General features: G+C 33.4%; 3 non-coding genes across 3 annotated transcripts; all 3 read right to left on the bottom strand.

The window, feature by feature from the left end:
- Positions 1-52,558: 52,558 nt before the first annotated feature.
- LOC114368746 lies at positions 52,559-52,653 on the bottom strand. The gene has a single exon (XR_003657405.1). It is a non-coding gene; the product is annotated as a small nucleolar RNA snoR69Y (small nucleolar RNA).
- A 906-nt stretch (positions 52,654-53,559) lies between these two features.
- Positions 53,560-53,638, bottom strand: LOC114368721. Its single transcript, XR_003657395.1, has one exon. It is a non-coding gene; the product is annotated as a small nucleolar RNA R160 (small nucleolar RNA).
- Positions 53,639-53,907: 269 nt separating this feature from the next.
- On the bottom strand, positions 53,908-53,990 carry LOC114368725. The gene has a single exon (XR_003657399.1). It is a non-coding gene; the product is annotated as a small nucleolar RNA R160 (small nucleolar RNA).
- Between the last annotated feature and the right edge of the window lie 6,805 nt (positions 53,991-60,795).

The following is a 60,795-nucleotide window of genomic DNA, read 5'->3' as shown; positions in this document are numbered from 1 at the left end:
TAGGTCCAAGGTTTCTTCATCATTTGTAACATCCCTAATTTATGGAAATTAGTACTTTATGATACAAAGACATTTTTACAGAATAGTTTTTATATTTAATGGTTAAAAGAGACCCTTAAGCATTATTAATGATAATTTCCCAATATTAGGATTTGATGAAAATAGGATAACAAGATCCAAATATAGAGTCAAGGCCACACACACACATACCTTGAGTAGAGGAAGGAAGGGAGAGTTAGAAAGAATTAAAGAAAGAGAAAGGTAGAGAGAAGGAATAAGAGAAGAAGAAGAGATGAGATCTGGAGGTTCTAAAGCCTAAAGGTTGATTCCATAAATACCCTGAGGTGAGTGCTTCCCCTTGTCCTTCCTACCCATTTGTCTTGCTTATTTTTCCCATTTTCCCCTTTGAACCCTAAGTTAAGAGGTTAGGGAATTTTTCATGATTTAGTTTGATGGAGGAGTTAATTGAGTAGATTAATCAATTAGAAAGATAATAAAAGTGTTTAGGAGTGTTTAGATATGCTTGGGTTTGATTAGAAAGCCATTGATGGTCATGGAACTTGCAAATTCACAACTTCCTTTTGTTTTGGCCAGCTAAAGTTTGTTTTGGTTGGGTCAAAGTGTGACAGTATGGAGCTTTCAGCTTTAAAGGGTTCCAACCAACCAAAGTTTGTTTCAATTAGACCAAACTGTGACAAAATTGACTTTTAACTCTGGGGGGTTTTACCCATGCTAGAGTTTGTTTGGCTTCGCTAGAAAAGTGATAGAGGTGTTTCGGCCGAGTGACATTGTGGGCCAAAATGTGACGAAATGGGTGATTTAGCTTCAAGGGAGTCCTAATTGGGCTAGAATTTGGTTATTATGAGATTCACTTGAAATATTTTTCTTTTTGATGATTTATATGATTTTAAAATATTTATACAAATGTAGCATGTTTAATTATAAAATGATTATGTTAAGCTAAGGTATTTATATGTATGTGAAGAAGCATATTTGTTATTTGTCGAATGAAATATTAGGAAGATTGTGATGTTTTGAGAAATTAAAATGAACTATTGATAAAATGTTGATGATGATTGATATCTTTTATGAGAACCTTTTCTATGTGTGGAAAGAGTTGCTATAGCCTTTGGGATGATTTTTAGTTGCTGAAAATGGTATACTTTGGAGGGTGAGTTCCATGCTACGACTTCATCCCACTAAAGTGACTGAGGGTCTTGACTAGTGGGGTGTCTTCCCATGTACTGCCCCTACATTTTGACTTTGAATGGTATGTCGAAGTGATGGAAACTACTTCCCAAGAGGTTTAGTTGACACTTTTTGTATATGAGGAATGGGTTGTTCTTGCGGTTGATGTTGTTGTTGGTACACAGTGTGTGCATAGGAATGTATTGTTGTTGTCATTGGTACACGGTGGGTGCACAGTTGATACACAAAAAGGTATTGTTGTTGTCACTAGTACACGGTGGGTGCACAGTTGATGTACAAAAAGGTATTGTTGTTGCCGCTAGTACATGGTGAGTGCATAGAAATGTACTTTTCTCGTTGGTAGACGATGGATCCACAAACATATGAGTAGCCACGTGAGTTGAGGGTGCTAGGTGGGCTCTCAACCTAGTGTTTGAGGTTTTTGTGGTGGCTAATGAGAATGTACCTATAGAATAAACTAGTGGGTGAAAAATGTTTATTTCTTTTATAAAACCACACGTCCTCCATAAGGTCAGCCCAAGAGACTCCTTGAATGGTCAAAGGGTGCGACTATGTTAGGGGATGAGGCTTAGGAGGGATCACTCATATTGAGTTGAAACTCTGGGGAGTAGAGTCAATGTTGATGTTTGAGTTGAGGTGGCCTAGTTGGCTGCTAGTGTATGTCAATTGTGATGCCTGTGACCTAGTTGGTTGTTGGCGTGTGACAATTGTGGTGATTGAGTCTAATGAGAAATTGTGAGGATCGATTATTATATATGTGATTATGTTTATAAGAGTATGTTAGTTGTTGATGATGTTGTTTAAGTAAGATGTTATGATGAATTCTTATGATTGTATGATTATGAGAACTTTTGATAGTTGTTGTTTGAATTTGCATGGTGATGTTATGGTCTACTGGTATATATTGATGTGCATGTATAAGATAACTTTTTATGAAATGAGTTAGGTTATAAATTGTTGGTTATTAGATGCCTTGTTTTTTTAAGTACATAAAACCTAGCTTTATTTCCTTTTTTCATTGATTAGAATTTGCTAATGTTATGTGAATGGTAGATCTAACTTCAGGTTACTATGCAATTGACTTGTAGAAAAGAAATATGTTTAATAGAGAAGTGATGTGAGCCCTAATTGGATAGTTAGAAAAATAAAGATGTTGTGCATATTTTCCATAGGACACTATTGGCCTTAGAGTTAGCCAAGGTTGATTAACTCCAGGTGCCCAAGAGAAGTTTAAGGTATGGTCCAATGAGAATGATATCATAATGATTGATGGGATAATAGTTGTGAGATTGAGTGCTTAAGAAAAGAAAAAGAGAAGTCATGAGAGTTGAGAAAAGGATCTCTAGAATGGAGAGTCAACATAGAGTCCTTTGAGCACTCAATGAGACATTATCTCTAGTCCCTTTTAGTTTTCAGGTTAGTAGATGGATACCTCATGGGAGAAGCTTGGAGCTTGGAGCTATTTTCTTAGAGGAAGATTAAGGTAGTTTTGTAACTCCAATGTATGGGAACTTGGTTCATCTTGCATGTACCTTGGTTCTGTTTTGTAAGGCACATAAGCGCCAAGAGCTTTGTTTCAAAAAAATTTAAGTTATGCATGTTTCAGTTTTTAGTTTATGCATAATTAACTTTGATACTCTTATGTTTTAAGTTTACAAAATTTAGTACTATAAGAAGGTGAATGGTAACATTCTTTAGGATGTTACATCGTCCATGTTGGCCATAGTTACCATGTTGACTACTTGGGATTCAAGGATGGGAATGAGCTTTAGACTAGCCATGTAGCATTCGCGAGTGACCTTTTGGTTAGCATGAATGGTTATCATCGACCCCTGCTCTGATGGGAATTTCATTGCAAGATGTCGGGTAAATACTATAGTCCCAAGGGCATTGAGTGACGTCCAACCATGTAATATATTGCAGGAAGTACTAACATCAACTACCACATAATGTATCATGATATCTTTGTACCCGTACTTCCTAGTACCAAACGTTATTCATAACTCTATGCATCCCATTGTTCCTACCTTTCACAAGCGAACCCAAAAAGTGATTCATCATAACGTTGTAGCGCTGACTCAGGTATGTCTAATTGCTTGAAGGTATTCCAAAACAAGATGTTGGTCAAGTTCCCAAGATCTATGAGCGTCTTTCATACTAAAAAATTGTCTAACTCAATGGAAATCACCATGGGATTATCTTGTTTGGGATCTAAACCTTTAAAATCTGCACTTATGAATGTTATATCTAGCATATCAACTTTGTTTCAAACTGCCACCATATTCATGAATCAAACATTGCCCAAGTGCTTCTTCCTTGTCGAAGAGGTACATCCTTCACTTGCAAGCCTTTGGCGATGGTGTTTATCACTCTTCTTGGTTGATCGGTGTTTTCTTCTCTCTCTAGAGCGACTTCTTGGTCGATCTTCTCTTCTCGTCCTATCTTGGTCTGTGTCATGACCTTTGTCATGGTCTCAATACTTGGAGCTTTTATGTTGAGAAGATTGTTGTTTGTAAACAAAGTCTTTAAAGAAACCCTTATTGATGAGTTCTTTGATCTTGTCTTTAAGTGTTGTGCATTCTTTAGTTGAGTGGCCTAGGTTTCTGTGGTATTGACAGTGCTTTGAGGGGTCAACTCTCAGTGGTGTGTTAGCACGTTTTGGCATTACCATAACCTTAGAGAGAGGGCTTGCTCAAGGATCCTCGCCCTACTAGTATTAAAGGGAGTGTAGTAATTGTGTCGAGGTCCACGAGCTTCGTGTAGGACACTTTTTTTCTTTTTGAACATCTCTCTCTGATTTCTTCTTTAGGCTAGACGCTTCATCTCTTAACTGTTGGTTGTATTCAGTGAGCTCATCTAGTTGCATATATTTGGTTGCTTGAAAACGAAGATTATCCAGGTTGGTTGTTGGGTTTTTGCATAAACTATTGACAAAAGGACTTGATCATAATGTTGTGACCAAATGGTGCATGGCCACGACAAGGCTAAGGTTTCAAATGTCTAATGCGACCTTCCCAAACCTTTCCGTGAATGATTGCAATGTTTCCTTCTTTTCTTATCGTACGCTGACCAAAGCTATCGTCAAATATGAAGCTGACTAGTTGCAAATTGAATTTTGAACTTCATAGTGAGAGTTTCGAAATAATCTATAGAATTTGGTGGGACCTGAGTGAACCAACTCAATGCCTGCCCTTTGAGCAGAGTCAGGAACACCTTGCATAAGACGATGTCATCCATTATGAAGAGCCCTTCTTGCACAACATTGTTGTCGATGTGCTCATCTAGATTAGTAGTGACATCATACTTGTCCAACGTCACCCCCTTCCAAGTGGGGGGTAGCAGTGTATCTATAATATCAGCCAGGAAGGGATTCCGAAGGCTGGCAGCAAGAGAGATGCTTTTAGTGTGTGATGGACAAGCAGTTCCTCCCATGTGGCTGGCTTGCGGTATGCTGGATACTTCTATTTGAAATAATCGTCAAACTTCAAGTTGAGAAGGGTGTGGGAGCTGATTTTGCACCCTTAAGTTGTTGTTATCTTGCTGCAACGCCACTATGTCCTCGACATGTTTTCATTACATGTTCACTATCTCTTCGCGGAGTACTCAAATGGCTTCCACCATTGACTTGGTAGCAACCATGCTCTTCTTGGGGTACATGATAGTTTTCTTGGGCCCCATAGTGGGCACCAAAATGTACCTGCATAGGGGTAAACAGGTAATTCTCTTCCTTATGTCTTCTTCTTGAAGATCTACTTCTTCCACAATATAGTACTCGATAGTCTGTGGGGTGTGGTACTTACAAAAGGAACACTAACACTTAAGTAAGGTCTCGGTCAAGAGCAATCATGCAAGTACTAAATGAGAATGAACAATGTATTACCACGATATTCCATTAGCTATTTACACATGCCTTAATGGGCCTTGGATCCATGGGAGCTTGTACATTATTACCTAATTAGGTAATATTCCTTTAATCATCATTAAAAGGCTAAGACAACCTCTAATGGTGGTTATCAAGACAATCTTTGATGATAATGTAAGAGTGCTCAGGTATCCAGCTTGATCGAGTATCCATGTACTTTTATAGGGGTTACCTTTGATGTCAAGGTAAGGGAAGTATTTAGGTATTCGACCAGGTCAAATACATGAGTGCTTCTAGAGGGATTACCTTTGATATCTAGGTGAGGGAAGTATTCAAGTATTTGGCCAAGTTGGGTACCCGAGTACTTCTATAAGGATTACCTTTGGTGTCAGGTGAGGGAAGTGTTCAGGTATTTGGCTAGGCCGAGTACCTAAGTACTTCTATAAGGATCACTTATGGTGTCAAGGTGAGGGAAGTACTCAGGTATTCAGCTAGTCGGGTACCTGAGTACTTCTATAGGGAGCCTCTATGGTGTTAAGGTAAGGGAAATGTTTAGATATTCGGTTAGGTCAAGTACCCAAGCACTTCTATAGGGAGCACCTATGGTGTTACGTCGAGGGAAGTGTTCAAGTACTCGACTAGGCCAAGTACTCGAGTACTTCTGTAAGGATCACCTATGGTGTTGAGGTGAGAGAAGTACTTGGGTATTTGGCTAGGCCAAGTTCCCGAGTACTTCTATAAGGTTTACCTTTGCTGTTAAGGTAAGGAAAGTACTTGGGCATTCAACTAGGCCAAGTACTCGAGTATTTAGAAGAATCATGTTCTATGCTTCAAGTTTTTAAAGGCATAATGAAGCGTATTATCGAATAATCAGTCTAATCGGATACTCGTGCTATATCAAACATATAATGTTATTTAAATTGAATTTCTCAATATATTTGTACTATTTATTCTTAAAATAATTTAAAAATATAAGTTTAATTTATTAAAATAATTCTAAATTAAGCTGGACAATGTTAATTAATTTTAAATATTTTTAATAAGTTATTTATAAAAAAAAATAAATAAGTTTATAAATTAAATTAAATTGATATACTTTTTCACCAATTAACATATATATTTTTTTAATGTTTGTTGATAATGTAATATAATTTTATATTGTTATTCAATCATAATTCATAATATATAATAATTTTATTAATTTTTAGTATTTTTAATTGATTTATAGTTTAAAATTTTTTACATTGTCAACACATAGTTATTAATTCTATTTCTTTCTCAAAAAAGAGAAAAAATGATATATTAACAAACTCCTATTTAAATATTTATAGCTTAGAACATCTACAATGCATGTTGTTCAAATGAGTTACTTATCTTAAGTTTATGAGTCTTATACAAAATCATATATATTAAAGAACTTTGCACAAAAATTCATTTTAATATTAAATTTACTAAAATGAGTATTTAACTTATTTCTGTGAGTCTTGCTTAAAATATATATTTTCTATTATTGAATAAATTTGGTTAAGCAACATTACTTATATAAATAATGAACTTTTCATGTGCTTCAATAGAAAAAAAGTTATGCGAATTTAGCAACTCATATTTGTGCTCAGAATGCATATGCTTCAAGCGGGCTTTTTTTTTATACATCTGAAATTAAAAGACAGAAACAGAAACCAAATAAAGAGCAAAAGATCAGGAGCTAAGTCTTGAAGTGAACCACTCCTATCCTATCAGCTAAAACAAGGGTGTCAAGCTGAGGAGAACAAGCGTGCCAAATGGTGAGATTGTCTTCATGGGTAGCTCCATGTTTTGCTAACCAGTCCGCGCATGCATTTCCCTCTCTCAAAGTGTGCATGAAAGTCACATTCCAAGGTTGGTTAATGCAGTTGCGGATGAGAGATATCAGAGCATTGTATGGATGCGAAGCATTGCCATTATGAAGAATCAAATTTAAAGCTAATTGGGAATCCGATTCACATTGAACAAATCTGAACCCATCGTTCCAAGCTTTCCTAAGACCGTGGAGAATAACAAACAGCTCCGCCTTTAGGCTGGTGGTGACTCAAGATCCTGAGAAAGCATAAATCCATTGACCTTCGTGGTCCCTGAGAATGCCTCCAAATTCTGATGCACCTGGGTTGCCAAGACTTGAACCATCTACGTTCAACTTCACAAATGGGGAAGGTGACATGTGACTTGTCTAACAGAAGCCAATTTAGATGACTGATGAAACGTGTTGCAGATGTCCGAGCAAAGAATCTGCGCCTTGTTGATGGTGCTCCATAATGTCCATTGAGTGTTCTGAAAAATGAGGGAGTTCCTGCTCTTCTAGAGAATCCAATATGTGGCAACAAACATAGTACCTCTGGAGGAGTTGATGTTGGTCACGAACCAATCAACACAGTTGACAAGGTAGAAGTCTGGTTAGGAATCCAATTGAAGAGCTTTCCACGCTATCCTTGAATGGTGGCAGTTGCGAAGAAGATGAAGAATTGTCTCCTGCTGCGAACACTTGTCACACAATGAAACAAACGATATGTGTCTAAAGACACGAAAGTGGTAATTGGGAGGCCACCATGGAAGGTGAGCCAACAAAAGTATTTGATATTTTTTGGTAATTTTAATTTTCAGATTTTATGTGAACAAAATTGTGTATGTGTGCGGGTACAATTTTTCAATCAAATGAATAACCTCTATTAATATGTTAAGCCCCGTTGGGGTACGTGTAAAATCAATTTTAGTTTTCAATTTTGAGTTTTGATTTATTTTTTTATTTAATTTTTAAAAAGATGTTACAAATTGAAGATAAATAAAATAAGTCAATCATTTTATCTTATTTCGTTCTACTATGAAATAATGGTGGTGGCAAATGTAACATGTTGAGAGTGACCACAATGATGGTGGTGGCAATAGTGGTGGAGCCCGTGGCGGTGACGATGGTGATATGGGGGTGGAATAGTGGCAGCGAAGATGGTAGTGGAATGGTAATGGTGATAGTGATGGTAGTAGCAATGGAATGGTGATGTATAGGTGTTTTAAAATCCGAATTAACCTGGCTGATCGAATCGATTCAAGCCCAACCCGAAGGTCTGACTGGGTCAAGTTGCCTATCAGATCGACCATGCATTGAACCTGGTGTAACCTAGTACGGTGAGACCAGGTTTGTAGTTAAACCAATGACCCATTGACCGAACTGGATCTCGTCCAAGGAAGGAAACACGTTGGATCATGCGGGTCAATTAAGGTTGGATATAAAGTTTTAATTTTATATAATAAAGACTAGGTCATGTGAGTTAATTAGTGTCCAACTGGTTTGACCATTGACCTAGTGCCTTGACAAAGTCAATCATCAGTTCAATTTTAAAAATTATTGATGGTGGTGGAAAGAAATATCGACAACAATGATGACAATGACAATAGAATAGTGACAACGATGATGGTGGTGAAATGGTAATGGTGATGGTAGTAGTAATGGAATGGTGATGGTAGTAACAATGAAATAGTGATGTATAGGTGTTTTAAAATCCGAATCGACCCGACTGATTAAATCGATTCAAGCCCAACATGGAGGGTTGACGAGGTCAAGTTGCCTATCAGATCAACAACCATCCATTGAACCTGGTGCAACCTAGTAGGCAGGATCGGGTTTGCAATTAAACTGATGACCCATTGATCAGACTGGGTCATGCCCACGGGAGGAAACACGTTGGGTCATGCGCATCAATTAAGGTTGGACATAAAATTTTAATTTTATATAATAAAGATAAGGTCATGCAAGTCAATTAGTATCTCACTGGTTCAACCATTGATCCAATGCCTTGACCGGGACAATCAGCGGTTCAATTTTTAAAATTATTGATAGTAATGGGATGAAATAATGACAATGACGACGACAATAACAATGAAGGCGAAAGAATGATGGTGACGACGACGACAACATTGGTGGGGTGGAATAGTGATAGTAACAGCAACAACGATGATATAAACTACGAAATAGTGATAGTGACAGTGGTGGTGATAATGGTGACGGTGGCAACAACGGGATGTGGTAATGGTGGAATAGGGGTAGTGATTGTGGTGGAATAGTGGCGGTGGAGACGGCAATAGCGGTGTGATGGTGACAGCGGGAATAATGACAAGAATAGGGCGAGAAACTTATATTTAAAAACTGAAAACTACAAACTTGCCATTATCCCGAACAAGGCCTTAGATAGCATGATTACAGGTTAAGCTTCTATCAATGTCAGTAATAAACTAATACGTAATATCTGTAGATTATTGCCATTAGCTTAATTTGTTTATTCCTCTAAAAAAAAGCTTAATTTCTTAGTTACATATATTGTTTAGTTACTATATGTTTATCAAAACATTTACCCCTGTTTTTTCTTACTCTTTTTGAAATGTTCGTGCCCTCTCCATAGAATTAAGTATCATTTGCAATAAGTTAAAATTAAGTTCTCATGCAAGTAGTTCTACGGCATATTGTGCATGTGAATATTATTTTGTTATTTATATAAAAGCAGAATAATAAGTTACTGTAAAAAAAAAAACAGAATATCAAATTATTGTAATAATTTAATTGTTATTATTATATTAGTAAGTTAAGTAGGTGATGAAAAATATATTCATTCGAACTAATTTTTGTCAAGTAAAAAAATGGTATTTATCCGTACGTACACGTATGTCTACTTCAATAATGAATTTAATATGATTGATGAAGAGTGACACATGACTTATACATAATAAACAACTTTTGTGATTAACGTGAATATTTATTTATGTAATCATTGGATTTTCTTATGATAATTGAGAATTTGCAATTCTTCATGAAATGGTAAATTTTAGGGTTATATATATATATATATATATATATATATATATATATATATATATATATATGCTTTTAATTATTGTATAATAAGTAAATGTTAAATTAGATCTTTTTATTTTTATTTTTCTAAAATATGATATAATTGTTCTAGACTTTATAAAGTGACAAAATATGGATTTTGATTCATGTAAAAAATTATCTCTTTCCAAAATCTGAAATTACTACTTTTTAATAATGTTAATTTTAAGGTAGTCTAGAAGGAAGAAAAAAAAACATGTCACAGGCTATCATATTATAATAGCAACTCGAGTCTAGAGGGCATTTATTTCACATCATGTCGAATTCTCTTTTATATTTGGAAATATGGTGGGAAAAGGATATCCTTAGGAAAATGTAGGTATTTATTTTCTATCACATTTGTAACTGTTATTTTTACTTATTTTTATTTAAACTGTTTTCAATTTTAGAAAATATTAAAATGTAATGAACCACTAAAATATACTTACAAATAGCATTCTTAGTTATAATATTCCAAGAAATGTAACATGATACGGGAAACAAATGCCCCTTGACAGGTGTTGTCTAAGATACTCAATTTCTATTAAATATATAAACAGTTAAGAGCGTTAGATGACAATACAAACTAAAACAATGATTTTCATATGTTTTTAGGGATGAAGATGAAAGGATTTTTTTTACAAGGACTATAATCGAAATTTGCTCATTTTACTTAGACTAAAAATATATTTAATCCTAAAGAACGTTTGTTTCATAAAATCTTGTTAGCTTCTCAGAAATGTTATTTTGAGGAATATTAGATGAGAATTACATTCTTAGATATTTCAAGAAAAATGTATTTGTTGAGAATCATTTTTATAATTCACTGAATATTTAAAATATATGTTTGGTTCACATGAATTTTTCCTAGAAATATGTTATATTACTAAAATATCCTTTTAGAATTAAGAAAATTATTATATTTTATATCAACAACCAAGCAGCATGATTGATCCTACATGAGGCCAACGTCATGCATATCATTCAAACATACGTATGTGAAATTAAATTCAAACTTTAAACACAATTGAAGATGCTTTAATTTTCACCTAAAGGATAGGAAACAAATGGAGAAGAATCATAGAGAAAGATGTATTTACACAATGAAAATATGTCGGGAATGATAGGAAAGTAGAGAAATAGTGGATAATGCATATTAGCAGCAAGGATATAATAGTATTTTGTACACAATAAATCATATTTCCACCACACAAGAATTCACATTCTCATCCTCTTTCATTGAAATTAAATCAATATAACATAAAATGAGCATGAGAATCTCATTTTCCTGTAAATAAAACATGCTTGAGAAAAAAAAATTATTACCTTCTAACAAACATGAAAAATATATTTCTGAAAATCCAATAAGATTATTTGAAATAAATGTTACCTAAATTTTATTTATAATTAAAACACATTATTGTAACAAAAGAGGTGGCATACGAAAGTTTTAAAATGCAAGATAATAACATACAATATTAGAAAATAAGATCCTAATAAAAATGCTAACTTAAATCTTCAAGACCAGAGGAATTGAGTTGAATGGACGAGAATTTAGATTCAATACTCATTACCATCATTATAAAATAAATAAATAAACTAAATTTAAAAAATTAATTGTAATATGTTTTTGTCGCTGTGATATTGGTACAGAATATTATTAGTTTTATTGATATTTTTTATTTATAATTCTCAAATTCAAAATCTTATTTAAAAAAATCAAATTAAAATCAACTAATGTCTCATAGTTAACTAAATGTAAAATTTGACATCGTAACAGTAAAATCGAAGTATCAAATTTAACATATAATATTTTTAGGGTATATAATTCGATAAATGTGAATAATTTTCTTTTGATTATTTGGTAAAGGTGATCACACGCATGAATTGACTCTTAACACCACCAATTGTAATATGTTAAAACGAAAATTTAAATATATTTTTTAAAACAAACAATGAAAGAGTGAATAAACAAATTAGTTAAAAGAAAATTCCTCAGGCCACTTGTCACAATCCCATACCATTTCACTGAAATTTCCATCATACATACATATTTGAAGGTCTTCTTTTAGCTTTACATACACATCAATCATGACCTAATAGGCCTATATTTATTTGGTACCATAACCTGTACAATATGTTAGTTGTCTCCACTTTATCCCCCACTATAGCAACCCATCTTTTTCTCCTTTTTTAATTTTTCTCTTTTCAAATTCTTGGCTGAGGTCATCGAAATTTGTTGTGATTGGATCGATTAGGATAAGCTCCATCTCCACATGACTCAGTCATCATCATTTTCTTCCCCTGTAATACTAATTTTCTTGAACACCTAAGAGTCCGACCCAGGTTTCATAAGAAACCCATTTGTTTATTTAATTGGGTTTTAATATTTAATAATCTCCAAATCTTCTTACGTTCCTTGTCAAATGCATAGTGCTGTTTGTTTGTTCTTTTATAAGTCTATATGCTGCCTTGTCTTTACAATTGTAGAAAAATTAACACTTCAACAAATAAAATTATTCACACTAAAAAATAATCGTGATAATACAATAAATATTACACCATAAAAAAATAATAACAAACATAAAAATTTAACATGATTTGATACCTCTTATCTATGTTCATGGGTCATCTTAAAAAATATTTCATCATCACAAAAATAATTATAAAATTGTAATTCATCCCAAATAATAGAATGATACACTATTAACTCATAATTATTTCATTTCGTTTATTTTTATTTTTTTCTCTTTTCCAGTTTACCTTTTGGAAACCGAACAAAAAACAAGAAAGAATCTCATCGTTGAGGTGCTATTCATCTCGAGTTCTTATTTAGCACAGATAATAAATAATATACTCTATTTGAAAATAATATTGAAAAAGATCGTTCAATGTACGTACATATAAATAATAAAAGAATAAAATTTGTAAGTGATGTGTAAATTTCATAAAAATAAAATTAGTGTATTTTTCTATGCTTTAGAAATAGAACAACACGAAAAGACTAGTTATGGCATCCGAATCCGAAATCAGTACACGCCTTATAACAGGAAGGCAATGATCCCAAATAATAAAGGAAAAACTATTTTGTGAACCACTTTGGCCAACGCGTCAACACTATCAGGTGACAAATCAGGTGTATATTAATGTCAAAAGGTCACTGACCAATAATAATGTTATGTAAGAAAAATGAGATGGAATAAATGTGGATATATATAAAATTAAAATAGATATACTGTGGTTAGTTATAGTTCTATTGCACAAGTCTTATATTGACTAATATTTTTGTTATTTTACCAAATACTGCACCATTCTACTGTAGAGGATTTGCTCTCCCGAATTAATTAACTTATGCATTCTCATTTCTCAATAAGCAAAATCATCATGGGCATGGATCATTGGCGACGGATCCCAAGGGGATTACTAGACTAAACTAAACACAAATGAACGATTTCACGTACGCATATTATATATATGGGATTTGCTTTAGCGTAAACAATAAAAAATAAAGAATAAGAATTAAAGATTAAATATTAAATTCTGTGGTATCAGAACAGATTTTCATTATTTGATTATTAGATTCACATTTTTCTTAATTATTTGATATCTGGATATAATTTTTGTTTTCTTGAATTAATCCCGCGCTAGTATACGGTTTTGTTCTCGAAAGTTTTTCACAGTTGGATACAGAGTTATAAGGGACTAATATTGGCCCAGGAGTTTACGAATGAGAAAAGTTTCTATGAAATCTATATATTGATGATTGGTGAATGTCTGATGGTTTATAGCCATTTGAAATTGATATGGATAATATCACATTGCTTTTGGATTCTTTCCATAAAGACTTTGGATTTTAGATATCATGATATATTCAGTTCGACATATATTTTAAATATTGCATTCAATAAGGTGGGTTGATTATATATAATTGATATGTGGTTTTATTATGACAATTTGGAATTAACGAATTATGATTATATATAAACTCGTGTAAAATTGAAAATTGAATTAACTAAGGCATGCTGAACGGTTACGTGGTTGTTAAGGAATGATGTAGACATAAAGTTTTTTGGGTTTGTATTAATGTGTGAAATTTGTAAAAATTTAATATCTTCCATCTTAATTAATGTTTGGTATTTTTTGTTGAATTAGTTGAAACATGTTGATAAAGTAATTTCTACTGTACGTGTTAATTTGATTGAAATTATATAAATGGTTGTAAAATTATTCATGTGAATTGTATTCGATCCAAAAGAAAATATAATTTGGACTAATAATTACATGTTTGTGATGATAGATGTGTAGTGATTATAATGATTGAATTTTTCATGTGAATAATATAGTATCCAAAGATAATAATTATTTGACAAGAGTTATCATTAGATTAATTTTTCATATGAACAATGGAATACCCAAAGACAACTATTGTTTGATAGAACTTATCACTAATGTTTGATCATTGCATTGAGAGTATCACTTGCATTTTAGTCTTTTCAATCCAAAGATTGAGGATTAATGATACCCTAGGTATTATGTTTGGGTCTTTAATTTTACCATAAAGATTAATTGTTATTGTTCTCTCATTAGTAGTTGTTGCTATCACTCTTATTTTTATTACTATTTTTTTGGAATCCTAAACCTACTTTTTTTTAAGGAGTCAATTGAGTTTTGTTTTTCAATTACATGGAATTGGACGAATTGGTATTTTTTAAACTACGAATAAATGTAATAGGACATAAAATCATGATGCTAGATCAAATTAGGTTGTTCTTTATCATGATCTTGGATCAAACCAAGTCATTCTTAGAATATGAAAAGGAAGAGAGTTGAGGATATATATTGCATAAACTTGTTCTCAATTAGGAAAGAAACAAAAGAATAAGATTAGGATTTTACCTAATACTTTTGTAAGAAGGTGGAACATATGAAGTAAAATTGTCCCAAGTACAATATTTGGTGTGCGAAGAAGGGTAAACTTTTTATTTTGTGTTTTTTTTAAAGTTAATTTAGTTTTCATATCTAAATATAAGATGATGGGTAGATTTTGGTGCTATTATTCATATAAGTATGATTTTGCAAGGTTGCTTGTGGAGTTATTTGCAAAGTACTATTAGTGGGTATTTCATTGGATAAGCTGAAAGGTCTAAAGGTTATAGGTTTTATTGTCCATATCATATTACTAGGATTGTGGAATCAATAAATGTCAAGTTTCTTGAAAATGACTTGATCAATGAGAGTGATTAATTGGGAGACTTAGATTCTGAAATTGATCATATAAAGTCTCAATCTTCCACATCAAGTGAAAGATTGGTTGTAATTCATACCCCTCTAGTTCAAAGGGATGATGAACAACAAATGACTAGCATTCCACAACCTATTGTTGATAATCTAGTAGATCAAGTTGATCATCAAATTCCTGAAAATGATGAACAACCAGTTGAACAACATGATTCACAAGAATATATTGATGCAACATTAAGGAGGTCTACTAAAGTAAGAAAATCAGTTATTCTTGGTGATTATATTGTATATTTGCAAGAATCTAACTATAATATTGGAGCTGAAAATGATCTTGAAACTTTTGATCAAGCCATGAGTTGTAAAAATTCAAATTTATGGTATGATGCCATGAAGGATGAAATGAACTCCATGCAGAGTAACAGAGTTTGGAACCTTGTAGAGTTGCCTAATGGGGCAAAGGCCATTGGTTGTAAATAGGTCTTTAAGACCAAAAGGGATTCATTAGGCAACATTGATAGATACAAGACAAGACTTGTTGCTAAGAGATTTACTCAAAAAGAAGGAATAGATTACACAAAGACTTTTTCTCCTGTATCTAAGAAATATTCTCTTCGTATTATCTTGACATTAGTTGCTCATTTTGACCTTGAGTTGCAAAAAATTGATGTGAAAACAACCTTTCTTAATGGTGATTTAGAGGAGGAGGTTTATATGAAACAACCTGAAGGTTTTTCATGGGATAATTTCTTCATTTGGTTTTGATGAAAACCCCATGGTTCAATGCATGCAAGTGGGAGTATAATATGTTTTCTTGTTTTATATGTAGTTGATATTTTACATGCAGTCAATGATCAAGGTTTGCTACATGAAGTGAAACAATTTCTCTCTAAGAATTTTGACATGAAGGATATGGGTGATGCATCTTATGTCATTGGCATTAAGATTCATATAGATAGACCTCGAGGTATTTTAGGTCTATCACAAGAAACCTATATTAACAAAATTTTAAAGAGATTTTGGATGAAAGATTGTTCACCAAGTGTCTCTCCTATTGTGAATGGTGATAGGTTTAATTTGAACCAATGCCCAAAGAATGACTTTGAGAGGGAGCAGATAAAAAACATTATGTATGCTTCATTTGTTGGAAGCCTCGTCTATGCTCAAGTATGCACAAGGCCTAACATTGCTTTTGTAGTTGGAATGCTAGGAAGATATCAGAGTAATCCAAGTATTGACCACTGGAGAGCTGCAAAGAAAGTGATGAGGTACCTTCAAGGGACCAAAGATTACATACTTATGACAGACAATCTAGATGTGATTGGTTATTCATACTCAAACTTTGGTGGTTGTGTTGATTCTCGAAAATCAACATCTGGGTACATTTTCATGATGGCTAGTAGAGCTATTTCGTGGAGGAGTGTTAAGCAGGCTTTGACTACTACTTCTACCATGGAAGTTGAGTTTATCTCTTGCTTTAAGGTACATCACATGGTGTATGGCTTAAGAGATTCATTTTTGGGCTAAAGATAGTTGATACGATTTCAAGGCCTTTGAGAATTTTCTGCGATAACTCAATTGATATCTTTATGACTAAGAATAACAAAAGTGGAAGTTGAAATAAGCACATAGACATTAAGTACTTAGCCGTTAGAGGAAGAGTAAAAGACAAGAAAGTGATCATTGAGCATATAAGCATTGAGTTGATGATCGCTGATCCTTTGACTAAGGGCATGCCACCGTTTAAATTCAAGGATCATGTAGAGAGAATGAGACTTTGTTCCACTTTATGATTGTACACATATAGATTAGAGTTGAAACTTTTATATTGTGATATTTTCTTATATTTAGGTGCATATTTATTTATTTGAGAAAAATTATGTTTTGGACCAAGAATAAATATTGGGTATTCATTAAGTTTTATTACCACCTTGAGTATACTACTCATAAGATAAATTCAACCTAAAAAGAAAAAAAAATGATTTGCAACTAATTAAAAAGACTTTATTTCTTTTTCCATCGGTGGTCGTGGGTGGTGGACGAGGAGTTTTTAGGGTGGTTTGGACGGAGTTTTGAGAGAGAAGGGTGTGAAATCGTGTTTCTCACACTGAAAAACGTATTTATAATCTACATATCTCGCTTAGCGAGACAAGCGAACTTGTCTTGCTAAGCGGGAGTCCACTTTTGGCGTTAAGCACGACTTTTCATGCTTAACGCAATTCCTCTTGGGCTGGGATTCACACTAAGCACGACAATTCTTGCTGAGCGCAATTCCTCTTGCGCTAAACACAATAATTCTCTCTCAGTGCAATTCCCTCTAGGGTTGGAATTGCACTTAGCACACTTCTAGCGCTAAGAGAGAGGCCAATATTTTTTATTTGAAAAATCCCAACAGTCAAACCTTGGGAAAATGTCTTAGTAACCTCTAGTCAAAATTTGAAGATAATCCAACGGTTAACGAATTCAGGATCACGATTTTACCGGGATAAGTTTAGGTAAAATTTCAAATCTCATAATTTCAACTTAGGTCAATAAAACTCCAAATAACTCAACATCCACATTAAGAAAATCACACATGACTAATTCACACCATACCTAAACTCATTCAAGTCAATCATATAATCAAATAACACGATAAATACAATTAAATATCTATTTATAATTAGCGATATTTCAGGGTGTTACAACAACCACCTAAACCTATTCCCTCAAACAATTGATGGAAACAGAGTGCATCAATGAGAACGCTAATCATGCATGCACTACTATCTAAACGAGCTTTTACGTTAGTTTTATCGAGAAATTGTCTTAGAATACGTCACATTCGAAGACAATCATGTTTCGAAAACCGTCTAAGAATGTGAGATCGTGTTTCGAAAACGGTCTAAGAATGTGGTATATTCAAAGACGATTTTCGAACAAGACTGTCTTGGAATGTTGCACTTTCAAAGACAGTTCTGTCAAAAAACCATATTCAAATGACCCACATTCTATGACGGTTTCTTGATAAAACCATCATAGAAAGTGTTTTTTTTTATAAAAAAAGGTCATTTCTTTTCATTGTCATCTATATTACAAATTTAGACCAATACTTACATTAATTGACAGGTAATAATTTCTAAAATGTTTAGACTTTTTAGTCATGTGTAACAAAAGAAAGCCCTATATATACAAGCTAGAGCTAAAAGGGAAATCAACATGGATATTTCAACACATCATAATACCATTTTCCTTATTTTCTCCTCCAAGGAAGGCAAAAATAAAAAATAAACATAGTATATACACCATACCCTGGCAAGAGTGAATTTATCAATACAACTAATGAAAAAGTAACATGCTTCACCCTTTGGGTAATCATAGAGTTGTAAGCTTTTAAAATAGTCACAATACCCTCAATGTTGAGTCTTTTACATCTCAGAACACTCAACTGCATAATTTTGTCATAAAAAATACTTAGTAGTAAAATATGGACACAAAATAAAATCTGAATCTGTGTTGAGCACTAAAGTATTCAATGCTCAGAGAAGTTAATGCAATAAAAGTATACACAAGCCAGGAATTATGAATCAGACCAACAATAATTCACATGATACATGAAATAATAATAACTAACATCATCAAAATTACTTTAACGATCCAAGATTTATAAAATTCATATGAATTATTTAACCTGAATGGCATCAACGTAGTCAAAGAAGCTTGCAAGAAGAATTCTAATTAACAGTTGAAGAGTTATATTTTTTATACAAGTTGAAGAATTAATTTGCCCCAACTAGATGAAGGATTAATTTTAATTTCATGAATACCCTTCAAATAATGGGTTTACTTCCTATGCATGCCACAAAAATGTATAGCATGTTTTCTACCAATGCATTAGTTGATACAAAAAGCCAACCAATAGAATATTAGAATAGTTAGGAGGCAAATTACCAACATATTCATACAGTTGGACTCAAACATATGCTGCTTAATTGTTTTTTACAAAAATCAGGCATTCCATATACCTACATGCCTCTAAAATAACCCTAAATTGATTTTCTGTAACGGAAGATAGAAAAAGAAATCCAAAAATAAATACTTATGAATGGCGATGGTGTAAATGTCAAATATTATGGGCATAATCTACAAACGTTCTAAACTATATAAAAAAAGAGTCGAGCAAACAAGTGCCCTAAGGGTAAAAAAAATGAATAAATAAAAAATTACTATCAACAACCACATTGAAAATTGTTTCAACAAGTGCCCCAAATGTATTGAAAATAACAGTCAAGATGCACTAATAATACTCGTAAAAAGTTTTAACGATTGATTCCTTAAGTTATGCCCTAAAGACAGTTTCATCCTACTATAAAAAAAAAAAAAAGCATTCGACATTTAATCAAAATAAAACAACAGCACCAGCTAACGTGATCCAAATTAATTGCTCATATAACCATATTTGCGTACTTTAGATTAACTAAGTTTCAATTTGAAATTCACCAACAGATACATATTGCTAATGCATGCTCACCTTGGTTAACTTGGGATTGCCTTCAAGAATCTGCTTCAAACCATCAAGTCTAACTAAAAGAACATCACAATATGCTAATAATGTTGCATGCTTACTGAGTTGGTGATTTGATGAATAAAGCTATGAAAACAATAAAGAATGTTAGAGTGAACTGTGAAGATTTAAGATAATTTATTAATTAAAATATTCATTATGCAGTTTGGAAAAACTTAACTTCTACTGATTACTTATCATGACAATTTAACATACTGCAAAATCTATCTTTCCAAAAGAAAACAGTGGGTGTAAAACTGACCTTAGTGATATGCATGCAAACACCTTGATTGATATTCCACAGTCGAATTACATGATTGGTATCACATGAGCAAAGAAGGTCCACTTTTCTTGGGTGGAAGTCCAATGACATTAGTTGTTTGGCATGCCCAATAAGTTTGAGCAGAGAACTGGTTGGCTATATCATGAAACAAAAAAACAGTATTAAATTGACTACAAAAAACAAAAGAAGGAGAAAATGTAAACAAGAAATAAAAATTGAAAGCAAGTAGAGGGTAGGATGAAGATGATCCATACTCGAAACAATATTAAACATTTGAAGTTATCAAATATACATAAAGACAACCAAGACAAATGTGACAAGTGACAACTTACTCTGACTGCATCCTATAGTCTCACAGATCTATCAAAGGAAGAAGTTGCAAAGATAGTTGAGCCTAGTCTAAACCAAACATCTGTAACAAGAAGTGAATGTGTTTTTTTAGTAGTTGCACAATCAAAATTTTCCATGTTCCAAATGAAAACTTGTCATCATAAACTATTTCCTTATTATCATTTCACAATCTTGGTAATTTTCGTCCATAAAAAAAAGTTTTTGTAGTGACTTCAAATTTACTATTTTATTGGGGGCCTTAAAACCATGTTTGGAGTAGAATTGTGCATAGCCTTTGACTTTAAATTTATACACAAGGAGATGGCGAAACTTTTGAAGCTTTAGTATATCTAAAGGCAATTCTCTAACAGAAGTTTTCTTAAGATCTAGTGTTTCTAGATTATGCAACTTGGAACCATTGACACCTTTGTGTTCCTTAAGCTTAGATATCTTAAATGATATAGATCAACAACTGCTACTGGAAACTTATTCAAAGGTGCATCTTCATAATCTAAAACACCTAGTAGTTTACAACCACCTGGAAATAGTTTGCCAAGAGATAAATTTTGTCCAACACCAAACATTAAGAGAGAAAGGAGTTGAGAGCCTAATCTATGAATATGTTGTTGCCGATGACATGGTAATGTGTCATGCATCGAAAGCCTTCAAATGTTTTCTGGCCATGCCATGCTTTGTTCTTTGACAAAAAAATACAAAGTTTTTGTCCTTGGACTTCAAAATGATAATCTCCCTTAGAAGATCATGGATTCATAAAGTTTTCACCCTTCCATTAGATGTTATCTCTGCTACATGTATCAAGTTTTTGTTTAGGAGCTCCTTGAGGTAATCATCTACAACATGTTCCTTTGTTTTTCCTTCTTTGGCTTTAATGAATCCTTCTGCTATCCACAAGCTAGCAAATGAATCTTATGCACTGAATCCGATAGTCCTCAGGAAAGAGGCTCAAGTACAAGAAACAATATTTCAAATGGTAAGGTAAATCATACCATACCATGATCAACTAAAACATAATCCATGAATGTTCAATTTACAGTTAAGGAATCAATCGTTAAGAAAATCCACTAAGAATGAAACACATTTTGGAGGTGCACAACCAATCACTTTGAAATGGTATGTTTCTTAATCTTAGCTTCTTTAGTCTCCAAGAGAAACTACTAAATTTGTCATGAATGACATCTAGAAAGGGAAGCCATAAAATTTGCTTGGTGTAATTAAGGAGTAAGAGCTTGTCTAAGAGCTTTTTTTTTTATTTTGCATCTCCTAAATGTGGGGTGCTCTCCAGCACTAGAAGCAAATATTTTCTTGCAAGAGTTATATATGGTATTGAAAACTATCACATCGAAAGAGCAAAATATACGATAAAATTTGAACAAACAAATGTAATTCAATTTATTTTTGAAGCTTAAGTACAACAACAAAGCTAAATTTTTCTCCTTCCTCAAAAGTAGTTTCAAGATCTTCAAAGCTTTGCTCAACTCTAAGGTCCTTGCTAATTATCAAACACTTTTGCAATGAATTTTTTCCCGAAAATATAGTATTAATAGAAAAAGCAAAGGTTGGAAATTCCTATCAGCTGCAGAGATATTAGAAAGAGAACATGAGATATAATTTACAAATTTCAAATGTAAAAATCATGGCATTGTAGATTTGGGATAAATTACATTACATACTACCAAACCAAACACTACTTTGAAGTTATACTATGATAAACGAGTAATAGTGAAGTACAAATTTTGAAATTAGTGTCTTAAACACTTTCATAATCAATTGCAAATTAGAAGCCACTATAACTACTTAGATTTACATGTATTATTCAATTAGTTGACCTTTCAAGCAGTACATCAAAGAGTATGATACTAGGGACATAATCACTGTCAAACTAACTATTCCCGAGTACATTGTCTCTTATGATGCATAACTTGTGGTATGCTTCTTGTTGGGCTTGATATTAATATTTTAGTTGATCTTTGTTTAAAGGAATGAAAGAATATAGACAGGTTTATTCAGAGTAGTTGAGGATTCCATTGATGTAGATGGATCTTTCTCACTCTCCACTCTAAAATATGCATTATTTATGCCCCCTTTCTTTTTATCTATTAGCTACATAATTTGCTAGAAGGAACAAAATTAGGAAATACTAGATTTAGCATATGGAAAATATACCTTCTCCACGTATTCAACTACAATTGAGTTGATTATTTTCTTGATAACTTCCTTGAAAACTTTGGAAGGTCCAAGCACCTCTAATAAAATGTTTTTTGGTATCTGTTGAAAACACATAATACAACCATATATTGATTTAATCTTATCTCCTTTATATCAAAAGACTTTTGCATTTGAATTTGCATATATTGAACTAAATTGCATATTACACACATAAGTTGTTCGATACTAGCAAGTACTATTTGGCTTGGAGTTGACATTTCCCTAATCCCATAGTAAACTATGGTGTGCAACATATGATTTACGTATCTGCTAAAGCTTTAAGAGCAACAATGTGATTCCAAATGGGAGTAGAAAATGGAGAGCACCACTTTATGGAGAATGATAAAAGTATAACTTAAGCATTCCATAAAAGCAACAATTATGGATAAAAGTAACCAAGAAATATGGGGAAAAAGCATCAAAATACCATGAAACATATGCAGAAACCAGGAGAATGACTATTATAGCCAATTTTATAGCCTCTACAATTAAGTTTCCAAGAGAAGAATATATTCTAGATATACTTTAGCCAGAATTTAAACATAAGAATCCTAAAATAGTAGTTTGGAGAAACAAAAAAGGAAAAACATGAATTCCCAAAGAGTTTTATATATCACCAAAGAGAATGCATGAGTGTTGTTACATTATTTAGTACCCATCCCACTCCTTTAATGACTAAAGGATATACTTCATGATTTAGTACCCAATGAATGATAGTTTTTAAACATCAGATTAATGTGGTATAAATGTCTAAAGTTAATATAAAACCCAAGTGAGAGATTGTTAGAAATTTTATAATTCCTAATTAATTAATGTGGACTACATATTAAATTATAATATTTATATTATCTATTTACATTTTTTATGGGCCCAATATAAATGATTTAATTTGGTAAACATATTAGACTATTAACAGAAAATTGATATGGGCTTAATGAGCGAAAACCAGTTTAGTCCATTATAATAGGAACCCTAATAGGTAAAGAAAATTGATATGGGCTTAATGAACGAAAATCAGTTTGGTCCATTATAATAGGAACCCTAATAGGTAAAACTTGAGGTATGGTTATGGTCCTCTATATATCAAATCAGAAACGGTTTTCTCCTCTCCCCACCTGAAGAGAAAACGAAGGTATCATAAGGAGTAAGGAGATTTGATTGAGAAAAATCACTGAACCAATAGTTCTTAATCACTACTTCTTCCGTTGCGTCTCAATTAGAATTATTTTATGGATCCAGGTATTCATAAAATTCTTCTTAATAATCTAACATAATATGTTCATTGTGATTATTAATATTTTATAAGGATCCCTTAAAATTACAACATTAGACTCACACTTAAGTTTATGTTACTACTCCAAAGAAAATTTTAGAGAAATATAGAGATAAGTATAAGTAATTGAAAGAAGTATATAGAACTTTCTCCTCAAGTATGTGAAATTTTATCTTGATATATTTAGAACTCTTTTTTAAAGCCTATAAAAATGGGAGATATTGCAATTTGTAAATTAAGTCAAAAATCAAAGTATTTCAAAAATAGTAAAAATTAGTCTTCTTTTAAATATCCTCTCCTCCATTTCTCTCATATTTTCTATAATCTTCTCCTTTCCAAGAGTAACACACTCCCTCGTACTTCATCTCGCATTGCCGAGGCCCGTTGTGTTAGCGTCCTCCATATAATAATGAGAACGACGAGGTGCGTTATCATTGAAAAACGAGAATTAATAGTTATAATGAGATTAACCTTGAAGCGAAAAAAAAAATGATGAGATTAATCTCTAGAGACGTAAATATTAGTTAAGTATATATGTGCGTGAAAGAAGAGACTGATAAGACTAATTACTCGACGTAGAGGTGAACGAAGTGGTGGTTGTGTGAGAGAAGGAGTGAAGGTTGCTTTATAGCGTTGCCAGGGACGAGGAGGACCATCATAGGTGCGAATTAATAAATTGCGGAAATTACTGATTTGCTCTTTCGGGGGAGTTGTGAGATTGCGGGAGAATGGGTAATTGTTGGGAAGTTTAAGGGGTATTTTTGGAAGAGTGTGGATGCTTGTGCTTCGCGTGTGTTGGGTGTGGTCCCAAAACACTTTGACATGTTTCTGATCCATGGTGGCGCCAGTGCTGCACACGGTGCAACTTTTTCGTATATAGTAATACTTGTGCTATGTGCTTGCGCAGATGCATTTTTAAGCCATTACTGTATAAAAAATAAACTCTACTTAAGAAAACAATATTAATGTAATATTTATATAGATATGTAAATAAATATAGGATATGAGAAAAAGAATTTTGCAAAAAGAAAATTAAACTTGAAAAGAAATATATATGTATATATATATATATATATATCATTTAATGTTATTAATATAATATTTATATAAATATATAAATAAATAAATTTTTGAATAAATAAATAGTTAGTTCGATGTTAAGAAATTATTTTTTGTTAATTGTGGGAAATCTTAATTCTCTTCCCATTAAGCAAATAAAATTATTTGATGTATTGTAAGAATATCTAATTATGTTATAAATTAAAATACATAATTTAAAAAGTGAAATTTTTATCTCAATATCGTGTCACTCTTTTGTAAATTAGAATTATATCAATTTTAATATTATTTTTGCTTGGTTTTCTCCATGCCTAGCATGTCTAATATAATAGCATAATGCTTAGGTGATTCTTTATTTTTATTATTTTTTGGTAGGTGATTTGTATTGCTTAATTTCACTAGCACGTGTTATTTATATTTGCCATCTATTATTATGATGTACTGGTGTTTCGAATTGGACATACCTTATGTCTAATGTGAGTATTTTTTAAAACTTAAATATGATTTTGATCTTAAAAAATATATAGGATCATTTTGAGTCTGATGCTTTTTTTTATTATTATTTTAGTACTTGAGTTTGTCTTGATAGTGTGTTTTATGGGCATTCCTATTGGTTAACTGGATTGGCATGATGTACCGACCAGTTGTTTACCATTTTAATTTCTCTTGATGCACATGGTATCGTGTTATCATATTTTGGATGATTGCTCTCACAGTATACTTCTGTCATTTTGGTATTGGATTGACCAACAACCACTTTTAACTTCAAGGGTTCGAGTATCTTTTATAAGAATTGAAACCAAGTGCTGAACACAAAATAATCCACCACCCCCCAATCTCCCATGTGATCCTTCTCCTTTCCTTTGGTTTGGGGCGCCAAACACTGTACATGCACTTTGCCAAACTTATTTTGTGGTCCACCAGCTATTTGGACTGCTTACAGTGTGTGGTTGTTAACATGTTAATTGTTACCTTTTTATCCTGTGGTTGTTAACATGCGATAATATGAACCGCATGGTATTCTAACAATACTTATACCCCTTAGTTTGGACATATCTTAAATACTAGGTAGGTGAGTTAATTTTGCATGAACGTAACAGAAGCCGGTGGTCATATGTTTCTTAACTCATTCAAAGAATATAGAGTTAAAACTTAAAAGTTCCAAAGTTTTCTCATTAAATCTCGTGATTTAACTCTTGCTATTGAGACAAGACAACAAAACTAGCCATTGCACAAGCGTAATGCTTCATGGTGAAACAAGGCTATTATTGCCTTACTGGTGTGGATTTTTATGTTGGTCTACAAGCAATCCACATGTACTTTCCCAGTAGCTGAAAATTTGGTTACTTGACTGGTGAAACTAAGGCACCAGCCAAGTCTAAACTCCATTATGCTGTTCAGGATGCTGAACACTCCATGAGTATGACATGGCTAGTAAACTCTATGAATGAAGACATCAACAAAAAGTAATGAGATGCACTCGGATATGGATAAGAAATTTAAATCTATGAACTAATCCTGAAGAATGGAGAAATCTGACAAGATGGCATGCAGTATTTAAATACCTATAAGATAACTGGAGCTATTTATTGATTATCAAAGGAAAATACCTATATATGCCAAGCATTGTAATAAGATAGTCAGAGAAGGAAAATTCTTCATAATTCCTGGTCCAGACGAGTGATAAGCAAGAGTCATTTGGTGGTGCGTTTATAGATGAGTTGTATCTTTTAGGGATTATGAAGTAACACAGGAGTTCTCTTTTACCTTTTTAACTATATTTTTTTTCCTTTGGTAAAATATAGTTATAAATTATGAAACTAAAGTAAGGCTTATAATTAATCTCAGACATGAAGCAGAGGTTTTGCTTGTTCCATTTTTCTATCCTTGGTTCCTTTCTTTATCTTCATATATTCATTTTGGTTAGCTATTTTGTGGTCGGTAAGCATAGTAATAGTAAATTCCATCGTTCATTTATTAGTATCTCTTGTCTCTGCCATACTCAAATGTTCCTGACTGTAATGGGTCAATTGCAAGAACTTCAAATTAAGAAGTCTGAAGTCTGAACATACCACATGATTGATGAAACAAAGGAACCAAAAGTACATAAATCCAAGGAACAAAGCTTAAGAGTTAAGACTTTTATGCAACTATGTAACAATAATCAATTTTAATATGTTTTACCATTAAAATTATAATTATTAATCCAATAAATTACCAATCAATAATTACTTAATTCAAATTTTGATCAAAAGTTTTATCATACTGGCTCTCACAAACCAATAGTTTCCTAAGAGGTTGAAGCCAAAAATCTTCAAGATACAACACAGGACTGTTTAATCTTTATAAAGCTATAGCAGTTCCAGAATCAAAGTCCAGCCTTTCTAATTGATACATGTGCAGCACAATGCCCACAAGAGAATTGCCAAAGCCGAAGCCATAGAAGCCATTGCATAATACCCACAAAGCCTAGAAAATCTTGACTTATTGAATGCCACAAGTGCATTGGTGGCACCCGAGAAGGCGAAGATTATGCATATTATGAAGGCATGGAATGTTCTCGGGCGACCCTTGAAGACTATGGTGGGAACTGGATTGTTGTCTATGTACTCATAAGGAAGCTGAAGGAGGATGGTGATCACTGTGAAGCAAATCCCCAAGACACACTCTAGAAGGGTGTAGTGGGGAATTGAGGCTAAAGTGGTTTGATAAATTGTTTTCTCTTCGAAAGTCATTGTTGTAAAGAAAGAAAGAATGCAAGGAGTTTGAGGAGACCAATTAAGCCATGTTGGATGGTGTGGATATTGTGAAGTAGTATATGTATATATATAGTATAGTATACAACTAGCACCTTTCACACTTAATTCATGGAAATTTGTGAGACACTTCTTGGAAACTTGTGGGAAGGTTTTGAAATACACGGTGGAAGAGGGTGAATATGGTGTCTCTTTCACATGAAACTTCAAGGAATTTGGTGCCAAAGAAAAAAAAAAAAAAGATGTGAGGATATTAGAAAGTTGAGATGGGGTCCAAAGTAAGGAGCATGAAGGAGTGTCGTGGACTTTTTGGCATAGAGGAAGTTTCCTCTCTAATTACTACAACATAGAAATTGGGTGTGAAATGTGATTGTGATTGTGACTGTGACATCTCTTTTGTTAATGGGAGCTAGATGAAAAGATATTCCTGAAGACTAGGTTCATCAAATAGGTAGGGGTCATCTATGTGATTAATCAATTATATTGGTTGTGCTAAATCTTAAATACTTTCTAAACCACCACTTGTGTATCGACATTTACCTATTTCATTTGTACCATAAAGTGAACAAGTTGAGCCCTTACCCGGGGTTCACGTTCACGTTCTCTCTCTTCTTCTTTTTTTGTCCCCTTCTTTTCCTTTAAAGTAGAAGGAATATGTCTATGAATAAGGAACAAGGTTGGAGCATTTACTTGAAGTCAAGATAATTACTTAAGGTTGTGAAAATCGATTGTCTCATACATTTGGATAAACATGTTGGACAAAATATTTTTGATACCAGGTTAAAACTTTACAAGTCCAACCCAGCCTTTATATGCCATTGGGCGAAGTTGCTAGATCACTGGCCTACGTTTTACTAAAAAAATGAATGTTTAGCCTAATTTAATAATTTTAAGTTAAAATAATAGTTAATACTATTTTGTTTATAAAAAATCAAGCCAATGAACTCACTTCTTCTAATATAAGAAAAATTTATTAGATAGTTCGAATCCATCATGTATCTATTGTATATGATTCTGATCAATTTATATGTGATATATATTTAAGTTTTTTTAATTTGTAGACTAGTCAACTTTAAACATGTTAAATTTTCAGGCCAAATTTGATTGAGCCCAAATTCAACTGGATTTATATTTCAAACTTAGTCCACAAACTTTAGCTGGCTAAAGGCTAGGTGCATCAAGCAATGGGTGTTGCTAGGTGCACCAACATTATTGTTTGTGCATCCAGAAATTTTAAATAATTCTGTAAATGCCCTTGCACTTTCTTCTTCCTTTATAACTTGCTTTTTAACGTTTTTTTTAATTTATGCTCCACTTTCTTGTTTGCTTTCTTTGTTTGGTGTAGGTTTTTTATTGTTGAGAGAGGTGTCGCTTCGGAGATGAAAGTGTTATGGAGGTTCGTTGGTGGTAGTTTGATTGTTAACTGACGCTGTTGGAGGTATGCCGTAAAATGTGTGTTTGCATGATATACGGATTAAGTAATTTGTAAGTTTTAATATAACTTACGGATTATATAATCCGTATGTTTTATACGGATTATGTAATCCGTATGGTTTATATGGATTAGATAATATATATGCTTCATACGGATTAGATAATCCGTATAAAATCATATGGATTACATAATCCGTATGTTTTATACAGATTTTTAAATATATTAAAATTTTAAATTTTTTTAAATTATAAATATGTTAGTATTTATTGTTTTAAATAAAAATTATTTGTTTATATGTTTATTTGAAATATTTTCTGTGTGTAAATTGATAATTAATTTGTAATTATTTTTTATATTTTTAAAATGGTAAGACTTGTAAGATAATTTATAGTTGTAATTTATAGATAATTTATTTGAGTTTATGTGGTCTAATATTGATTGTTTTGTGTAGTAATAATTTGATGAATTAGAATTAAGTTGAATAAAATAATTTATTTGACTACATATGTTGTGGTTATAACTTTTTATGTATTATATGGTTATGAATTGTAAGTAAAAAAAAGTTGATGTTATTGGTTTTTAATATATAGGGTTATCAATTTTAATGTTTATAAAATGGTATGCAGTAAAAAATTACGTAGAGTTTTGTGTGATAGTATATGTACAGGTGCGGTTAGGTGTCGTTTGTTTCTGATGTTGAAAATTTTGAATGTGTTGTTAAGATGAACAAAAATCAATGGATATATGACAGTATAATGTCTGAAGAAGTTAATATGAATGATGAAAATAAAGACGAAGCTGGTGTGAATGAAGAAGAACATGTTGATTGTTTTGAGGCGTTCAATACTTATCAGGTAATAATGTGATTTATTGTTATTAAATTAATAAAAGGAATGTCCCTTTGAAGACTAAAATTGTGTGGCTTGCATTGTAGGTGTTTGCTACCCAAGATGATGTTTTGTAGAGGGTTCGATTAGTCGCTTATGAAATTGGATTTGTGGCGGTAATTATGAGGTCAGACACAAACACTGGTATGAGAGGAAGAACTTCATTTGTATTAATTGGTTGTGAAAGGAGTGGTCAGTATAGGTCTAGGAAGAAAGATTTTGTTAGAAGAGATACTGGCAGTAGGAAATGGGGGTGTCCCTTCAAGCTTCGTGGGAAACCAGTGGTTGGAGGGCAAGGTTGGATGGTGAAATTAATATGTGGGAGTCACAATCATGAATTGGCCAAGTCATTAGTTGGAGATCCGTACATTGGTCAATTGACTAAGAATGAGAAGATAATTATTGTTGATATGACAAGCACTGATGTGTATAACTCATACGAATCAGATGATCCGTATGCGTTATAGGATCATATAATGCATACGGATCGTTTGGAACCAAAAACAAACAAGCAGCCATTAACGAAGAGCACGAAGCTTACCTCGATGGCGGAAGTGGCAAAGATCAGTGGAGACGTCCTCAATGCCGACAACAAAAGCACTCAACGACGAACGACGCGGAGGAAACCAAGGAAGACGAAGCAAGAAGAAGAACGCGATGAGTGAAGAAGAAGAATGCGCAACGTGAGGGGAAAAGGAGATGACGACGTACGGATATGGAAATGAATAGTAGCACGCCGCGATAGGGTTTTTAAACTTTAAGTGAAGGGCATTTTTGCCACTTCACTTAAATTGTTGGGTGCACCTAGCAACACCCCAAAGCAATTAAACTTGACCCATTTTAATATACATATTTCCTATAATTACTAAAAAATAGAGATATTCTAGACCTCACTGCAAAGAATAAATAGTATTTTTTATTAAAGGATAAATAGTATGGATATGATTTATGAATTCTATTGCATGTGGTTCTTTTTAGATAGGACTCTCATTCGCTTCCCTTTTTAATCCCCAGTCATTCGTATCCCATTTCAATGACCTTATGGAACGAAAAAGTATGCAAGTGGAATATTGCCTTATGTATGGACTTGCTAGGCAACTTCGTTAGAGACATTTGAAAGAGAATTGTGGGCTATGGACGAGACAAGCCAAACCAAGGTATCCACTTTGTATTAATTTCTTTATTTAGTTTTCCTTAACCATATGCAAAGGTCGACTTTGAGATTGTTGGTGTCATGAGTGAATAGAGAAAATTATACCTCATAATTATTTATTTTTTTTGTCAGCTATCGAGATATCGTGGGTATCTCTTAATACATTGAATCATAAACTAATTTCGCTTGCATCATGTGACTGTTGTTGGTTTAAGAGAATTATTCATATAAAAAAATCAAATACAAGTTCTTCCATTAAATAGATTCTTTTTGCATATGTAAATGCAATGGTGTCACTGTGTCAACCTTATGGGTTTCATAATCATTTAAATGTTGTCATTCTTTCATTTTTTATGCAAAAATAATTAATAATATCCATTTATAATAAAAAAAAATTTAAAAAAATTATTTTCGATAAAAATTATAGCAAAATTATGTATTCTACCCTGTGACAAATTAGGTATATCGAAAATAAGATTTTAACATTTCAACTTTGATAAACATCTTAGTAAATTCAATAATAGCATGGATAGTTAATGTAATTTATAAGTTGTACATGAGTTAGAAAAAAATAATTAAATGATTTCAAAGAATTCAATATCATAAAATTTGATTTTTATTCAATTATTAAAAACCTCTCTCATGACTTTTAAATCTTCAAATAAAATTTCACAAACAAGATCATAGGAATTATCATATTTTTTTAAAAAAAAAATCAGTTTTTATTATTTTCTTTATGTTCCCACCTTATCTCTCAATATATTTTGTTACTCACACTACTAGAAAAGCGTTTTTCTATGACGCAGGTTTTACGACGGTTGTATAAAAACAGATGTTGTAAGTAAAGCGGTGACATTTTTGTAAATAATTGAAAAATTTTAAAGACGATTTTGATAAACCCATCTTTGAAAACGCATTACGACATCGGTTCTTGTAGAACCGATGTTGAATGCGAAAGGGAATGTGAACCGCGCACCTCTCTTAGTCCTAGCCTTATTTTAATCACTCTTCCTTAGTTTTGCAAATTAAAACCCTAAAGTTCTAATGCGAACCAGCACCATTTCTCTGTTCACCAAAATCCAACAATGGGACCGCCTGATTCCGGTGACTTCGGCCCTCACCTTCATGAGCACCTTCGGGTGCAATTCGAGCAACGCCACCGCCCACAGAAGTGACGAAGTGGACGCATCCTGCGCCGCGAAAAGGAAGTCGAAGAGACAGCCACCGATCTCGGCGTCAATGGAGAACGGCGATAGCCACCAAATAGAATCTTTTTAAAACTTGGGGTCCAAATTGAATCTTTTGAAATAATTTGGGAACCAAATTGATAATTAAGTTTTTTTTCTTAAATATGCTTTAGGTCCCTTATAAATGACCGATTTTTGTTTTAGGTCCCTAATAAAAAAATTTGTTGCATTGGATTCCTGATATATCAAAAAAATTGTTTTTGAGTCTCTATCATCAATTAAGTGATGATGTTGTTCCATTTGAATCACGGATTCTATTGGAAATATTTATTTACAATGTGTCACATCATCACTTAACTGACAATAGGGATTCAAAACAAAAGTTTTGATATATCAAGAATCCAATGCATCAAAAAAATTTATTAGAAACCTAAAACAAAAATCAGTCATCTATCAGAGGCATAAAACATATTTTAGCTTTTTTTCTATTTTACGTTGATTCCTTTATTCAACTTCAATTGGATACTTTAATTGAAAATTTTGACTGAAAATTTTGTGCTTTACCTTAAAATTTAAGACTTCTTCGAATTACTCTGCTCCTCGGCATAAAGGTAATGTTTAATAGAAAACTTCTAACACCCTAAAAAATATAACTCAATTGTGTGTTTGTGGGATTTAATTATGAAATAATTAAGATTCTTTGTTTTAACTAAGGAAATATATACTTTAAGTAATTAAATATAATTAGTAATTGATGCGTAAAATATGTTCGCTCAGGGCAAGCGTACCCTACGTGCAGTAACAATAGACTTAAGTCCGGATATCATACCCAAAGGACTAGTCGTGTTTCTGTAATAATTTAATTTGTAATAAACTAAACAATTTGGTTTTAACCAATAGTTGAGAAATGTGTTCAATTACTTTGTTGGAAAACAATACTCTAGAGCAATCAGAAACAGTGCAATGAACTTATCAGATAAGAAAGCCTATGGCTATGATTAAATCTTGCCATTGAATTCCCCAAATTATATGTTAATTGAATTTTCAATGTTTATCAATTCCTGACTCCTAAGGTTGTTAAAAGGTTTTGGCCAAACACTTCCAAAGGTTAATCGTCATTTAAGAAATAAATTACTAGAAAGCATAAGCGCATAGACAATGATAATTAGAAATAACTAAAATATGTTTGGTCAATAGTCATTCTAAAGGATTCGGTTGTTCTATAATTCCATTATTCATATGAAGCTAATCACAAATGCACAAATAACTAAAATATATATTGATCAATTCTAATGAGAAACTAAGCATGATAGAACAACATAACTGACTAAATAAAGATAATTTCAGTTGAGTAGACTGAGGTTCATCTGTAGATTACATCATAACCCTAGAAAATAGAGGTTTAGAAAGTCATGGGTACAAACAAGCAAAACAATAACCTCATATACATGAGAAAGATGACGGAATAAGAAAAATTACAACCAAAAGCCTTTGGAATCTTTTGTGCATTCTTCCCATCCAAAAGAGCTCTCGCACCATGCATTGGTCACTCACTGAGTAAATGGAGTGTTTGTGTGTGTGTGTGTGTGTGTGTGTGTATTAGTTTTTGTACCTATGTCATGCCCGGGATATTGTTTTGGTCATTATTATGTATATCTTATTCTATAAAGTAAAAGATTTTTTATTTTCTAAACACACACACAATCAAAAAAACTAAAACATAGAACATTACTAATTTTTAGAAATATAAATTTAAATATTCAGTTTTTATTAGGTTACAAAAATATGAAATTGTAATTGTAATAAATAAAATTTAAAGGCAAAAACAATTTAAATCATTAATGAAAAAGCTTCATGTCCACAATTGTAAGACAATGCAATCACTACAAGAAAAAATGGTTTTAACATCGCTTCGTTAACATCGATTTTTGATCAAACCGATGTTAACAAAAACACGGTGGCATATTCGTAAATAACATGAGTTTGTTAACATCATTTTTTACAAACCGATATTAACGAACTCATGCTAACATTGGTTTTTGAAAAACCGATGCTAACGAAGTCATGTTAGGCAAATTCTAATATTATATATATAACCACATCTGGTCACAACACCCACCACATATTAGGCAAATTCTATATTCCCCCAATTGATCCATGTCCTATTCCACCAATATAACAACATGCTAATTAAAGTAGTATTTAATTTTAGAAGTAGGCCCATATTACCCCCACACTAATCCTTCAATTGTCCTATAATAATATGTTTTAGCACTTATTCTCACAAGCCATGTACCTTCCAAACCTATACTTCAAATTTTTAGTGTATAAAAGAATAATTAATTAACTTCAGATCTGTGATAAGCCTAAGGTGAGGAAACAATGGAAACCAAAGCAAGTGAAACAACCTAAGGCTAATGTGGAATCTAAGAAGGAAGAGGTTGATGATAGAGGGTCTAATGCAGTGGGAAATGATAACAATGTTAAAGCAAAGACCAATATGGATATTGCAAGTACTTCTGCTGAGACTCCTTCTCCAGTGGTTGAGGATATCAGAAACAAGGATGTCGAAGCAGTTGTGGAAAAATGGATTGAGGTAATTAGAAGTGGTAGAGAAAGAAGAAAAAAGAAAGTTAATGATAGTTCTGCAGGTTCGGTCTTATGTGATAATGGGTTTGATGCTCTAGAGATTTTGAAGGATCTCATAGAGTTTCAAAACACTGGTCAATGATTATTTCTTGGAATCTTAGGGGGCTGAATAAAATGGGGAACTTAAGGGAGACTAGCTCCCGTCTCCATAACCTTCACCCCAAAATTTCAATTCTGTTAGAAACTAGAGTAAAGTGTGATAAAGCTAAGAAAGTTAGAGACTATCTTAACCTCAGAGGTAAGTACCTTGACAATTATCAAGCTCATTATAATGGCAGGATCTGGATTTTTTGGGATGACAGTTATAAGGACATCAGACTGGTGAAGTGTACATCTCAGATGATACACTGTGGAGTCTATGATGTTAATGGTAATTTCCAAAACTGGATGACAGCCATCTATGCTATGAATCAGTTGGACCAAAGAAGGAAGTTGTGGGAAGACTTGGAGCACATTCATAATAGCCAACAAGGGCCATGGTTCCTTATGGGTGATTTTAACAACGTGACAAAGTCCATGGATAGGGATGGGGGAAACTTGGTGACTGAGAGAGAGTATGTAGATCTCAGGAATTTGATGGATCATGCTGGGCTTTTTGAGAAGGATAGTACAGGGGAATATTTTACTTGGACAAATAAACATTCTATAGGTACTATCTACTCAAAAATTGATCATGTTCTTGGTAATATTGTTTGGCTACAGGATAATACAGATGTGAAACTAGAGATTCTCCCTCCTAGTATATCTGATCACTATTTACTTTGTTTGTCTGACCAGAAGAACAATAGAACTTTACACACTAAATTCAAGTTTACTAATAGTGTGGTAAAGGTGGCTGGTTATCAGGATATTGTTAGGCAGAGTTGGAATAAAGCTTATGTTGGCAGACCTATGGTTAGACTTTGGTACAAACTTATGAGATTGCAGGCTCCTCTTATCAAATTGAGTAAACAGTTCTCTCATCTTCATATGTCCATTGTTCAAGCTAGGACTGAGTTACTAAAAGCACAGAAGGAGCTAATTGTGGACAGAATGAATAGAGGGAATATTGAGAAGGTGAAGAAGTATACTGATGAAGTGATCTACCTGCAGGAACTTAATGATAATATGCTAAGACAGAGGACGAAACTGGATTGGCTTAGAGAAGGTGATACAAATTCAGCTTTTTTCTATGCCTACCTCAATTCTAGAAATGTAGCTACCCACATTAGTCAACTTCAAAAGGAGGATGGGACTTATATTCAGAATCCTGTTGATATAGAGAAGGAGGTTTGTGAATTTTATGGTAAGTTGTATGGAACTCGAGAACAAAGTGTGAGCATGATTGATATTAATGCTATGAGGGAGGGACCCCAGTTGACTATGGTGCAGAGAGCTGACCTAATTACCCTTGTAACTGTTGTTGAAATAAAGAATGCTATTAAAGGGATTGGTGATCTAAAGAGCCCTGGTATTGATGGGTATGGAGGTAAATTCTTCAAGGCAAGTTGGGACATCATTGAAAAGGATGTTGTAGAAGATGTCCAAGAATTCTTTGAGCATAATGTGCTTTACAAAAGATTTAATGAGACTGTTGTCACTTTGATCCCTAAACATCCTGCTGCTAAAATGATAAAAGAGTACAGGCCTATTGCAGGGTGTTCTACTTTCTATAAAATCATTTCCAAGATCCTCACTACAAGACTTGGGAGAGTTTTGGGAACTATTATTAGTAAAGCCCAGGTAGCCTTTTTTCCAGGCCAGAAAATTCATTCTCATATCTTATTGGCTATGGAGCTTTTAAAAGGGTATAATAGGAGCAATGGTACTCCAAGATGTATGGTACAACTTGATCTACAAAAGGCATATGACATGGTTGATTGGGGTGCTCTTGAAAATATTCTCAGTGAGATAGGTTTGCCAAAGAGGTTTGTTGATTGGATCATGACTACTGTTACCACAGTCTCATATAGATTCAACATTAATGGTATTTACACTGATAAGATAGAGGCTAGAAGGGGCATCAGACAAGGGGATCCCTTGTCCCCCCTTTTGTTTGTGATAACTATGGAGTACCTTAGTAGGCTGCTTTTCAGAATGCAAAAGAACCCGGATTTCAATCATCATACTAGATGTGAAAGGTTGCAGCTCACTCATCTCACATTTGCTGATGATCTTCTGTTGTTCTCTAGAGGAGATCAAGGTTCCATGGAGATTCTTCAGATCACTATCAAGAGCTTTTTGGATTCAACAGGTATGAAGATTAATCCTTCAAAGAGTAGGTGTATTTTGGTAGTGTGTCAGATTTTGTCAAGAACTCAATTCTGCAGCTAACTTCTTATAAGGAGGGGACTTTCCCCTTTAGATATCTTGGAGTCCCAGTGACTAGCAAGAAGCTATCTGTTATTCATTATATGCCTTTGGTGGATAAATTAGTGAGTAGGATAACTCACTGGAGTTCCAGGCTTCTTAGTTATGCTGGAAGATTACAGTTAATTAAAAGTGTGTTGTATGCTATTACTTCATACTGGATGCAGTGTATTTGGTTCCCTAAAACTGTGCTTAGCAAAATCAATGCCATTTGTAGATCGTTTCTCTGGACAGGTGGAAGCACTATCAGTAGAAAGAGTCCAATTGCCTGGGAAAAAGTTTGCAAACCTATTGGTAAAGGGGGTCTGAATGTGCTAGATTTAGAGATTTGGAATAGCATGTTTATGATGAAATTACTTTGGAATATTTGTGCGAAAACTGATGATTTATGGGTTCGTTGGATACACGCCTACTATTTGAAAAATGAGGATATGATGCATAGAATTGTCAAGGGATCAGACTCGGGTATATTTAAAACAATTCTTCTGCAAAGGGATAACATTGGGAACATGCAGAATGTTTGGAATGAGATGTTGCAATCAGGGAGATTCATTGGGAGTAAAGTGTATGGTAACCTGTTGCCTGCCACACCAAATGTAGTTTCGGCCAAGTTAATTCTCCACAATAGAGCAAGACCTCGTGCAATCTTTACATTATGGATGATCTGTCATGGGAATTTAGCCACAAAGGCCAGATTGCATCGGTTTGGAATGTTGAATAATAATCAATGTGTCTTTTGTACTGAGGTTGAAACCATTGATCATTTATTCTTTGATTGTTTTATGTTGAAGAAGTTCTGGGTTGGAATACTTCATTGGCTTGGTATCCATCATACTCCAAGAATTTGGAATGAGGAGATAAATTGGTTTTTGAATTGCTATGGAGGTAAAGGCTGGAAATCTGAACTTGTTAGATTAGCTTTGACAGAAACTGTGCATGAGCTTTGGCTCTTTAGAAATGACTCTTGTTTCAATCAAAGAGATGACAATAGGAATTGTATAGAAAGAATCATTAACAACATAGTGTATAGAGGGTGGTCTAGTCCTAAGCTTAGACCACATATAGCTTTATTGATGTTACAGTAAGGTAGGTTGTTTCTTGGTTGTGGGCTGGATCATTTGATCGCCTTGTTTTGTCTTGATTTTGGATTAATGAAAATTTCTTTGATTAAAAAAAAAAGAATAATTAATTTAAATTTAATAATTCATACAAATTATTTTAACTCTTTATCATTATCAAAATAATTATATAAAAATCAGTTCACCTTATGAAAATATTTTTAATTTTTTAATTTATTTTAGGCTTAAATAACATTTTTGTCCCTATAAAATAGGAGTTTTATTTTTATTTTAGTCCTTTAAATAACATTTTGTAGTGGTAATTGTAATTTGTTGGCACTTTTCCCTTCTTTTTTTTGCATCATCATTACAGCATTGATTGTTATTGCAAGTGACCATCTTCATAGGTACAAATGTCTTTCATAAACTTTTGATGCCTTTTTTTTGTTACAGATGCTTTTATAACTTGTTTTATGTGACTATTACTTTATATAAAATTAATGTTCACCATGAGTGAACCTTCTCGTTTGAAATTTAATACAATGATTCTTCTAGACAGTTTGGATTAATCATTGTATTGAATCTTGAATTGTTTGTTTGGACAATTTAGGAAGAGTCATTTTTTTTAGTAGATTCATACATATAGGTTAACTTTCTTTTCTTAAATTTGATGAAATTTCGGTATAGTGCATTTTACTTTGTTCTCCGAGTGCATACTTGATTGTGGTGGAATTCATGTCACCGCTTTCATGTCATGTACTTAGAGATCAATGCTGCTGAAATTTCGTCAAATCTAAGAAAAGAAAATTAACTTTTACGTATGAATCTACTATAAAAAGATGTCTTCTTAAATGAGATAGGGTCACACCTTCAATGAAAAAGGTGAGGTTTTCATGCATGGAATAAATTTGTGAGTATCATAGAGTTATTAATTAGATGGGTCAAAGTTGAATGAATGCAAGTCCTAAGAACCTTGTGTATAAGGAAGGTGTTGAATAGTTCTTGGAATTTGCCTCCGAAAGAAGTCGACCGGGTGAGGATGGAAAATATTTATGTCCTTGTATAAACTGTTTGAGTAGGAGACAACAAGTACTAGATGACATACGAGAACTCTTTCTGTGTGATGGGATTAAGAAGAATTATACGACATAGGTATGACATAGTGAATTGACAGATATGTAGAGGGGTCCCAAACTAAACCAATTGATGTAGAAATGTGAGATCGATTAGAGGACATGATTTGTGATCTTGGACAAGAGTATTTTCATCAAGCTCATGCCCCTATGTTTGATACATTGGAAAGTGATTCGAAGAAGCCTTTGTATCTAGGGTGCAAGAAGTCATTGACATTGTTTTCAGCGGTGTTAAGTCTGGTTAATGTGAAGGCCAGATATGGATGGAGTGACAAAAGTTTTACTTCACTACTTAAGGTAGTGTATGATATGCTTCCAGAAGAAAACAAGTTGCCAAAAAGTTACTATGAGGTGAAGATTTTGTGTCCAATGGGTATGGAGTATCAGAAAATTCGTGCATGCCCTAATGATTGCATACTGTACAAATATGAGTACAAAGAAATGCATAAATTCCCCAGGTGTAAGGTGTCACGGTACAAAGTGAATGATGATGACGAGTGTAGCTGTGACGAAAACACAAAGAAAGGCCCCCTAGCAAAGGTGTTATGATATCTTCCTATTACTCCAAGGTTTAAGCATTTATTTGTTAATGGAAATAACCCAAAAGACCTTACATGGAATGCAGATGGCAGAAACTACGATGGAATGCTCTGCCATCCTGTTGATTCTTCCTAATGGAAGAAGATTAATTATTTGTATCTGAATTTTGGCAAAGAAGCAATAAATGTTAGGCTTGGATTTTCCACTAATGGATTGAATCTCTATGGAAGTTTAAGCATTCAGCACAGTTTGTGGCCTATTTTGCTAGTAATTTATAACTTGCCTCCTTAGTTGTGCATGAAACAAAAATACATGATGTTGTCTATGATGATATTTGTCCCAAGACAACCAGGAAATGATATCAATATTTATCTCAATCCCTTGATTGAAGACTTAACAAAGTTGTGGGACGAGGGGGTTACCGTGTTTGATGGGTATTGAAATGAGACATTCAAGTTGTGTGCAATGCTATTTTGTACCATTAATGACTTTCTAGCATACAGAAATTTAAGTGGATACAATGTTATGGGCCATCATGCATGTCTTATCTATGAAGAAGAGACAAGCTACGTACAAGTAAAACATGGAAGAAAAATAGTATACACTCGACATCGACATTTTCTAAAACTTATCACTCTTACCGACGATTGAAAAAAGCTTTTAATGGAGGTTAAGAGCATGAAAGTGAGTCGCTACTGTTAACTAGTCAGCAAGTTCTTGAGCGGATTGAGGACATCAATACTATATTTGGAAACACCCAAAAAAAGCTGACAAGTAAAACTTGCATATGGAACAAGAGGTTGATTTTGTTTGATCTTCCATAATGGTCTGATCTAGATGTTAGACATTGTATCGATGTTATGCATGTGGACAAAAATGGGTGTGATAGTGTCATTGGCACGCTTCTTAACATTCAAGGCAAGACAAACGATGGTTTGAATACTCGTCAAGATCTAGCTGAGATGGGTATACGTGACTAGTTACATCCAATGTGTGATGGTAAGAAAATATACTTGCTTTTAGCATGTCATACTTTTTCAAGAAAGGAGAAGACAAGTTTCTGTCAATGTCTGTGTCATGTCAAAGTGCCACAAGAATACTCTTCAAATATTAAGAGCTTTGTGCAGTTGAAAGATTTGAAATTAGTTGGTTTAAAGTCTCATGATTGTCACGTCTTAATGCAACAATTATTAGTTGTGGCTATTCGAGACATTTTGCCTAATAAAGTGAGGCATGTCATAACTCGCCTGTACTTTTTATTCAATGTCATTTGTAGCAAAATCATTGACCTGTAAAGTTAAATGACTTGGAAAATGAAGTTGTTATTATTCTTGTGCCAATTGGAGATGTATTCTTCTAAAAACCGATGTTGTGGTGCATACGAAAACATCAATTTTTAGGAAAAATAATGTTGTTAAGTGTATCACAACATCGTTTTTTAGAAAAATCGATATTATTTTTTATATATTTTACATTTTTTTATTTATTGTTTGTTATACGACATCGATTTTCTTAAAAACCAATGTTGTGTAGTGTATGTTAACATTGATTTAATTAACGTTAGTGGTTTTAACATCGGTTAAAAATCAATGTTGAAAGTTTAAAATAACTGATGTTAAAAGCCTATTATCTAGTAGTGAATATTTTACAATAAATCTTACATTAAGTTCATGCTTTCATAAATTTCCCTACTTCATTTTATAAGAAAATAGTAATATCATATTAGATAAAAATAACATATTCAATAAGTTAGTGAAATAGTCTTATGTAAGCAAGAAGATTTCTTTTATGTTAAATTATAATAACAATAAATTAAAAAAATGCTCTAATAATTTAAATGTTAACATAGTTTTATGTAAATTATTTTTTCATGTGGGTTAAGTGTAAATTCCCTGACTTAATTTAATAATTGTTCATCCCAAGAGTTTGATTTAAAAATTAAGGTTTTCATTAGGCTAAAAAAATATAAATTGTAATTGTAATAAAAAATTATTTTTAAATGCATAAAAAATTTATATACTTGATAAAAAAAAGTTTGTTGTCCAAATTTATAAGATAATGTAAAATTTTAATAAATCATGCAAGATGCTCATGCCTTCATAAATTTTCCTGCTTCATTTCTTTAAAAAAATATTAATCCCATAGCATATTCAATAGATTAAATTTCTATTTATATTAATTATGATAATGATAAGTTAAAAAAATAATTTCACTCTCATAATTTAAATGATAATATAGTTTTAGGTAAATTGTTTCTTTTTTAAGTTAAGTGTAAATTTTTCAACATAATTTCATATATAACTTATGAAATAATAATAATAATATTAATGAAAAATGTTCAGGCAACATTTATATAAATGATCCAATGGAAAAATGTATACCGTTTCAGATATTTTTAAAAAATATTTTAAAAGAAGTAAATATTTTTAAGAGATAATAGCCAATAAATAAGGAGCAGATTTAAAATGGGCAGTTTTTCATTCATAAATAAAGGGTGATTTTAAGATCAAAATGACTTTTAAAATTAATAAAATAACAAACATCTAACATCAAAATGAGTTCCATAAAAAAAATTTAAATGAGTTTAAAATTAAAAAAATGAGCAATTTTAATTAACAAAACTCAAATCATATTACAATCATTCTTAGAAATTGGTTTATTGTTCATTGGTAGGTTTAAAATTTCAAAACGATGGACAGTTTTAAAAATTTGTTAATCAAAGATTAAAATAGATATTAACGCGGGTTGAAAATTGAATAAAAGAAAAAGAGAGGAGTCTGAAAAAAAATGGGAAAGTGGGATAAATAACTGCTGGTATTTAAAGAACAATTTCAAATTGGGTGGTATTAGGTTTCAAAACTTGTTTTAAAAAAAGACAGTTTTAACTTCTAATTAGAAATTGGTAAAACAAAATAAGAAGAAAAAGAAAAGGAGGAAATATGAAGGAAAAAAGTTGCAGGAGAAGGAAAAAAACTAATGTGTACTTTGGTTCTAATTCTTGGCTTTTGTGTGATGCAGGTTAACTAATTAGACATCAAAACATACTATTAAACAAAAAATACGAAAAGAAAAAAAAATCACAAATATAAATCATGCTAAATAATTGTCTACAACTATAGAACAGTTTTAAAATGGACGACTTTTTATTCATAAATAAAATGGTGACCAAGAAGCAAGAGCTGAGCGGCTAGTGGATGTAGATTTTTGTTCTCGTCCCCACATAAAAGAGAAACAAAGTTTAAGATTTAAATAAGTCTTAAAATTAATAAAAAAAATTAATTAAAATTTTCATATATGTAAAATCGTTTTCAAATTATTATCCTAACATTTATTTTCTTTTCTTTCAACCAAGTAACTGAAAAAAAAAAATATTTTGCTACATGTAGTTAGCACAATAAAATGTCAGATCAACACTTGACAAGAAACATCTAATAAGAGATAATAAAAAATGAAACCAAATTATTTTTAAATATTAGATTAAAAAAAAATGTTAGATAGTAATATAAAAACAGTTTATATTATAAATAATATAGGCAATTTAATTAAACCTAAATAAAATAACAATACAAAATCAAAATGAGTCATTTAAACAAATCAAAATGAGTTTTAAAATTAGAAAAGATGGACAGTTTTAATCAACAAAACTCAAATCGTATTACACTTATTCTTAAAAATTATTTTATTGTTAATTGGTAAATTTAAATATTCAAAAACAATAGACAATTTTAAAAATTTGTTAATCAAAGTTTAAAATAGAGATTATCACTAATTGGAGATAAGTATAAAAAAATAAAAAGAGACCAATAAAAAATGGGCAAATACGATAAATGACTACAGACATTTAAAGAAAAATTTCAAAATGGACCGTATTAAATTTTTAATTTTTTTTTAAAATGGACAGTTTTATCTTTTAAGAAAAGAATAAGAGATAATCGATTTTCTAAAATGTACCTGATTCCAATTCTTAGCTTTAGTGTGGTGACAAATGATTTTCTAAAATAATCATTTCTAGGCATAGCACTAGGGCGGGGTATTCCTCCGCTCTCTGTCCCCCGAACCTTATCTTGTTTCCCGTCCCCGCTTCTCGTGGTAGGGGTATTTTTCACCGGCTCCCCGCAGGGACCTGCAAGGATCCCGTTTTACACTAAACAATGTCAAAAATTATAAAAAAATATAATTTTTTGTTTTATCTTAATTTTTCAACAATAATAAATTTAAAGTTTAATTCTAAGTTTAAAACATGACTAAAAATACCAAAATAAATCAATAATAATAGTAATAAAATCACACAAGCATAGAAGCATCCAAGAAATATCCAAGTACACATTAATGTTACAGTATTACACAATAAAAACAATAAAACTAACATAACATTACAAGTCTTCATACAATAAATTAGCATCATCATACTGAATCATGTCTTCATACTTCCATCCAAGTGCAATAAAACATCTTCAACATCAAATCTACACAATGAAAAATACCTTTGCAAAGTAGGATACTTGACTCCAATGTTTATCCTATATCCCAAAATGTCAAGTTACTAATATTTGATTGATTAAACGATACAAGTTCCTCTAAGTATAAATCCAATTCAGATTTAACACAATCACCTTATTCTTGAACATATTTTAAAAAGTCAGAACTCCAATCAACCTTTCCATCATTATTATCCAAACCAGGCACTATTGAAGATGAAGTGGAAATAGAAGTAGTCCTCTTTTTCCTAGATTGATATTTAGAAACCAATCTTCTAATAATTTTGTCACCTTATTCAATTGATTTGTGTTTTCACTACTATACATGAGTGGGAAAAAATAATTTGGCAACTTCATTTTCAACCTAGGGTCCAAAATAATCTCCATTCATCCTAAGTTTCTTTTAACAAGGAATTCCATCTTCAATTTTCATGCCCTAATACTTCTCAAACTTGGGAATCATACTATTAGCCATACCTTGAATGGTGCTATTAGAAGAAAAAATCCATTCATTCAAAGCCAATCAAATTTCACACACTTTTGGAAAATAAACATTTGAAGTTGGATATTGTATACTAAAAAATAACTCAGTAACTTTATAAAAGATTTCCAACTTCTCACAAATTCCAGTTGCTATTTTCCAATCATCATCACTTGACAATGACTTATATTAAGACTCTCGTTGAGTCAAACGCTTGAAAACTTCAAGATATGACAATGCAGAAACAAACATTAAATAAGTTGAATTCCATCAAGTTCTACAATCCATCCTAAGTTTCTTTTAATAAGGAATTTCCAATTGTTCCCGTCTCAATAAATTTTTCTTCCCTCTTAGTGTTCCAACCCAAAAGGAAACATTATCCCTAATCTTCTCAATGGAATCATGGATAATTGACATTTCATCCTTCACAATCAAGTTTAAAATATGGGCACAACACCGCATATGGAAGTAAGTCCCTCCCAAAATAAATGAACTACGTCCAAACTTGAGAATTTTAGGATCAGTGCATCATTAGTACTACACTTATCAACAGTTATTGTAAATACCGTTCTATCTAGATTCCATTCAAAAAAATGTTCAATTATAATCTCTGCAAGAACTTTAGCAGTATGCGGTGCAGGAACATACATAAACTTAAAATAAAATAATTATTCATCTTAAAACCAAGTTCTATGAATACATGTTACTATAACTACACATATTACCAATTATATAAAATTAAAATCATAAAACTTTCAAGTGAATGATTATTTACCTCATAAATCGACTTTGTAAATTCCAATTGTTATCAATGAAATGGGTTATAATAGTCATATAACCTTTGTTTTGATTCGACGTAGTCCACATGTTTGTTGTTATAGCTATGCGACTTGAATTTTTTTGAATTAACTTCATAGTTTTGGTCCTTTCACTCTCATAGAACTTTAGTATATCTAGCTTCAATGTATTATGCGATATTACTTTGAACAAAGGTTGGACAACATTACAAAACCTTCGAAACCCAAATCATCTTTGTCAATTCCATCCTAACAACATCTTGATTAAAGGTATACTTTTCAACTAAAATAGATTCACCTCTATCTCCTACTGAAGATGATGATTGTTGAAGAGTTTTTAGTATTAAACTCAATGAATAAGTCAAACCAAAACATCACAATAACCTAACGACAAAACAAAGAATTAAAAATGAAACAGAAATAAATAAATAGATAAATAAAATAAAGGGAGAACATACAATAGAGGAAGAACAATTCAAAGTTGCAAAACCCAAAAATACACAATACAACTCGAAGAAGAAAAAGGTGCAACGAAGACTTCCACGAGTTCACGACTGAAACGTACAATGTAAAAGACGATGAAACAAACGATGAAAAAGGAACGGTGAAACGAACGGTGAAGAAGCGAAGAAGTGAAGACGGTGTGAAACGATGAAATGAACAATGAAGAATGAACAGTGAAAAGAACAGCGAAGAAATGAAGAGGATGAAAACGGTGTGAATCAGTTAAACGAACAATGAAGAATGAACAATGAAACGAATAGTGAAAAAGCAAAAGAGTGAAGAGGGTGAAGACGATAAAGAAGTGAAGTAAATAAGGAACGAAGGCCAAACAGTGAAAAAAAAAATCAAGAAACGAAATCTGAATATTTGATGCAACATTTTAAGATTTGAATAATATTTATGTTTTTATGACTTGTGAGATATTACTTATATATATATATATATATATATATATATATATATATATATGATAATTTTATTTTATATTTTTTTACTAATAAAGAATTGCAGAGAAAATTGCCATGCCTAATGATACGAACTAACAGAACAATAATCAATGTAGCAGTAAAACGATTATGAAAATATGAGGAAAGATAGCTTTATTGATGAAAAATGGAAACATGTACAGAGAATGGAATGTGTCAATCCCAAAATGGGCCCAGAGCTACGCTCCTATAGGATACTAGAATATCCTCTTCATTCCCTCTAGATCTAACTGCCAAATTCCCCCCATATTCTCTCTACTGACTGTTCCTTATATTGTGGAAACATACTGCCCCCCTCTTTCGTGCCACCTCATGATTGCTAACTAACTGAGCCTTAAATCCCTTTTTTACCCCTTTTGGAGTATACTTTCCAAACTCTGGAACCACTAGAGGTATGATGAATTAACTGTCCTGGTAATGATGAATTATTATCATTGTTTCTATCAATACTCCCCTCTTCAGCTGCAACCTTGTCCTCAAGGTTGAATTGAGGAAATTGACTTTTGAACATGACATAGTCCTCCCAAGTAGCTTCCTCTACTGTCTTCCCCTTCCCATGGATAAGTAATTGTTTCACCTCTTCACCCTGCTTCTGTACCCTCCTCACAGCCAGCACCGCTTCAGGTTCAAACTCCTCTTCCTGCTCTCCTGCCATAAGGTCTGGCAGCTCTTCATTCTCATGGTACTATCCCACGGCTCTTTTTAATAATGAAACATGAAACACAGGATGAACTCTGGAACTTGTTGGTAATCTCAATTTGTAGGCGACAGCTCCAATTCTCTCTGTAATAGGGTAAGGTCCATAGTATCTAGCAGCAAGTTTAGCATTAATTCGGGTAACCACAGAATTTTGCCTATGTGTTCTCAACTTAAGAAAGACCCATTCTCCTATTTCAAAACTCCTATCACTTCTCTTCTTATCAGCCTGAGCTTTCATTCTATCTTGTGCTCTGAGCAAATGGCTTCTCAACTGTCTGATTGCCTCATCCCGTTCTATTAAGTCCCTCTGTACTGCTTCAACCCTTGTTTCCCCTTGAACCCATCTACTCATCACAGGAGGAGGTCTACCATAGACTAGTTCAAAAGGGGTATACTCTGTAGTAGTATGAAATGACGTATTGAACCAGTATTCAGCCCAATGTAGCCATGACATCCAAGTCTTGGGCTGATCAGAGATGAAGCATCTAAGGTACGTCTCTAAACACCGGTTAACTACCTCTGTTTGGTCATCGGATTCCGGGTGATAGGACGAGCTCATCTTGAGTTGAGTTCCCTGGGCCTTAAACAATTCTCTCCAAAAATTACTCATGAAAATGGGATCTCTATCACTCACTATAGACATGGGTATCCCATGCAACTTGACTACTTCCTTACTAAAAATCTCAGCCAAACTTCTAGCAGTATACGGATGTTTAAGAGGAATGAAGTGACAATATTTAGACAACCTATCTACTACTACAAAAATGGCTTCATACCCCTTGGATTTCGGCAAGCCGATGATGAAATCCATAGAAATGTCTTCCCAAATGCGTTCAGGTATGGGCAAAGGCTGCAGCAAGCCCCCTGGTGAAGACGCTAAATATTTTTGCCTTTGGCACACATCACAACTTCTAACAAATTCCTGCACTACTCCCTTCATTCCCACCCAATAAACATTTGCCGCCAGCCTTCTATATGTCTTGTAGAAACACGAATGCGCTCCTTGTGGAGTACTATGGAACTCTTTCAATAATGTAGGAATCATGGCTGAATGTCTTGAAAGGACTAGTCTCCCATCATACAGTAAAACTCCCTGTTTGTAGACATATCCAAGTCGGGAAACTGGATCATGTGATAGTTCAGCTATTACTTTATGTAATTACTCATCATTCTGCACCTCCTCCTTCATTAATTGTGTCTGATCCCACTGCAGAAAAGAGGTAATACTCCTCAACTCCATTCCTTCGTGCATTCTGGACAAGGCATCCGCTCCTCTATTCAGTTTGCCTTGCTTATAAACAACCTCAAAGTCATAACCAAGTAGTTTTGCAGCCCAGTTTTGCTGCTCTGCAGTGGATATTCTCTGCTGCAACAGTTGCTTCAAGCTTTTTTGGTCAATGGACACAATAAATTTCCTGCCAATGAGGTAAGGTCTCCAATGTTGTATAGCCAAGCCCAATGCCATAAGCTCTTTCTCATATGCCGACTTGGACAGATTTCGTACTCCCAACGCCTTACTAAAGTAAGCTATCGATCGTTTGTCTTGCAATAAAATTGCCCCTATACCACTCCCAGAGGCATCACACTCAATTACAAATGTCTTACTAAAGTCAGGTAGAGCCAGGACAGGTGCTGTAGTGCGCTTCTCTTTCAATTCTTCAAAAGCTCTTTGAGTTTCATTCCCCCACTTAAACCCGTCTTTCTTTGTTAACTTCGTTAACGGTTTAGCTATCCTCCCATAGTCTTTGATAAATTTTCTGTAGTACCCAGTCAGCCCTAAGAAACCTCTAACTCCCTTCACATTCTTAGGTGTAGGCCATTGGGTCACACTGACTACCTTATTAGGATCCACAGCGACTCCCTCTTGGGATATGACATGCCCCAAATATTCAATGGTTTTCTGAGCAAATAAGCATTTTTTCTTGTTTGCTACTAATACATTGTCCTCTAAAACTTGCAACACAGTTTGTAAATGTTGCAAATGGGACTCCCAATCAGCACTGTATACTAAGATATCATCGAAGAACACCAACACGTATTTTCTAAGCATGGGTTTAAACACTTCGTTCATGAGGCTTTTGAATGTGGAGGGTGCATTCATAAGGCCAAAAGGCATTACTAGGAATTCATAGTGCCCCTCATGAGTACGAAAGGCTGTCTTGTATACATCTTCTTCTTTGACACTTACTTGATGATATCCCGATTTCAAGTCTAATTTGGAAAAGAATCTAGCACCGTGCAACTCGTCTAACAACTCTTCTATAACAGGTATTGGGAACTTATTCAGGATGGTTACCTTGTTTAAGGCCCTGTAATCTATGCACATTCACCACGAACTATCCTTCTTCTTCACCAATATTACCGGACTAGAGAAAGAGCTGGTGTTGTTCCTGATTATTCCTGTAGCCAGCATCTCTTTGATTTGTTTCTCAATCTCATCTTTGTGATGATGAGGATACCTATAGGGCCTTACATTCACCGGACTTGCTCCTTCGACTAGCTTAATGGTATGTTCCTTGTCTCTGATTGGAGGTAGCCCCTTAGGCTCTGCAAACACCGAAACAGAATTGTGTAATAATTGACCCAACCTTTCCTTCTGTAGTTGAGACAAATGGCTCTCTTTTGCTCCACTCTCCTGTTTCTCTATACTCCCTAACTTCTTCTCTCTCCACTGCTTAGGCTTCACCAAAATACTCTGCAGAGCCACCATGGTTTCTTTGGTGCTCCCTAAGCCCTGTAATGTAACCCACTCTTTATTACTCCAAAAACTCATGAGTTGCTTCTTCCAATTCATAATCATATATCCAAGAGTGTTCAGCCACTCTATTCCCAACACAACATCAATTCCCCCTAACTCAAACAGATGCATATCTGCTTGAATTCCGAATCCTCCAATCTTCAATTCCACCCCTCTGCAAACTCCTCGAGTCATGGTTTGAAACCCATCACCCAACCTGATTCGCATTTGTGAAGTCTCCTCCATGGGCCAATCCATCTTGCTTACCAACTTCTGAGAGATGAAGTTATGCGTCGCCCAGCTGTCTACCAACACCAGCACCGGAACTCCTTTGATCTCACCTTGGAAACGTATAACTTGGGGAGCGTGATTAGCCATCTGATCCAAATGCATCAGACTCATCTCTCCCATCTCATCGTCCTCCGCCTCATTCACTTCGATCGCCAGAACTTGGCCCTCTAACTCCTCTGTATCACTGTCATCAACAAGAAGGATCCGAAGGTGTTTATCGGGACATTGATGTGTAGGAGAGAAAGGCCCCTTACATTTGAAGCAAAGCCCCTTTTGTTTCCTATCTATCAATTCCTGATAAGATAAGTGTTGAAACCCACAATCACGAGGCCCATACCTTCTCTTATCGCCATGGGCCGCTCTTTCATCTCTAGGCCCAATAGGATTACTTTTAGAAACCCCATTCATTCCACCTTCTCTATTCTTCACTAAAACCCAATCTGAAAGTCCTCGACCCTCTCCATGAGTTCCGGGTCGGTGTGACCCGCTTCCAAATCTGAGCCCTCTCCTACTAGACGACCCATTTTCTCCACAGACCTCCTTCTCTACCGCACGCGTCACCTATAACAACCTTGCGCGACTCATTTCCCCCATAGCTATGAAACTGCGAACTCATCCTCTAATCTCCGCCTTCAACCCATGAAGAAAATACCCCAAAAATTGCTTATCAGGCAATTTCAGAATCTGAGCCACGATATACTCAAATTCGGTGATATATTCTTCCACCGTCCCACTCTGTTTAAGCCCTGTTAATTGTTCATATATGTCACTGTCGCCATGACCCCCATATCTGGCCAACAGTGATTCCTTCAACTTCTCCCACGACAAGCCTTCATCTTCTCCGACCAGAGAATTGAAGAAATGAATCGTAGCTCCCTCCATACATAACTGAGCTAGACTCACTTTCAACTCCGGTAGCGTCCCCTGAACACGAAAATACACCTCCGCACGTGAAATCCACCCAGCGGGATCTTCGCCGTTGAAGGACGGTAGCTCTACCTTTTTATGGATTGACAAAAATCTGACAATGCATCACGACTAAGGTTGTGAAGCCCGGATCCGGAGGAATTCCCCTTCCCACTCACACTACCTTCTCCTTCCAGCATCGCCTTCCCTAGACACCGCTCAAACATGGCCATGAGACTTTCATGGCTAGTCTTCACCGCATTCTGAACGTCTTTTAACGTCGACTTTACCTCCGACATCTCTCCTAACACCACTACCTTCGCATCCATCTTAACCTTCTTCGGGGGCATTCACTGGCTCCGATAATGATGAATCCGACAGGTCGGACCAGTTTGATACGAACTAACAGAACAATAATCAATGTAGCAGTAAAACAATTATGAAAATATGAGGAAAGATAGCTTTATTGTTGAAAAATGGAAACGTGTACAGAGAATGGAATGTGTCAATCCCAAAATGGGCCCAGAGCTACGCTCCTATAGGATACTAGAATATCCTCTTCATTCCCTCTAGATCTAACTGCCAAATTTCCCCCCTATGCCAAATTTCCCCCCTATTCTCTCTAATGATTGTTCCTTATATTGTGAAAACATACTGCCCCCCTCTTTCGTGCCATCTCATGATTGCTAACTAAATGAGTCTTAAATCCCATTTTTACCCCTTCTGGAGTATACTTTCCAAACTCTGGGACCACTAGAGGTATGATGAATTAACTGTCCTGGTAATGATGAATTATTATCATTGTTTCGATCACCTAATCATTTCTTTCAACAAATGAAAGAGAAATATGAATTGAAGGTTAAAGCGAATTGAAGTAATTATTTTTAATTATATTGGTAATTCTTTATAATTTCTTCAATTCAGTTACATATAATTATAATTTCACAAATTGCAGGTTAGAGCGGATTTGCTCTAACTTGATTAAAACGAGGCACACAACAAAAACGAATTGCAATTTCACATAACAGGTTCAAACAAAAATGGTCAAACTTGTTTTAAAAATATCACATTTCCGGCAATAGAACATTTAAATAAAATGTACATGAACTTTGAGAGGTGGTGCCTCAGACAAATATGAACAAATCTATTCCCAGACCTTGCAATGGTGAAGATCTCATAGAGCTGGGATTATATTTATCATCATTGACCACAAAATAAAAAGGCACAAGACAAGTAATTTGACGGACTTTAACTAACCCCAAGAACTTGAGATAGCCTCTCTCTCAAAACAGTGTCAAGCTTTCAAAAGAGAAAGTCACGGTAAATCAGGACAAAGTCATTGGAAGATGGCATCTTAAATTCTCAGAGTGCAAGATGTCATGAAAAAACAATTGTTGAACAAAAATTACTTGAGCACACTACTTCAATCATTGCAATAAAATTAACAACCATGCAGCTTCCTACATGTCCTGCCCTAATTCTATTTCACCTGCCAATTTATAAAGACAAATAAAGCAAGAAAAAACCAGGGAAGAAAGAATTTTTTTGTTGCACCATGCTCGTATAATCTGACAGATTGATGCAAATCAGATTAAAAAATTTGGTGTGCTTGTGTTCAGTTAATTCCTTTATTTCTTCAGTAGTAAGAGTCTCAACTGCCAGGAGATGAAAGACATTTATGCCCACATGAAATCACAAACTTTTTACATAAATTTCTTTTTAAAAAGATGAAAGTTTTAAAGCAACTTGTTCTTTGCTGTGGGTGTAAAGTGGCACTAACATAACTCTATCCTAAATCATTTATCAAAACAGGGTGCAAATGTAAATTTTAATAGATGAACATCTAACACAATCAATTAAATTTCCCAAGAACATCATGTTGATTGAAGTAATCTAAAACAAACTTAGGCTAATGTACACTATATACAAATCTGTTTGGAGAAGGACCCTAACGTAAACAATCAAAAGGGAAGTCAAATTCAAATGGAGAAAAGGGGAACGTAGTAACTGGTGATACATAACCGATTACTCCCATTAGAATTTGATTCCTCTTCATATCATGAAAAATAAAACCTCGGTGGAAAAAAAAACACAATTGATAATGGCAAATCCAGCAAAGCAATCCGAGAATTTTGAAGACCATTTGAAATTAGGAATCCACATCATATTCAGATATTAAGACCTCATCACTTTGCTCGTCATTCTATCAATTCCTTTCCTTGGTTTTTCCCCTTGTCTATAGAAACATTATAGCTGAAACAAAACCAGAATATTCACAGCATCAAAAGCTATATCTACCAAAAATAAATATTTTTTTGAACCAACATAATGCAGCAAACTCGGTACTAACCATCTAATACAAACAATAACACTTGAAACCCCCATAATCACACAAGCACAAAGGGAATAAAAAAGAACAAATAAATGAATCATTGAACCAACCCTAATTACAACAACAAAAGCAAAGCAATCAGAGAACTTTGAAGACCATATGAAACACAAGATATCCTCATCAGTTTCAGAAAAGTTTTGGCTTCATCATTTTGCTTTACTTATTCACTGGTATCAATCATTTTAACCACCCAGTACTGCGTAACAAAACAATTTCGCGGCAAAAAAATTGCAAATTGGGCGAATAAAACACACCCAAAAACATGAATTTTATTTGCCGTGGCTAGATTTAGCACCTGGACAACCTTAACTCGTGATTTCCTTGCAACTAAAACTAGAAGATGCAAGGGGCTACATGGTGCATCATATTAACAATCATTTGCTGAAAGACCTAATAAAAATTGAAAGAAAACAACATAGAAAAAAGGTAGAGAAAGGTCACCGCTGCAGCACAATTGGTTTTCATTTGCAAAGGCAGCGTCCTCATCTTTATACACGACGAGAGTACACATGGCCATTTAGGATTTAGGGTTAGGGTTTTAATTTTTGGTAGTGCTTTTGGGCTTTTTTTGGGCTAAACAAAAACAACTTTAGGCTTTTGCTTTCCGCACCACCTTTTTTTTCTTCCTGCACCCACAAACGACAAAAATACCCTTCTGTAACCCTAACTTCTCTTTCTCACTAACATCCTTCAAAGCCCCAGAAGAAATTAACTCAAATTTTGAAATTATCAGTATACATTATGATAAAAAATAAAAAAGTGACTTTGTTTTGTCTCTGCATACATCTTCATGCTTCATGCGATTTACTATTCTATCTTTGGTAGGGCATTTGAGAGGGAGAGAATAGATAAGTTTCATCGTGAGGGACCAGGGTTGAGTGTAAAGGGTAGTTAGGCCCCAACATATTTTAAATTCTGAATTCATTTTTTTATCATTATCTTTATCTTTTATTTTTATTATCTTATCTATTTTATCTTCTACATTTCTTATTTTTTACTTTAATCTCTTATCTCTTTAGTTTTTATATTATCTCCTAATCTTCTATTTTAAATTTCTTATCCTTCCTCTCTCTTACTTTCTTCAAATTTTACATTTAAATTTCTTATCTCTTGCTTGTAAATTGGGTTTGCATCAATCCAAGTACAAAGAAATTCAATGTGGATTCAATACTCGGACTTTCGAGTACTTTACTACTTTAGACAAATTGGTGCACTTACCAACGAGTTAACAAGTTTTTGGTGTCGTTGCCTTCGTACTTGGTTGTTTGCATATTCCAATTTTAAAGCAATCAAATTTATCTTTTAACTTTTTATTTTTATTTTTAAAAAAAAACTATTTTTCAATTTTTCTTTCTTCACTCTTATATTCATTTTTACAAAACAAAAAAATATATATTTTTTCTTGTGAGTCTATGCTTGTAGAGTGGAATCTCAGAAGAACTTGATCCATGGAAGATATTTTAAAGAGGTGGACTGAGCATCTTGAAAGCACATGATTAGGGGTTAGAGTCATCTATCATCTGTAAATTGTGATTTTTGTGGAGGAGAGCACTCAAAGAAAAATTCTTGGTGGGGACAAGAGTTACACCCTTACAATCAACATGAAGAAAAAAGACTTTCTAATCTAAAGAATGTGTTTATGCAATTCATGGAAACATCCAAAGCTAGCTTCAAATCCAATCAAAACTCAATTCAAAATCTCGAAAGTCAGGTTGGCAAGAGTTACTCCATGAAAAATTATAGGTGGGAGCAAGAGTTATAACCCTATAATCAATATGAAGAAGAAAGAATTTTTAATCTTGATAATTTGTTGATGCAACTCAAGGAAACATATGAATCTACTCAACACATAATTAAAAATCTAGAAATTCAAGTTGGTAAGCTAGCAAAAGAAGTGGCTAAATTTATGATCACAAGGGAAGAAAACTTTGTAGAGGTTGAAGCTCATGAGGAAAGTCTTGTAGAAGAGCATGATTCAAGATAAAAAAGATGAAGAAAAAAGTGAGGAGAGAACACAACAACAATGGGAGAAGTGCTCACAAGTAGAAATTCAACAAGAAAGTATTCTCCAAGTCAATATCCCTTCTCATCAATTGATTGTCAAGGAAGAAAGGCATGGAGAACATGACAAATCTCTAAGTGTCATTCTCTCCTTGATCACTAGCACTTCTCTTGCAATGATATGGAAGGCATTTTCAGGATACATGAGTTTCATGGAGTCTCTAGCTAAGAGGAAAAAAATGCAAGGAAGATGTGTTCTATGTGACCTTCATGCCACCTTGAAGGCATTGGACTCGTCAAGCTAATAACATTAAAGAAGTGCTTATTGGGAGGAAACCCATGATTTCTTACCTTATCTCTCTTTTAGTTAATTGCATTGTGTGTTTTTTAGGATAGTTGTGTTATTTCTTTTCTTTATTTTATTTTCATTTTATGCAGTTTAAATTCAACAATTTAATTCCAATAATTTTATTTCAGACATTGAATAAAAAAATTGCATGATAAAAACATAGGAAATCAGTAATTTTATGACTTGTTCTGGATGAATTGATAAATGAGATATACTATATACTGATAAGATGATTGTGAAAATTATGATTCTTGTGTGAGCAGGCATTATTGTGAGTGATGAAGTATGAATTGAAAGCATAAGAGTGAAGAGGTTAGCACGTCTAAACAAAAATCATGATATGTAAGCCGAGCACTTCATAAATGTCCGGTGAGATGTGCGAGCTTATAACTGTGAGAGAACGATTGTCCTTAATTTCCTGATTTTGCATGATTCTTAAACTGTTAAGTACATACATAAGGTGGAAATAATCAAGGGCTTGTTTTGATTTTCTTAGCCACTGAGCCAAATAGCCAACCTATTACTAGAATAAATCCCTTGCACCCTATTGAGCCTAATCTGAATAAATTGTCTTTGAAACCCAACTTGAATGAAATTAATAACTACCTTATCTTAGATTGTAGGAAAGCATGGGTTAAGACAAATTTACCCCTAATTTGGGGGAGGAGGATTCTTGGATGAAAATTTTTGTTTCAAGAACACTAATAACAACATACATCCAGAGTAAATTGCATTATGTGATCAGTTACTACAATACCAATGTAATTCAGTTTTTATAGTTTCTATTGCAAAAGAGAGAGAGAGAGGGAGAGAGAGAGAGTATGGTTCAAATAAAAAGCTGATAGCAACTATGTACCAAAGAAATTTTGTGTGTTGTTAAGAATTAAATACATGAAAGTTGGGGCTGTGAAATATAAAGCCATAGGTTATAAAAAAAATATGAGGTAGGTGCTCTCTTAGAACCTAACTTTGAATCTAAAGAAAAACCATAAGTTTCTTGTTAGCCTAGTCACGTTACAAGCCTAAAAAGCCCTTAGTGATCCACAATATAATGTATGATTACCTTAACTGAGAAGAAGTGCAAAGTTGGGAATATTAGTTCAGTTGGGGAAATTAAAAACACTCTTAGCCGAGACACTTGTACGCTGAGAGAAACACTAGCCTTGTGAGGAATGAAGTGTGGTAATTCTGCCTTGATGAAAGTTTTATTTGCTAACATTTTTCATCTCCATGTGCATTCCTTCATACTTCCATCACAAGAGCAAGACAAATGTGTAGAAGCAAAGTTTCATGGTGAATCAAAGGTGATTCAAAGGTGTTTTGATGATAACAATGATGATAACAAAAGATGATGACAAAAAGCTCAAAGATCAATCAAAGAACAACTCAAGCGAATCAAAGATCAATCAAAGAACAACTAGAGTGAATCAAGAACAATTCAAGAGTTCAAGATAAGAATAAAGAAGAATTCAAGACTCAAGAAGAAAGTTTAGAGTCAAGAATCAAGATTCAAGGTTCAAGATCTCAAGAATAAGATCAAGATTCAAGATTCAAGAATCAAGATAAGGCTTAATAGAGATCAGTATGAAAAGTTTTTCTCAAAAATTGAGTAGCACATGATTTTTTTCAAAACATGTTTACCAAAGAGTTTTTACTCTCTGGTAATCAATTACCAGATTGTTGTAATCGATTACCAGTAGCAAAATTGTTTTGAAAAAGTTTTTAAATTGAATTTAAAACGTTCCAATTAATTTCAAAAAGTTGTAATCGATTACAATGTTTTGGTAATCGATTACCAGTGCCTTTTGAATGTTGAAATTCAAATTCAAATGTGAAGAGTCACATCCTTTCACATAAAAGCCTTGTGTAATCAATTACACTGATTTGGTAATCGATTACCAGTGATTGTTTCTAAATAAATCAAAAGATGTAACTCTTCAAAAGGTTTTTGACTTTTTCAAATTGGTTTTAAGTTTTTCTAAAAGTTATAACTCTTCTAAATTGTCTTCTTGACCAGACATGAAGAGTCTATAAAAGCAAGGCTTTGTTTTGCATTTTCATTCATTCATTCAATCTTGAACACTTGTTTCATACAATCCTTTACATGCCTTGAATCTCTTTGAACTTCTTCTTCTTCTTTGTACCAAAAGCTTTCTAAAGTTTTTTGGTTTTCTAAACCTTGAAAACTTGTGTTATTCATCTTTTCATTCTCTTCTCCCTTTGCCAAAAAGAATTCGCCAAGGACTAACTGCCTGAATTCTTTTTGTGTCTCTCTTCTCCCTTTTCCAAAAGAACAAAGGACTAACCGCCTGAATTCTTTTGTGTCTCCCTTCTCCCTTGTCAAAGAATTCAAAACGACACAGTCTGAGAATTCTTTTGATTCTTCCCATTCCCTTATACAAAAGTGTTCAAAGGACTAACCACCTGAGAATTCTTTTGTATCCCCATTCACAAAGTATCAAAGGTTTAACAGCCTGAGATCTTTGTCTTAACACATTGGAGGGTACATCCTTTGTGGTACAAGTAGAGGGTACATCTACTTGAGTTTGACTGAGAACAAGAGAGGGTACATCTCTTGTGGATTAGTTGTAGTGGAGGGTACATCCACTTGGTTCAAAGAGAACAAAGGAGGGTACATCCCTTGTGGATCTTTGCTTGTAAAAGTATTTTTACAAGGTTGAAAGAAATCTCAAGGACCGCAGGTCACTTGGGGACTGGATGTAGGCACGGGTTGTTGCCGAACCAGTATAAAAACTCTTGTGTGTTTGTTTCCTTCTTCCCTACTCTTTTAATTTTCGCTGTGCATTTAATTTCTGCTTTTACTTTATGTTAAGTTTCTCTTCTACTCCTTATTCTCTTAACAACATAAGTAAAAGCCTTAGAAGATTAAATTTTTAATTAGTAAAGGTTTAGGAATAATTAATTCAACCCCCCTTTCTTAATTATTCTGAGGCCACTTGATCCAACAAGTGGTATCAGAGCAGGTTTCTTGTAGAAAGTTTAACCACTTCAAGATTAATGGCCTCTTTAGATTCTTTGTCTTTCAAAAGTATTTTCAGGAACAAGTTATTCCAAGATTATGATGAAGACCAAGTCAACTTGTGTCTCATGACAAAATATGATGAGAATAACAAAGAAGATTTTGTAAGGAAGAAATGGTACATAGACGATGGATGTTCCAAGCACATGATGGGTGATGTATCCAAATTCACAACTATTTCCCTTAAGAAAAGTGGACATGTTACATACGGAGACAACAACAAGGGAAAAATTATTGGAGTCGGTAAAATAGGTACGAGTTCTTCTACTCCTATTGAAAATGTGTTGCTTGTAGAAGGTTTGAAGCATAGTTTATTAAGTGTTAGTCAATTATGTGATTGAGGATATAAAGTATCTTTTGATTCTGAAAAATGTGTTATTAAGCATGAGCATGATAAAGATATTGAACATATAGGTTTTAGAGAAAATAATGTTTACATGATTGATCTAAAACAAAAATCTGAAAATGATAGATGCTTTTTAAGTAAAGATTGTGATCCATGGTTATGGCATAAAAGAATTGCTCATATTAACATGGATCATCTAAATAGACTAATTTCAAAAGATCTAGTTATTGGTTTGCCTAAATTAAAATTTGAAAAAGATAAGTTATGTGATGCATGCCAAAAAGGTAAACAAACAAAAGTATCTTTTAAATCTAAAAATATTGTTTCCACCACTCAACCATTGCAATTGTTACACATGGATTTGTTTGGACCATCTAGGGTTATGAGTTTTGGTGGAAGTTACTATGCATTAGTAATTGTTGATGATTATTCTAGGTATACTTGGACTTTATTTCTTACTCAAAAATGATGCATTTCATGCATTTAGAAGACTTGCCAAAGTTATTCAAAACAAAAAGAATCTCAAAATTATCTCCATCAGAAGTGATCATGGAGGTGAGTTTGAAAACAATGATTTTGAAATATTTTGTGATGAATATGGCATAGAACACTATTTTTCTGCACCTAGGACACCCCAACAAAATGGAGTAGTAGAAAGGAAAAATAGAGCCCTAGAAGAAATTGCTAGAACTCTTTTAAATGACACACCTCTTCCAAAATACTTTTGGGCAGAAGCGGTTAACACTGCATGTTATATTATGAACAGAGCCTTAATCAGACCCATTCTTAAGAAAACCCCATATGAACTTTTCAATAATAGAAAACCAAACATTGCACATTTACATGTTTTTGGATGTAAATGTTTTGTTCTAAACAATGGTAAAGAAAGCCTAGGAAAGTTTGATGCCAAGGCAGATGAAGGTATCTTCCTTGGGTATTCCTTACATAGTAAAGCATTTAGAATATACAACAAAAGAACCATGACAATTGAGGAATCAATACATGTTACTTTTGATGAAACTAATATCACTTCCTCGAGAAAGGAGTTTGTTGATGATATTGCAGATACTTTGGAAGATACTCAAAATGAAGAAAGAAATCTGAAAAGAAAGAGAGATGATGAAGACAAGAATGATCAAGATGACACAACACAAAAAAACAATGATCTTCCCAAAGAATGGAAAACTTCAAGAAATCATCCTCTTGACAACATCATCGGTGATAT

This window comes from Glycine soja, chromosome 1 (assembly GCF_004193775.1).
Source record: "Glycine soja cultivar W05 chromosome 1, ASM419377v2, whole genome shotgun sequence".
NCBI lineage: Eukaryota > Viridiplantae > Streptophyta > Magnoliopsida > Fabales > Fabaceae > Glycine > Glycine soja.
This window is presented reverse-complemented; position numbering and strand designations above follow the sequence as displayed.